The sequence below is a fragment of the Rattus norvegicus genome, chromosome 4, assembly GCF_036323735.1.
Source record: "Rattus norvegicus strain BN/NHsdMcwi chromosome 4, GRCr8, whole genome shotgun sequence".
Taxonomy (NCBI): domain Eukaryota; kingdom Metazoa; phylum Chordata; class Mammalia; order Rodentia; family Muridae; genus Rattus; species Rattus norvegicus.
In genome coordinates, this window is record NC_086022.1 from 164,177,189 (window position 1) to 164,249,277 (window position 72,089).

The following is a 72,089-nucleotide window of genomic DNA, read 5'->3' on the forward strand; positions in this document are numbered from 1 at the left end:
ACTAAATTGAGAAGCAAAAAATTGAATCCTTACAAGATCAGTATTTCAGGACTTTTTGTTCAAAAGGAAGTTAGCCTTAAATGATACTCAGTGGCTTGCATGTTTGCTAGTTGGATGGATGGATGAGCAGCTGACTGACAGCATGATGTGGTTGTCTCTGTTCTGATATACTATAGCAGGTGTCTGGAAAGTTGAAGTGTGTGTGTGTGTGTGTGTGTGTGTGTGTGTGTGTGTGTGTGTGTGTGTGTGTGTTCATGTACATCAGTGCAGGTGCCTGCAGAGGTCAGAGATCTTGGCTTCTTTGGAGCTTGAGTTACTGACTTTTATGAACTACTTGAAATCAGTGCTGGGAACCAGACCCAGGTCCTTTGCAGAGCAGTTTGTGCTCTAAATGTTTGAACCATCTCCTTAACACCAAACATTAATTTTCCCCATTTTAAGTCAGAGTTTCTCTTATGTTCACTCTCTGGAAGGTTCTCAAATTCTCAGTAACTAACTTAAGATGCATACTGTGACTCCATTTACATTTGAAACAAATTCCCAGATGATGCTGATGCCACTGGCCTAGGAACCATGTATGAAAAGTACTTCTCTAAGTTACATTAGATATGTAATGAAAGAAAGTGTTTAAACACTGGGAATTAGTGACTTGGTACTATTTTAAACCACGAAAAATCTTGTTTTCAATAAATCTGAAGTGTTGAAAAAAACCGAATATATCATCCTGAGTGAGGTTACCCAGTCACAAAAGAATATATATGGTATGTACTCACCAATAAGTAGTAACTATTAGCCCAAAAACTCAGAATACCCAAGATACAATTCACAGACTACCTGAAGCTCAAGAAGAAGGAAGACCCAAGTGTGGATGCTTCAGTCCTTCTTAGAAAGGGGAAAAATACTGACAGAAGGAAATACGGAGACAGTGTGGAGTCGTTAGTCAAGAAAAGATCATCCAGAGACTGCCCCACTTGGGGATCTGTCCCATATACACCCACCAAACCCAGACAATATTGCCGATGCCAAGAAGTGCATGCTGACAGGAGCCTGATATAGCTGTCCCCTGAGATGCTTTGCCAGAGCCTGAGAAATACAGATGTGGATGCTCGCAGCCAACCATAGGACTGAGAAGGGGGTCCTCAATGGAGAAGTTAGTGAAAGGACTGAAGAAGCTGAAGGGGTTTGCAACCTCGTAGGAAGAACAATATCAACCAACCATACCTCTCAGAGCTCCCAGGGACTAAAGAGTACCAAATTAAACCAATCAAAGAATACACATGGAGTGACCCACAGCTCCAGCTGCATAACTAGCAGGATGGACTTATCGGGCATCAAAGGGAGGAGAGACCCCTGGTTCTGTGATGGCTTGAAGTCCCAGTGTAGGAGAATGCCAGGGTGGGGAGGATGGAGGGAGTTGATGGGTGGGTGAGCATCCTCAAAGAGGCAGGGGGAAGGGGATGGGATAGGGAAATTACTGAGTAGAAACCCAGAAAGGGGATAACGTTTAAAATGCAAGTAAGTAAAATATCCAATAAAAACAAAACAAGACAAAAAAAACCAACCAAATGATAAAGTCATTAATGTCTCTGAATTTTGTTAAAAGAGTATGTTCTTTGTAACTGTTATTCTGTATAATCTGACATGGAATCCTACAATGACTGTCATAAGAGCATATCTTCTTTAAATATATGGTTTGAAAACTCCTGGGTTTGACAGACTGCTGTTCTCTGAGAATGTAGAAGTAAATTACACGCAAAAACTTTCTTATTATTTTACTAGAAATAAGACAGACTGCAAAGCAGAAAGAGCTAAATGCAGTAGGAGTAGAATACTGAGAAAAGAATTTTTTGAATGAAATATGCTTGCATTTATCTAGAATGAACAAACCAAGTGAGCCCAGCGGTGGTGGTACATATCTATCAACTTAGAACCAGGGAGGCAGAGACAATTGGATCTCTGAGTCCACACCTAACTTGGTCTATAAAGGAAAGCAGGACTCAAGACAGTCAAGAATACACAGAGAAATCCTGTGTCAAGAAAACCAAAGAAACAAAAACGATAATAAGGATATGGATTAAAATAAACACAGTCTACTACAAAAAAAACTTAATATTTTTTACTTCATTTTAATATATTTGTGTGTGTTTGTTTGTGAATGGGTACAGTGCAAGTTTGAAGTTTACAAACAATATACTGTGGACGATTTTATGCTCCCAACATGCTAATCCAGATGTTGAACTCAAGTTATCAGTCTTAGTAGTTGGTGCCTTTACCATTGGTATCATAGTCCTGTCCCTGAACTCCATGAACTAAAACGTTAATAGAGCAAGGCCTCTGTGGTGATACACAGCTGTAATCCTAGCCATCTGGGGCTTACAGAATGATCTTGTTATGAAATAAAAATTTATAAAAAGGGATAGTGTAATATCGGTAGGATAGTGTTTGCCTAGCATGTGTGAGAAGGTTTAATCCAAAGATAAAGTAAGACGAAAGTGTTAACTGACCTGTTATTTCGTCCTTTTTGGGACTCATCAGTACAGTGTAGCACATTATCCAAATATTGTTAATATTTTTTCTTAAAACTTATGTGTGTGTAAATGATTACAAGATTAGGGATCAAATGCTTTGAAGGAGGTTCAGTAACCAATTTTATCCTGATCTGAAAAGAACCTAGTAAAGAATAAAATTCAAATGTCATACACTCGTATGGAATTCTCAAAAAAGTTTAAATTTGGAAAATAAAATGACATTTGCTTGTATCATATTCTTAGTCTGTTTCAATTTTAAAAAACTCGTAAATAAAGTATAAAAATAATTGACAATGCTATTAAATGACAGAGTATACAGCATTGCCTTCCATCTGGTTTAGATTTCCCTCCATATTTGTTATTGAATTTTTTAAAAAGAATGATGACCATACTTACTATAATATTTGGAAGCCACAGGCCAATTATCATATTTCTTGTGACTAATAATTTTCATGGGTTCATATCCCCTGAATTTATAGCAAGGACCAATGAAAATGTTCATTCCTGATGATAAAATGGAGCTCACCAACACAGTTTTGTTTATACTTTAGTTTTAGATATCAGTACTAACTCATACCCAAATACCGATTTAATTTAGAATCATTTATCCAAAATTTATGTAGTATTCCTATGATCCTCTAAGCTAGTTTTCATCTTTGTTGTCAATGTGGTTATTGATGGATTTTGTTCATGGCTTTGGTAGGTCCTGAGTAGAGCAGCAACTGTAGATAACAGATCACAGAGCATCTGTTTCTCACACATGCTTTCCCTTGGTACATTCCCTAGCTTGGATTTACAAATAGTGGGTACTGTGAGGTGTAGCTGCTGGACTTGTTACAAATCCACTTCCTATGTGTATAGTCCCTGCCACTGCTGATCCCATTGTCACTCAGGAAGCCACATTGTCCTCCTCCTCGGATGAGAACCCTAAAGCAAAGAACAAACGATAATTACTGCACAAACCAACAGTGCGTTCAAATCACAGTGCTAGTTGTACTGAGATTGATTTACATCCTCAGGGTTTGACTTGAACCACACCTTCCTTACTCCTCAATGTTGAATCATGTAATGTGTACAAGGGAACTGACTGGCATTTGCTGCCATGTTCAAACAAACTGCTGCCATAGGTGACATCACTGAGGGTGATTTTCAGTTCTATTTTGAAGTATTTTACATAAGTTATACAAGTGGAGAAAACCCAATTCTTAGAAAATTTTCAAAAGGTCTTTCATAATGACTTTGAATGTGTCTGTGTTTTACCATTCCAGTGAAATGACTCCACTCAAAATGTCTAGCTATGCTCACAGAAGAGCTGTCTCATGATTTTTGATGAGAAGACTTTAGAGAGGTTCCCAGTATCCCTGGAGTCTCTGCTTCTGTGAACAGGTACAGGGGACCATCAAGTCATACTCATGCAGTTCTGCACTGGCTTCCTGTGCTTTAGAGCCCCCATTGCCCACCTAAAGTTTTGACACCAGCAAAGAAAAGTTTTTAGTTGGTGATGGAGCAGACAATATCTCCCTCAGACATCATCACCATCTTAAAGGTTTTGAGAGAAATTGAATTAAGTAAATGCCTTGGAAATGATGACCATTAAAAGGGAACATATCCGAAGGATTTAAGTTTGTGGTGTTTGCTGGAATTGGCTCTGACTTTAAGCACCCACTCTGGCTCTGAACCAGACCTGCACTTTGATGGTTCATACTTTCTTTCTTCCCACTACAGTTGGCTTCACACAACACAGTCATTCATCTCTTACAGATACAACTCACACATTTCAAAACAAATGAATACAGAGTAAGAGAAAGTGTTCTGAAAACATACAAGTTGCTATACTCAGTGTCATCTGCCCATATCCAAGGGTGCTTTGTTGACGCTCTATGCAGGCCGATCCAGTGGTCAGAAGGTCCCTTGTATCTCTTCAGAAAAATCTGTCATAACACAGGTAAAGCAAATACATGTGTCTCTCAGTTTCACATGACCCTTGAGTCTCCACCCTAGAGCCTCTTCAGAAGATGGCAGCATCTAGTAACTGAGGGTTATCTATATTGGAGCCACAATAACCCTCAATTCTCAGTGTAAGCATTTTATACGCATAATCTAAAATACAATGATGATCATCCATCCCATTGTGACTGGAAAAGTCCTTGATATACAATTTCCTTGCCATTTTTAATAGATGCCACATTCAGTATAAAACGTGTGAATGCTTGGAGCAAAGCTTACATGACCACAAGGTATCTCAGGAGATTGTATGTCTGGCCTGGCAGGTCTCACTATGAGAATTACATGAGAACAGATCTCTGCAATAGATTAGGGCTCAAGCAATAACATCAGGAAATGGTACAAAGTACTGTTCTCTGACTAAACCCCATCTGCCTGAGTGGGATCCTTCCTCTTGTTTCAGCCCCAAGCTCTCTATCTCAAGGCAGTACATATTCAACAAAGCCAACAAACCCATTACTGATCGCCTTCCTTACCAGCTCCTCCAGGCTGTCAAACAGAGCTAGATGGGAATCTAGTGCCATGCACGAGGACTGGCTGAATGTCCAGTTTCCCACATCTTCAGAAAAATAAAAGCATTTACTTCCAAATCCAATCCAGCCACTTGGGCATGTGGCAGAGCAAGGTTCACAGTTCTCCATGACTGGAATTTTGTTTCTCACTAGAATGCAGATAGTGATATAAAATGTAATAAAGTGACATTTCCATGTCTGGTCCCTTTGTCTAGCCATCCAAACCTCAGTTGTGAGGTGTGTGCTTGGACTGTAGCTTTCTTTACTGATCACTAGGAGACCTCTCCAAGCATGAGGGTCCTCAACCTTCTAATGGGGCTCTAAGAGAACGTTTTTTCTTTTCTTCTTTGTATTTTTTGTTTCAAAACAGAATCTAGTTATGTCCAACTGCCTGGCCTTTATTTTACTATGAGGACTAAGCTATCTGGAGCTTGCAGTAATCCTTCTGTCTGTGCTTCCTGAGTTCTGGGACCGAAGACACCATAACCTGTGAAGAACTCATTTCTACATAGCACTGTCCCTGATTCCTAGAATGGTATAACTTTCTTTCCTAAAATCCTCCTTTATATCCTCCCTTTCTCTAAGAAATGAAAAGAAACTCCTCACTTGTCTACATTTCACTATATAGAAATGCCAGCATGCAAAACATGGCAGGCTCAAATAAATTTTGATACCAAAATTTTGATAAAAAGCTTTCTATAATTCTATCACACACATACACACACTAAGTAAATTTAATCATATGCTGGTTCTTGTTATATCTACTCAGGTTGGCTATCCTTAAGACATATGACAACCATGCTGTGAGTGGTGGCATATGGATGCCTTTATCCCTAATAATTGGGAAGCACAGGAAGGCAGAGCTCAGCCTGTTTAGCTCAGCCAATTGCAGAAACAGGGTTATTTACTACTGGTAAAAGTATAAGCTGATATAGCCCATATGGAGGGTCCTCAGAAAACTTAAAAATAGACATGCTATGTGACCCACATAGGCCACTAGTGGGCACATATGAAGAGAACTTCAAACCCTACCAGAGAGATACTTGCACATCTGTGTTTATTGCTCTGATATTTATAACAGTATGAAAAAAGTCCAGATGCTCATGAACTAACAGATAGTGTAAATGCCTTACAGGTACAAATCAGAATGTTATTCAGCTGTAAATTAAATTTGTTCAAAAGTGATGGGAGCTAGAAAATATAATATTAAGGAAGATCACCCAAGTTCCAAGAAAACCAGCCCATTGTACTTCCTCACATACATTCCCAGCCTATAGCGGACAGTGGATGTAGCTCTGTGTGTAGGCATGGAATACCATGAAGGAAGAAGGACATAAGGGGACAAGAAAGGACACATGCAATAACAAACCATATGTTGTGAAAAGTTAAAAAACAGAAATGTGCTTCTAGTTTTAACTCTGCAATAAATTTTCTTTTTCTTTTCCTTTTTCTGTTCTTTTCTGCTTTCTTCCTTTCTTCCTTTCTTCCTTTCTTCCTTTCTTCCTTTCTTCCTTTCCTCCTTCCTTCCTTCCTTCCTTCCTTCCTTCCTTTCTTTCTTTCTTTCTTTCTTTCTTTCTTTCTTTCTTTCTTTCTTTCTTTCTTTCTTTCTTTCTTTCTTTCTGTGGCAGAGAGTGCACAAAAATGTGACTGACAATGAGAGACTAAACCATAAGCTAAGCTTCATGGCTTCACAATGGGTATTTCAACCGTGTGGATATTAGAAAGATACTGTGTTGATGGAGCTGTGTGATGTGTTCGTCTGTGAGTCTATTAAAGTAATTGTGTGTGTGTATGTGTGTTCGTGTGTGCATGTACATGTGAATGCGTGCATGTGTGTGTGTGTGTCTAAAAGCTCTGAAAACAAATGTTTCAGAGGACATCTTAGAAACTTAACAGACACTTTTCTTTCTTACCTTCTCTTCTCCCTTCCTTTAACTTATCAGAACGAATGTGATGCTCTTTCAAAGTTCTAGTGTCTTTGAAGGAACAAGTGATCTTTGAAGCAAAATATTAAATATTGGAAATGATCCCCCAAATATTTTTAGTGTGTGGGACTCTGCCTTAGTTTTTCCCATATCTCATACCCAGTGCCACAAGGCATTAGTGAAAGGAACAAATGCAGTTGAAATGAGGGTGATGCCACTTTTTTTATCTGAGTATTTTTAGGGCTACATAATAGTTTAGGTTACACTGCCTATGACTTACTGGCAAATGTTTATTTCTTTAAACTTGTGTAATTGTCATTGGTAAAGTTAAGGTTAATTATGTGAAATGATTTGGGCATTGGTGGTTCAAACTTTACCAGCACCTGGGAAGCAGAGGAGGGCTGATTTCTGAGTTCAAAGTCAGCTGGATGCACAGAGAAACCCTGTTTCCAAAAATGAAGCTATAAAGCAATATCATGGAATATTTACTCTAGCTATGGCAGCAAAGTTACACAAGATCTTACCGCACTATTCAGAACAGTCTACAATTAAACATGTAGGAATCACATATTCTGAAGTTTCCAACCACGGGTCTCGGGGCTTTCTTATCTTCGCAACTATGTGACTCCTCACTGCCTCAGTTCCCCTTAGATGCAGCATGCTCCTTGAGGTTCCTACTTTGATATTTCCTCTCCTTGCTCTCTGCCTTGGACAGTTCCCCCAGGTGTACCATGTCCCCTGCATCACTGTCTAGAGCCTGCTGGATGTCAGCTTCCCAGGGAGGCTGAGCCTGGCCTCCTGTGCACACCACAGCCTGTGCTGTTCCTTCACTGCATCTTCCTGCTGGAACCTAAGTCCCCAGAGAACAGGAACTTCCAGGTGTTTTCTCTGGAGCCCTTCCCACAATGCCTAGCTCACAGTGCTCAGTGAGTATAACTGACAATGTGGATGTGGACAGAGGGACGCAGGATTTGGAGAGTGAGTCACTCACCTGACAAAGCAACAGAAAGAGCAACTACAGCTACAGTGAGGACCACGATCACTACTCCATAGCAGCAGTGAAGCTTAACACGAGACTCAGGGGAGATGCTTCTGAGAAGTTTTCCTTGGAGTACTTTACCTGCAAAATATGTGTATGAGAACATCAATTTTAAAAGTGTTTTGTATAAAAATAAAATTTTACCCCAGAATCATGTACAGATTTGGTTTTTACTCCACCAGGGCAAATCCCTTCACAGAAGTTTCCAGTCCATAAATGATTTCGTTGGCTGACAGAATACTAGAAGAAAGGGAGACAGATATTTTTTCATAGAATCTTCCAGTTATTAAACTAACGATCAATGAAAGAGAAGGAAACTGAAAGAGTGAAGGACAGAGTGAAGAAGAAATAACATCAAAGTTCCATTAGAATAGATCTGGTTAGGACTGAGAAAACCATACTACAAATGAAGAGAAAGCAATCAGTGTTCAAGGAGTGGGGGCTCCGGACTGTAGTTACTAGTACTCGAGATACAGGAGTTTGAGGCCAATCTTGGCTAAATATGAGGAAGAGACTGAGAGGAAATGTAATATTCCCTGTTCTATTTGCCTATGAATCTAACTAATTAGATAATTCACAAACTCTCTCATGCTAAATAACTACTTTCATATAATTCAATGTATTATCAGAATAAGAAAATTAAAAAGAGCATTTAATTAAAATCTACAAAACCATGTGCAAAATTCAAGTTAAAAATCTAAAGTAACAACTCTGAACACATTAACAACTGAAGAATCAGCTTCAACTTGATTAAAGGTTTGTACTGGATTCTACTCTCCATCTGTGCCCAGAGCTAAGGCTGTCCCACAGCCATCTGTACCCAAATCCTTCCTGGAGAGAGCTGGTCTCCCAGGATTGTTCTCACTCCTAACCCACTGGTAATACCCAAATTTCTTTCCAATAACTGTCCAAAGGGGCACCCATCAGGAGCACACAGGGCACAGGAACTGCAGAACAGCCTGGGACAGGATCCTTCCTGTCTCCATCTGTGCCCTGAAGCTAGGGATGTCCAACAGCCCTCTGTACCCAAATCTCAAGTGGAGATATCTAGCCAGTCTCCCAGCAGTGCTTTACTCCTAAGATCACAGGGTCCCAGGCCCACAGGAAAGACAAGCTCCAGTCAGAGACAGCAAGGACAACTAACACAGCAGGTAACCAGATGGCAAGAGGCAAGTGCAAGAACCTAAGGAACAGAAACCAGGGCTACTTGGCATCATCAGAAGCCAGTTTGCCCACCACAGCAGGTCCTAACCACAGCATACAGGAAAAGCAGGGTTAGGGTTTAAAAATCATATCTCATGATGATGATAGAGGACTTTAAGAAGGACATAAATATCTCCTACAGCTGATAATCAACTTCAGCATCTAATGAAATGATCATGTGGTTTTGTTCTTTCAGTTTGTTTATATAATGGATCACGTTGGTGGTTTTCCGTATATTAAACCATCCCTGCATGCCTGGGATGAAGCCTACTTGATCATGATGGATGATTGTTTTGATGTGCTCTTGAATTCGGTTTGCCAGAATTTTATTGAGTATTTTTGCGTCGATATTCATAAGGGAAATTGGTCTGAAGTTCTCTTTCTTTGTTGGGTCTTTGTGTGGTTTAGGTAAAGAGTAATTGTGGCTTCATAGAAGGAATTTGGTAGTGCTCTATCTGTTTCAATTTTGTGGAATATTTTGGATAATATTGGTATGAGGTCTTCTAGAAGGTCTGATAGAATTCTGCACTAAACCCGTCTGGACCTGGGCTCTTTTTGGTTGGGAGACCTTTAATGACTGCTTCTATTTCCTTAGGAGTTATGGGGTTGTTTAACTGGTTTATCTGTTCCTGATTTAACTTCGGTACCTGGTATCTGTCTAGGAAATTGTCCATTTCCTGCAGATTTTCAAGTTTTGTTGAATATAGGCTTCTGTAGTAAGATATGATGATTTTTTGAATTTCCTCTGATTCTGTAGTTATGTCTCCCTTTTCATTTCTGATTTTGTTAATTTGGACACACTCTCTGTGTCCTCTCGTTAGTCTGGCTAAGGGTTTATCTATCTTGTTGATTTTCTCAAAGAACCAACTTTTGGTTCTGTTGATTCTTTCTATGGTCCTTTTTGTTTCTACTTGGTTGGTTTCAGCTCTGAGTTTGATTATTTCCTGCCTTCTACTCCTCCTGGGTGTATTTGCTTCTTTTTGTTCTAGAGCTTTTAGGTATGCTGTCAAGCTGCTGACATATGCTCTCTCCTGTATCTTTCTGCAGGCACTCAGAGCTATGAGTTTTCCTCTTAGCACAGCTTTCATTGTGTCCCATAAGTGTGGGTATGTTGTACCTTCATTTTCATTAAATTCTAAGAAGTCTTTAATTTCTTTCTTTATTTCTTCCTTGACCAGGTTATCATTGAGTAGAGCATCGTTCAACTTCCATGTATATGTGGGCGTTCTTCCCTTACTGTTATTGAAGACCAGCGTTAGGCCGTGGTGGTCTTATAGGACGCAGGGGATTATTTCTATCTTTCTATATCTATTGAGGCCTGTTTTATGACCAATTATATGGTCAATTTTGGAGAAAGTACCATGAGGTGCTGAGAAGAATGTATATCCTTTTGCTTTAGGATAGAATGTTCTATAAATATCTGTTAAGTCCATTTGGTTCATGACTTCTCTTAGTCTGTCTACAAGTCTGACAAATTCTTAACTCAGGGAAACTTCTCTCACAGAACTATGGTGTGTGTGTACATATCTATGCAGAAAATAAAAATGTTCCAATTAGAGAAAACTTTGCTTTAGTTGAAAAGCATCTATTTTCTTCTAGATCTTGATTTTTTGGTGAGTATGGAGAGTGTTTTGCAGGAAACTCAATATTTTTTGTTAAAACAAACAAGCAAACAAAAACTCAATTAATGGAAAGGGATAGAAAAAAGACCATAAAAGAACCAAACAAGACAGTTTCAAAATACAAAAGAGTGTATACTGAGTTTTGAAATACATAATACTGAGACAGAAATTCCACAGCATTGTTCATTTCCATAACTTACCAGAAACCACACATTTCACATGATTTGCTGAAAGAAGATTCCGGCTCCTCCTCAATTCTGTCTCCCTCTTCGTGTTGTAGTGGATCTGCAAATCACAAGCTCCAGGATCAAGGATAAATTCTTTAGCTGTGCTCCTTGAAAGCTTTCCTGTTAGAGTTTCCTTCACATTAAGACATAAGGAGGATGTTCTACAGCAATTTCCTCTAAACACACACACACACACACACACACACACACACACACACACACAGACACACATACACACACAGAGACATACGCACACAGACACACACACACACACACACACACACACAGAGAGAGAGAGAGAGAGAGAGAGAGAGAGAGAGAGAGCAAAAACAGGCTGAAGAAACAAAACAACATTCGACAAACAATACCCATACCATAAAACAAACAAACCAAGCAGCAAATCAAACAACAGAATCCAAAACCAAACAAATTCTTTGATTCTTATAGTGAATTCATTATTCATTTCTCTTGCCCAGAAATACTCAAATATTCAATACTTGATTGAGTATATAATATAAGAGATACTTCCAAGCATCTCCACTTTTACAGAGACTCACCTTGACAATGTAAAAGACAATGCTCAACTCTTCTGAGGGTCTCTCTTGAATCTCCCCTTTATACCTTTAGCTTGATTCAAATTGCATTAAAATATATACCTTTATCTTCCTCCTGCAGGCAGGCAGTAGCAGTGAGGTGTATCTTCAGCTTGTCCACGGAAGCTTCTTCAATCTTTACAGCACTCATTTTTGAACTGAGAGGAAGAACGGAATTCAGGAGGAGATTTGACATGAAACTGTGAAGAGGGAGAGGGAGCCTTATATATTGTATGTGCTTCCTGATAAACACTTTATGAGTTCAGTTAAGAAGGGTGATTCATTAGTCACTCCTTCTCAGTCCTGAACATATCACCTGTCAGCACATAGTTTTTTGTTTGTTGAGGAAATAGAATCACAAGGTAGAAGATTGTGACATGAAATTATGTGAACTTTAAACGCAATAAATAAAATAGACAAATGCCTGAGAATTGGAAAATGCTCCTTACTTATCACTGATTCTTTAAGAAAAATATTGCTTTGATGAAAGATGCTGTTATTAATTGGGGAAACTATTTATTTTGAAACAGGGTCTCACATGTACCTCTGGTAGCCTCAGTCTCACTTTGTGGACCTGGATAGACTCAAATTCTTGGAGAACAGCTTGCTTCTGCTTATATGTGTGAGCCTTAAGAATGCAAGTCATTCTACTCAGCCTATATATTTTACTTTTAGAACGTTTTTACTCAGAATCTCTAGATTTGGCCGTTCTCTTAATCGTCAGTAATTATGATGTTGTTTAGAAAAAAAAGGGTGCTGCTGAAATGCAAATACAGGGGAACACACAGCTACAGAGCCATCACCTGTCCAGGGACCTGTCCCAGGAGCAGCAGCTCCATTCTCAGTGGGCACTACAGAAAGAGTACAGAAACAGATATGTTTGAGAGATATTCTTGCATTATGGTTTACAGTAAGTAATTTGAAAAGCCATGTTAGTGAAGTGCTAGAGTGCACTGAAGATCCAAGTATAATAGATAAGACAGGAATGAGCATACAGTGCATGTTGGGAGGTGCAATATATGCAGTGTCGTAGAGATGTGTACAGGATTATAGTTCCCTGACAGAATGGACAATCATAATGAAGAACAAAGGCCAGGTAAATACACAACGTAATGATGTGACATGTGCACTTTGCTCTGTTTTATAGATCTGTTTTGATATTTGGAAAGAGAGCAGGAATAAATCCCTACAGAGGCCACTAAGCATTTTTTATACTGATCTCAGAAGACAAGTATATGAATTTTTCAAGAGAGATACCTTACACCTAATGGAGTAGGTGTTTGTAATTATGTGGTAAAACTTTGACATTGCTATTAATGTTAAGCATACCCAAACCAAGCTACAGTAAATATATTCAATTACATACACACAGAAAGGCATGTACAAAATGGTTTTGCTACCATTATTTCTAACGGCCAATTCAGAAGTCTAGATACTCATTAATATCATCTGTTAGAAACACACTATTCTGTGTTTATGTGGTGTGCATACTAGACATCATTGAACAAGAACCCTTTCGTGGTAGGCAACAGCATGGATGTCATCAAAATCCTAACAAGAAGGGAGCTGCTGGGAAATACATGGCAAACAGCTTCATTTCTATGATGCTCACAACCATGCATTTAAACACAACTGAAGTATGCAATGCATAAAAAGGCAGAGCCAAGAGAATGTTATGAAAACAGTGGGTTGTTAATTAAGCATGTCACCCCAAGAACACTAGAGCACTTCTCTAGAAATAATGTGCCTCAAGCTAACTCCTTTTAACCAAAAGTACAATTATTTCTTATGAGTGTGGCTTTATCAAATGTCTACTTACCCGATATGACAATTCCAAAAATGCACCAACTTCATCTCCTCTAGCTCTCAACTGACTTTCAATCTATAAGTTTTCAGTTCACACAGCCTGGGTGGTGTCTGTCTCCTCTGACAACCTTTGGACAGCTCCTGCTGAGCTCTGTACATAGACACCATTTAGATAAGGTTTTGATCCCTGCTATTCCTGGTTATCTCCTCTTATCTCAGCCTCATGGTTGATAGAAGCTGTAAAGTTTGAAATGTCAGGTCATAAGCACATAAGATGGTTATAGAAAGACAAACAAGTAGAGAGACCACAAACAAGTAGAGATCATGGATTAAAGAGAAAGGTGGAGATTTTCTGAGTCAGGAGTGCTTGCCTCTGAGGCCCTTATAGAGTAAAATCTCTTTGCAACAAAGTATTATACAGACTGGATTACCTGATGGTAACTAGAAGCTTTAGCACAAGCTCCCTATTACTACTGACTTCCTTCCCCAACCAGCATTTTTACTTTCCTGGGACCTGAAAACAATGTCCTAATTTCAACTGAGAAGCACTTGTAGAAGAGAATATGTCATCTTTTCACATCAACAAAAGGGTAGACTTTCAAAGTCAAAGGAACCACCTCCCACCCCAACAGGACCACATTCAGAACTCAGTCAGCAGATCTTTTTGAGGAGTTTGAAGGCTATCATCTAATTTATTAAGTATGCCTGATTGTAAACAAACTTTATTAGTTTTTAGCTACTTGCTTCAATCTTAACGTGAAAACATACACAGAAGGCTGAAGCATGTCTTTGTGAATGAACCAAAGGTGGAAGCATGTCTTTATGAATGAACTGTAATTGTACTTAGCATGACTACAGGCATAGTTCTGAGCACATGACAGAATCTGATCATTTATAAAGTAACTGAAAATTAACTTGCACATCTTACTTGTCTTTACCAATTACAGCAAGTTAGTCACTTTCATAACATTTGAAGTTGATATTTTCCCCCTGTTAAGTTTGAGCCTTAAATTTGAATTGATGATTAACTGAAGATCCTTTGTTATCAAAGCTAGCCATAAATACAATGTTAAACCATATTAGTTCACAAACAAAATGCACAGGGCCTGGCAACCTTGCTTTTCTGATACTTTCATGCTGTATCATTACACAGCACTGATGTTTCTTGTGTGACTCAGTGTATCTAAATAGCTAAAGCTGAACAAGTTTAGCAAAGACCAAAAAGCTATGTATAATCTTCAAGTCAGTTCCTGCTAGCCTGAGTAGACCTTAAGAATTTATAAACCTTATTTACCAAGCATACATAATTCGTTGCACATATTTTGGTCCTTATCTAAAAATTTCAAGAAGCCCAGTGTTAAGCACGGTTAACAAAGACATAATTGGTTATACATACATCTCTAAGTCAGTTTCTGTAAAGCTGAGTAGACCTTTATAAAAAGAGGAATTTATGAACATATGTTGTTCCCAGGACCCAGTGGAGAGGATATTAGCCAAAGTACTCAACAAAGGGGAGATAGAACCTGTAGAGACCATATCCAGTAGTTAGGCACGGCTCCCATTTGAGGGATGTGTTCACTCACCCATCTCAAAAATATTAATCCAGAATTCCTCCTGAAAAGGAAATGCAGGGACAAAGAGTGGAGTAGAGACTGAAGGAAAGGCCATCCAGAGACTGCCCCACCTTGGGATACATCTCATCTGGTGTTTTAGTGTAACAATAGCACAGAGGGGGAAAGGAATCTCAAATATTTGCCATTTTTCATATCCCTTAAACTATTTAAATCACAGGCATACCTCTGGAGGTTTAGGACTTCAAGTGAAGTCCCCAAATGCAGATAATTACAAATCAGGAACCTGGGTAGAGAGATTGGATCGGTAGTCAATGCACCAAATATTATGGGGTCTGCTTATATACAACACAACTCAAATTCCAGATCAGTGCAGATTACCAAAATGTATTGTAATTAGGCCACTACTGATTGATCTGGGCTGCAGAACACACTCAAAAGCTGAACTGTGACCACAAGCTCAAGCAGGAATATCACAGAATATTTAAGCTTGCAGGAACATCTGTGCCAAGTAATTGTTACATTTCCCCACAAACCAGGATTTACCAATAAGGACTTTCCTTATTTGGGTGATCTATGTCAACTGATACAGAGTGTAGATTTTGCAATCCAACTAATCAAATCCATTTGTTCTTTTGTAGTTAGGAATAGTTACAATGGTTTTTTTTTTTTTTTTTTTTTTTTTGGAGGAAAAGGATGAACAATGGGTGCTGTGGTTAGAAACAGTCATTTTGTTCCAGAATTAGAAGAATAACAGAAGCTGTTCAGAGACTCGGGAATAACCAGTTCTCCTAGGTCCTGGAACCTTGAAAACAAAATGGTAATAGTTGGGACAAGTTTCTTTAGCTTGTTTCCCAAACTACCAACATTTTGTAATATTTGAACTGACGTCTTTTTATTGGTATTACATATTTTTAGGCCATACCCTTATAAATCCTGAGATAAGAGAGTTAAAACATGGTCTTAAGTGATGTCTGAGAGTGTAGAGAAGATTTAGAAATAAAAACATTTTGAGGGTTGGGAGTAGAGTAAACATATCGATAAGAGATTTGAGGATCATTTACTTGTGTGGTGACAACATTGTTGCAATCTGTCAGAACTTAGAAATGGAGTGTGGCATCATTGGCCACTGAGGTGTACAGGGATCAAGCATTTGTAGTTAGACAGCAAGGCTTTAATGAAATCTCTGTATCTGAGGAGGGAAAGGAATTAGAAAAGGCAAGATGGGGAATATTTCAACTGGAAAGAGCCCATGGTTAGTGTCAGGATCCAGCTGAGTGGTAGAGTATATAGGACAGAAAAGCAGAGTAAAGAGGAGGAGGGAGAGGCTTAGAGAAAAGGGTCACAAACTGGGACTCTGCCAGAGGGGGAGTTACAATACAAGGAGAGAGGGTTGAGTGCTTTTGCAGAGAGATAACCTGAATCACAGAGGAAAAGCACACAGAAGGACAGACTGATGGATTCCTAGGATGGAGGAGCAGGTCCAGGATCCAGGGATACAGAGAAGACACAGAGTGGGCAGGAAGGGAAAAGTGGTCAGAGCAGTTAGAGACAAAGTGGGCTCCAGGCGGGATCTGAGACACAGAGACGGTAAGCTACAGGAGTGAGCTGAGGACAAGGGAGGAGGGAGGAACAAGGGTAGGAGAGAGAAGGTAAGCATTCTGGTGTCAAGAATTTTAACCCTGGGCATCCCAAGCACACTGAGGGACTTGTCAAAGAGAAACATTCCAAATCAAAGAGGAGAAGCATCCCTTTCTATGTGGTGGATGCCCAATGGGGTAAATGAAGGTGCCTGGTGTACTGGTGTGATCTTCGAAGTAGTAGTTTGCCCCAGAAGCTGACAGAGACAGAGAAGGCAGCTGCAAGGGAACACTTACTGTGTGCCATGAGAGAGACAGAGCCTTTCCACATGACAGGTGCCCGGGATGGTGGAGAAGCACCAGGAGTCAAAGAGACCGAGAGGTGCCCCGAATCACAGTGGGTAACTATATGAACTGAAGAAGTAGGCTCTAAAATGTGGAGTTGACTGAAGCCAGCAGAAACAAATGACCTCTACCTTAGTAGAGTCAAATCAGCATCTTAGCTCAATTAGGAGAGGTCAAGCCCTTTTGGAAAGTGTTTCAGCACCAGATCGACACACTAGCAACATGAGTACACCAAGGTAAGGTTAAAGTGGAAGATTTTATTGTAGATATTAGAAAAAGAACAGTCAGTGGCATCTGAAAGGATCCAGATGAGAGAGGGAAAGTAGTATACTGAACTTTGCCAGCAGACTGGAACTCATCATGGTAGAAGCAGAAGCAGAGCAGAGATTGAGAGACAGAGGGAGAGAGGGAGAGGGAGAGAGGGAGATAAGGGGAGAGGAGGAGAGGGAGAGAGGGGGAGTGGGAGAGAGGGTATCCCCTCCATTGGGGTCCTCTTGTTCAGTCCAATGGTTAGCTGCAACCATTCTCATCTGTATCATTAAGGTTCTGGCAGAGCCTCTTAGGAGACACCCATATCTGGCTCCTGTCAGCAAGCACTTCTTGGCATCAGCAATAGTGACTGGGTTTGGTAGCTGCATATGGGATGGATCCCCAGGTGAGAAAGTCTCTGAATGACCTTTTCTTCAGTCTCTGATCCACTCTTTATCCCTGTATTTTCTCCCTTGAGTATTTTGTTGTCCCTTCTAAGAAGGAATGAGGCATCCACATTTTGGTCTTCCTTCTTGGGCTTCATATGATCTGTGAATTTTTTCTTAGGTAATCCAAGCTTTGGGGCTAATATCCACTTACCAGTGAGTGTATACCATGTGTGTTCTTCTGTGATTGGGTTACCTCACTCACGATGATATTTTCTAGTTCCATGCATTTGCCTAAGAATTTCATGTTGTCAGTGTTTTTAATAGATAAGTATACTCCATTTTGTAAATGTACCACATTTTCTGTATCCATTCCTCTCTTAAAGGACATCTGGGTTCTTTCCAGTTTCTGCCTTGTATAAATAATGGTGCTATAAACATAGTGGAGCATCTGTCCTTGTTATATGTTGGAGCATTTTTTGGGTGTATTCCCAGGAGTGGAATTCTGAGGTGGGTTCTCAGGTAGTACTATGTTCAATTTTCTTAGGAACTGCCAGACTGATTTCCAGTGTGGTTGTACTAGCTTGCAATCACACCAATAATAGAGGAGTGTTCCTACTTCTCCATGTCCCCACCAGTATCTACTGTCATCTGAGTTTTCAATCTTACCCATTCTGACTGGTGTGAGGTGGAATCTCAGGGTTGTTTGATTTGCATTTCACTGATGACTAAGGATATTCAACATTTCTTTAGGTGCTTCTCAGCTATTTGATATTCCTCAGTTGAGAATTCTTTGTTCAGCTCTGTACTCAATTTTTAAATAGGATTATTTAATTCTCCATAGTCTAACTTCTTGAGTTCTTTGTATACATTGGATATTAACCCTCTATCAGATATAGGATTGGTAAAGACCTTTTCCTAATCTGTTGCTGTTTTGTCCTATTGATAGTGTCTTTTGCCTTACAGAAGCTTTGCAATTTTATGAGGTCCCATTTGTCAATCCTTGGTCTTAGAGGGTAAACCATTGGTGTGTTTTTCAGGAAAATTTCCCCTGTGTCCATATGTTCGAGGCTCTTTCCCACTTTCTCTCCTATTAGTTTCAGTGTATCTGGTTTTATGGGGAGGTATTTGATTCACTTTGACTTGAAATTTGTAAAAGGAGATAAGAATGGGTCAATTTGCATTTCTTTACATGCTGACCTCCAGTTCGGTCAGCGCTATTCATTAAAAATGTTGTCTTTTTTTCCATTAGTTTTAGCTCCTTTGCCAAAGCTTAAGTGACCATAGGTATGTGGGTTCATTTCTGGGTCTTCAATTTTATTTCATTGATCTACCGGCCTGTCTTTGTAACAAAACAATGCAGGGTTTTGTTTGTTTGTTTGTTTGTTTGTTTGTTTTTATCATGGTTGCTCTGTAATACAGCTCAAAGTCAGGGATGGCGATTACCCCAGAAGTTCTTTTATTGTTGAGAATAGTTTTCACTATTCTGGTTTGCTTTTCTAAATGAATCTGCAAATTGCTCTTTCTAATCCTATGACGAATTGAGTTGGACTTTTGATGGGGATTTCATTGAATCTGAAGAATGCTTTTGGCAAGATGGCCTCTTTTACTATATTAATCCTGCCAATTCATGAGCATAGGAGATCTTTCCATCTTCTGAGATCTTCAATTTCTTTCTTCGGAGAGTAGAAGTTCTTGTCAGACAGATCTTTCACTTCCTTTGTTAAAGTCACAGAAAGTTATTTTACATTATTTGGGACTATTGTGAAGGGTGTCATTTCCTTAATTTCTTTGAGCCTCTTTATCCTTTGAGTAGAGGAAAGCTATTGATTTGTTTGAGTTAATTTTATGTCCAGCCAATTTGCTCAAGTTGTTTATCATCTGATGGAGTTCTCTGGTGGAATTTTTGGGACACTTAAGTATACTATCATATGATCTACAAAGAGTGATATTTTGACCTCTTCCTTTCCAATTTGTTTCCCTTTGATCTCATTTTGCTGTCTAATTGCTCTCTGGCTAGGACTTCAAGTAGTATGTTGAATAGATAGGGAGTGAGTGGTCAGCCTTGTCTAGACCTTGACTTTAGTGGGATTGTTTCAAGTTTCTCTTTATTTAGTTTGATGTTGGCTACTGGTTTGCTATATTATCATGTTTAGGTATGGCCTTGAATTCCTGATCTTTCTAAGACTTTTATTATGAAGGGGTGTTGAATTTTGTCAAATGCTTTCTCAGCACCTAATGAAATGGTCATGTGTTTTTTTTTTCCTTGAGTTTGTTTATATAGTGGATTACATTGATGGATTTCCATATATTGAACCATTCCTACATCCCTGAGATGAAACCTACTTGATCATATTCAATGATCATTTGATGTGTTCTTGGACACAGTTTGTGAGAATTTTATTGAGTATTTTTGCATTAATAGTCATGAGGGAAATTGGTCTGAAGTTCTTTTTCTTTGTAGGATCTTTGTGTGGGTTAGGTATAGGCATAATTGTGGCTTCATAGAAGGAATTGTCTAGAGTTCTTTTTTTTTTTAATATTGTGAAAAGTTTATTTGCATTAATTAACTCCTTTTTTCCCACCATCATAAGAGATACACTTGTTCTTTGTGATCAGAGAAAAAACATTTTGGAATGGACAATCTGATTCTACTATTCATTAAAGAAAAATTGAAGTCAAAACAATCCAGTGCAACAATTTTCAGTAGTACAATCCAGTGCAACAATTTTCAGTAGTACAATCCAGTGCAACAATTTTCAGTAGTCCTATCTCCAGTGTAACCCAGCAAAATATTCACATATGTTAAGAAATTCTAAATCCCAAGCTGTAAATTTATCATTTTTTCCTTTATGTTCGAGCCAAGGAGCCTAAAGCAACAATGATCATTGCCTTTCAGAACCTTGGACCTCATGACTGACAACAGAATTAATTGAGTAGCTAAGTCACCGAATCAGCCACTGTCTGGCAGGGATAACTTCCATTCCATCATGCTAGCTTTGGGCTTCTCAGTTCTTAAAACTGAACAGATCACTTACTGGAGTGATTAGGGCTTTGATTTTTTTGAATGCAATCATTTTTATAAAAAATAAAATGTCAACATATGCCAGGTGGTATCACTATCTGAGATGCAACTGTAAAGAGATAAATATCTTACGGCTGACACTTTGGAATTTTAAATAAGTCATCTTTCAATAAAAGTCTTGGTCAAAGTTTAAACATTCTATAACAACCTGACAGGTGCATCCATGACACATCTCATCAGGACACAAACATTTAGCTAAGTCTTTAATACAACATGATACTGTTATGATTTGAACATTATTCTAATTTATTTTCATTCTTGGTTCTTTAAACCATCTTGTAATAAATATGACAAATTTTAGGTGCAAAAATGAGTAATGCATGATTTTAATACTCTGGAGACAAATCAATAGTTATTTTCCTGTGACTTAAAAGAAAAAAATGAACTTTCAATCATGTGTGTTTCTGGACTTTTAGCCTATAACAAATATATTGTAGCATATAAAATGTTTTTACCTTATTTTGAAAGCGTTACATACATAATTGTCCAAAATACGTTGTTTTGTTTTGTTTTTTTTTAAATTGACACCAATGCATCCATATTCCATTAAAAATAATCTGACTTACGTGCACTTACTAGGAAGCAAGTTTAAAATTTGGAATTTGTTTAAAGTGCTGATACTAAGGAAAGGGCTAGCTGTAAGCATGTTACTGTACCTATCAACAGAACAAGGACCTTTAAACTCAAGTTTAGGAAAAAAAATTGAGGTTCTATGAAAGGAAGATCAGTAACAAACAGTTTCCACTGAAAAAGGATTCAGGTGAAACAAAGAGCACCAGGATGAGCTGCATGAAGGTGCTGGGGGCACCGCATCCCCTGCAGGGAGCCCTCCCTCCGGATGCACTGCAGCTGTAAATGCAACTGTTAGCAAAGTGCTGGGGTTGGGGTGGGGTGGGGTGGGGGTGGGGGCACCGCATTCCCTGCAGGAGTGTTCCCTCGGAATGTATTGCAACAGGCTGTAAATGCAACTGTTCAATAGTTACCACTGCTCTGTTCACCTCAGAAAACTGCATTCCTTCTAGTTGATTAAACATTCAAATTACAGAACTATACATGATGATGAAAACATAGTTTAAAGGAACATTTATACATGCCACCTGATAGAGGTGACACATTTCAAAGGACTTCATAGACACGGAATTGACGTTAATGGTCCAGGTGTGTTTTAGATATAGCTATAGATATATTCATATGATATATATTTCAACAAGAAGTGTAAAAATCTTTAAAAACAAATCACAGCACTCACAGCTGCTTTACATAGGAAGGTCTTGGGGTCACTGGGTGTCAAACTAGCACAGACAGGAAGTGACTTTAAAAAGAGGAATGAATGGCACATCAGGAAGCTGTGGATGTTTCATTAGAGGTCAGTTTTTCATCACATCACTGATGTGTTCTCTCTGCTGAACGAAGGTCAGTCCCTGCCACCTGAAGCCTCTTGCTCTTCGGGATCAGTTAAAGGTCAGGAAAACGACTTGGGTCTTCCTTGTAGTCTTCAGGGATGGCAAAGATGGACCCATCAAATTCATCACATCGGAATTCCTGAAAAGTCACAGTGGCTGTGATCATGGGAAACACGGGTATATCTAATTTTACAGGAAAGCCAGGAGGAAGCTTCATTTGAACAAATTCTCTAAGCTTGTTAAAGTGCTTGAAGGGTGCTATTACTTCTAGAACATTCAATAATGACTCAATTCCCAGAGGAAATTCCTGGCTCATGGCTACAGTGGCTTTAAATGTCTTCTTGCTCTCTTTGCACTCCAGTTCTCTGCCCAGGTGTGGTGCCTTTCCATTTTCAGCAGATATGTATTCTTCCCACGTAATAGTGTTCTGAGGAGGAGGGGTAAGAGACTGTCTTCTAACCGGCTCAAAGTTCTGCTCCGTCAGGCTCCCACCTTTGCTCAGGCTCTCCATGATGGCCTTATTCCGCAGAATGTCCTCCTCGCTAAGGTGCTCTCTTCTTTTCCTTGATTCTAGAACAAGTCCATTCACCAGATAAAAGTCTGCCAAAAAGTTTCCTACTCTTTCTGTTTTATCTTCCCGAAAAAGCCATCCAGTTTGGGCACGTGTGAAAGAAATTGATTTGGTTGATAAAGTTGCAGAATAAATATTGCTGCTCATTAAAATATCAACTTCCTCTTCTGTTTCCATCTCTGACTCCTCATGGTGTATTCGCTGATAAACTTTTTGTTCATTGTCTAACACTACGAAAGACTCAGAGGGTGCAGCATCCCCATTGAAGATGAAGCTTAGATCCCCTCGTTGGCACTTCATGTCAGTAAAGTCTATGAGAGTTGTGTCAAGCCTGATATTGATACCTTGCTTGTATATTTTACAGGCATCAGAAGGCAGAATTCGGGAAAGCAAAAGCACCCAGCTTTGAAAATCCCAGTGAAGTTCTAGGTAAAAGTCACCTAACTCTTTTAGGGCTTTTAACAATCGAGGTCGTTTTTCTCCAACACTCTCCCTAGATTGCTGCTTGAGTTTCCTTAGAAGAGCTGTGATCATCTGTCTGTCTCCATAGCTGATGGCTTCCGCCAGAGGGCTCCATCCCTGAGCATTTTTCACCTTTACTGGAGCATTGTGAGCCAACAGTAAATGTGCACATTCGTAATTATCTTTCTGTCCGATATTGTGCGTGCGGATAAGCGAGGACAGTCTCCTCACGTCCCCCTTAAAGACGCACTCGTGCACCGGGTAGAGCGAGGGGCAGCTGCCTCCGTCAGCCACCACAACCGGGTTACTGCCCAGGCAGGCCGGAGCCAGGCAGGTGGCTGTCACTGCGTTGTGCTGCGGCGGGGCCGGAACGCCGGGGCCGGGCGCAGCGGGCGCCTTCAGCTGCAGCCGGTGGTGGTAGCTGAAGATCTTAGGGCAGGCCTTGCCGCCCTTGCCGCTGCCGCCCACTCCGCTTCTGTCCCCAGTGAAGGCGCCGCCGAGCGCGGCCGTCGCCTCCTCCTCGCAGGGCTCCAGCACGTCCTCGTCCTCTTTGTGGGCTTGTGGTCCCTCCGCAGGGAGCGGATCTTCTCCCCGGTCATCGCCGCCGCGGCGCGAGGGACAGGGTCCGGGAGGCTCACCGCGGGCCGAGCGGGCGCGGCGGAGACGCCGGGCGATTAGAGCGGCGGCTGCGAGCCTCGCACGCAGCATGAACTCCCGGGGCGACCGCGGGTCCGCGACACGCGCATCTCCCGGAGGCAGCGGCCCTCGTCTCAGACGAGGAAAGCCGCAGCTCAAGAGCCCGCGACCACACGCCGCTGCCGCCTCCTCACTCGGCTCCTCTCGCAAGAACTCGGAAGGAAACGCCTTGGAGTATTAGCTGGCCTCTCCTGCACTCGCGTCTGTGTCCGGCCAGCGCCCGCGCTCCCCTCGTACAGAGTTCCACGCTGGGGTGGGGCCCTGTGGTTGGAGACCCAAGGCTCAGAGCTCTGACCTGGTGCTCTGGGCCTTTGCAAAGGAGGTCAACAGCAGTTACAAACTCTAGCTTAAAGGCTGAAACCCTGTTTGTGAACCTTCCTCAGAGCGACGTCGGAAGACACCCCCTAGAGTTCTTTCTGCTCCTATTTTGTGGAATAGTTTGAAGAGCATAGGTATTATGTGTTCTTTTATGGCCTGATAGAATTCTGCACTTAACCTATCTGGTCCTGGGCTTATTTTGGTTGTGAGAGTTTTAATGACTGCTTTCATTACTTTCGGGGTTATGGGGACTGATTAGATGTTTCATCTGGCCCTAATTTAACTTTGGTACCTGTTATCTGTTCAGAAAATTGTGCATTTCATCCAGACTTTCCAGTTTTGTTGAGTATACGCTTTTGTAGTAGGATCTGATAGTATTTTGAATTTTCTCAGTTTCTGTTGTTATGTCTCTGTTTTCAATCTGAGTTTGTTAATTTGGATACTGTCTCTGTGCCCTCTGGTTATTCTGGCTAAGGGTTTATCTCTCTTGTTGATTTTATTAAAGCACCAGGTCCTGGTTTAGTTGATTCTTTGTATAGTTCTTTTTGGTTCTACTTGGTTAATATCAGCTATTTCCTGCCTTCTACTCCTCTTGGGTGTATTTGCTTCTTTTTGTTCTAGAGCTCTGAGGTGTGCTGACAAGCTGATTGTGTATTCTCTCTCCAGTTTCTTGTTGTAGGCACCCAGTGCTATGAGTCTTCCTTTTAGCACTGCTTTAATTGTGTCCCATAATTTGGTATGTTGTGCCTCCCCTATCAATATATTGAGGGAGGGAGAGCTAAACCTTCAGAGAGGCAGAAACGCCTGGGAAACCAGAAGAGACTGCACTCTGCACACACATCTCGGACGCCAGAGGAAAACACCAAACGCCATCTGGAACCCTGGTGCACGGAAGCTCCCGGAAAGGTTGGCGCAGATCTTCCTGGTTGCTGCCGCCGCAGAGAGCTCGTGGGCAGCACCCCGCGAGCAAACTTGAACCTCGGGACCACAGGTAAGACCAACATTTCTACTGCAAGTGACCTGCCTGGTGAACTCAAGACACAGGCCCTCAGGAACAGCTGAAGACCTGTAGAGAAGAAAAACTACACGCCCGAAAGCAGAACACTCTGTCCCCATAACTGACTGAAAGAAAACAGGAAAACAGGTCTACAGCACTCCTGACACACAGGCTTATAGGACAGTCTAGCCACTGTCAGAAATAGCAGAACAAAGTAACACTAGAGATAACCTGATGGCAAGAGGCAAGCGCAGGAACCCAAGCAACAGAAACCAAGACTACATGGCATCATCGGAGCCCAATTCTCCCACCAAAATAAACATGGAATATCCAAATACACCAGAAAAGCAAGATCTAGTTTAAAATCATATTTGATCATGATGTTGGAGGACTTCAAGAAAGACGTGAAGAACTCCCTTAGAGAAACACAGGAAAACCTTAATAAACAAGTAGAAGCCTACAGAGAGGAATCGCAAAAATCCCTGAAAGAATTCCAGGAAAACACAATCAAACAGTTGAAGGAATTAAAAATGGAAATAAAAGCAATCAAGAAAGAACACATGGAAACAACCCTGGATATAGAAAACCAAAAGAAGAGACAAGGAGCTGTAGATACCAGCTTCACCAACAGAATACAAGAGATGGAAGAGAGAATCTCGGGAGCAGAAGATTCCATAGAAATCATTGATTCAACTGTCAAAGATAATGTAAAGCAGAAAAAGCTACTGGTCCAAAACATACAGGAAATCCAGGACTCAATGAGATGATCAAACCTAAGGATAATAGGTATAGAAGAGAGTGAAGACTCCCAGCTCAAAGGACCAGTAAATATCTTCAACAAAATCATAGAAGAAAACTTCCCTAACCTAAAAAAAGAGATACCCATAGGCATACAAGAAGCCTACAGAACTCCAAATAGATTGGAACAGAAAAGAAACACCTCCCGTCACATAATAGTCAAAACACCAAACGCACAAAATAAAGAAAGAATATTAAAAGCAGTAAGGGAAAAAGGTCAAGTAACATATAAAGGCAAACCTATCAGAATCACACCAGACTTTTCGCCAGAAACTATGAAGGCCAGAAGATCCTGGACAGATGTCATACAGACCCTAAGAGAACACAAATGCCAGCCCAGGTTACTGTATCCTGCAAAACTCTCAATTAACATAGATGGAGAAACCAAGATATTCCATGACAAAACCAAATTTACACAATATCTTTCTACAAATCCAGTACTACAAAGGATAATAAATGGTAAAGCCCAACATAAGGAGGCAAGCTATACCCTAGAAGAAGCAAGAAACTAATCGTCTTGGCAACAAAACAAAGAGAAGAAAAGCACACAAACATAACCTCACATCCAAATTGAATATAATAGGAAGCAATAATCACTATTCCTTAATATCTCTCAACATCAATGGCCTCAACTCCCCAATAAAAAGACATAGATTAACAAACTGGATACGCAACGAGGACCCTGCATTCTGCTGCCTACAGGAAACACACCTCAGAGACAAAGACAGACACTACCTCAGAGTGAAAGGCTGGAAAACAACTTTCCAAGCAAATGGTCAGAAGAAGCAAGCTGGAGTAGCCATTCTAATATCAAATAAAATCAATTTTCAATTAAAAGTCATCAAAAAAGATAAGGAAGGACACTTCATATTCATCAAAGGAAAAATCCACCAGGATGAACTCTCAATCCTAAATATCTATGCCCCAAATACAAGGGCACCTACATACCTAAAAGAAACCTTACTAAAGCTCAAAACACACATTGCACCTCACACAATAATAGTGGGAGATTTCAACACCCCACTCTCATCAATGGACAGATCATGGAAACAGAAATTAAACAGAGACGTAGACAGACTAAGAGAAGTCATGAGCCAAATGGACTTAACGGATATTTATAGAACATTCTATCCTAAAGCAAAAGGATATACCTTCTTCTCAGCTCCTCATGGTACTTTCTCCAAAATTGCCCATATAGTTGGTCAAAAAACTGGCCTCAACAGGTACAGAAAGATAGAAATAATCCCATACGTGCTATCAGACCACCACGGCCTAAAACTGGTCTTCAATAACAATAAGGGAAGAATGCCCACATATACGTGGAAATTGAGCAATGCTCTACTCAATGATAACCTGGTCAAGGAAGAAATAAAGAAAGAAATTAAAAACTTTTTAGAATTTAATGAAAATAAAGGTACAACATACCCAAACTTATGGGATACAATGAAAGCTGTGCTAAGAGGAAAACTCATAGCGCTGAGTGCCTACAGAAAGAAACAGGAAAGAGCATATGTCAGCAGCTTGACAGCACACTTAAAAGCTCTAGAACAAAAAGAAACAAAAACACCCAGGAGGAGTAGAAGGCAGGAAATAATCAAACTCAGAGCTGAAATCAACCAAGTAGAAACAAAAAGGACAATAGAAAGAATCAACAGAACCAAAAGTTGGTTCTTTGAGAAAATCAACAAGATAGATAAACCCTTAGCCAGACTAACGAGAGGACACAGAGAGTGTGTCCACATTAACAAAATCAGGAATGAAAAGGGAGACATAACTACAGATTCAGAGGAAATTCAAAAAATCATCAGATCTTACTATAAAAGCCTATATTCAACAAAACTTGAAAATCTACAGGAAATGGACAATTTCCTAGACAGATACCAGGTACCGAAGTTAAATCAGGAACAGATAAACCAGTTTAACAACCCCATAACTCCTAAGGAAATAGAAGCAGTCATTAAAGGTCTCCCAACCAAAAAGAGCCCAGGTCCAGACGGGTTTAGTGCAGAATTCTATCAGACCTTATTAGAAGACCTCATACCAATATTATCCAAACTATTCCACAAAATTGAAACAGATGGAGCACTCCCGAATTCCTTCTATGAAGCCACAATTACTCTTATACCTAAACCACACAAAGACCCAACAAAGAAAGAGAACGTCATACCAATTTCCCTTATGAATATCGGCGCAAAAATACTCAATAAAATTCTGGCAAACCGAATCCAAGAGCACATCAAAACAATCATCCACCATGACCAAGTAGGCTTCATCCCAGGCATGCAGGGATGGTTTAATATACGGAAAACCATCAACGTGATCCATTATATAAACAAACGGAAAGAACAAAACCACATGATCATTTCATTAGATGCTGAGAAAGCATTTGACCAAATTCAACACCCCTTCATGATGAAAGTCCTGGAAAGAATAGGAATTCAAGGCCCATACCTAAACATAGTAAAAGCCATATACAGCAAACCAGTTGCTAACATTAAACTAATTGGAGAGAAACTTGAAGCAATCCCACTAAAATCAGGAACTAGACAAGGCTGCCCACTCTCTCCCTACTTATTCAATATAGTTCTTGAAGTTCTAGCCAGAGCAATCAGACAACAAAAGGAGGTCAAGGGGATACAGATCGGAAAAGAAGAAGTCAAAATATCACTATTTGCAGATGATATGATAGTTTATTTAAGTGATCCCAAAAGTTCCACCAGAGAATTACTAAAGCTGATAAACAACTTCAGCAAAGTGGCTGGGTATAAAATTAACTCAAATAAATCAGTAGCCTTCCTCTACACAAAAGAGAAACAAGCCGAGAAAGAAATTAGGGAAACGACACCCTTCATAATAGACCCAAATAATATAAAGTACCTCAGTGTGACTTTAACCAAGCAAGTAAAAGATTTGTACAATAAGAACTTCAAGCCTCTGAAGAAAGAAATTGAAGAAGACCTCAGAAGATGGAAAGATCTCCCATGCTCATGGATTGGCAGGATTAATATAGTAAAAATGGCCATTTTACCAAAAGTGATCTACAGATTCAATGCAATCCCCATCAAAATACCAATCCAATTCTTCAAAGAGTTAGACAGAACAATTTGCAAATTCATCTGGAATAACAAAAAACCCAGAATAGCTAAAACTATCCTCAACAATAAAAGGACTTCAGGGGGAATCACTATCCCTGAACTCCAGCAGTATTACAGAGCAATAGTGATAAAAACTGCATGGTATTGGTACAGAGACAGACAGATAGACCAATGGAATAGAATTGAAGACACAGAAATGAACCCACACACCTATGGTCACTTGATTTTTGACAAAGGAGCCAAAACCATCCAATGGAAAAAGGATAGCATTTTCAGCAAATGGTGCTGGTTCAACTGGAGGTCAACATGTAGAAGAATGCAGATTGATCCATGCTTATCACCCTGTACAAAGCTTAAGTCCAAGTGGATCAAGGACCTCCACATCAAACCAGACACACTCAAACTAATAGAAAAAAAAAACTAGGGAAGCATCTGGAACACATGGGCACTGGAAAAAATTTCCTGAACAAAACACCAATGGCCTATTCTCTAAGATCAAGAATCGACAAATGGGATCTCATAAAACTGCAAAGCTTCTGTAAGGCAAAGGACACTGTGGTTAGGACAAAACGGCAACCAACAGATTGCGAAAAGATCTTTACCAATCCTACAACAGATAGAGGCCTTATATCCAAAATATACAAAGAACTCAAGAAGTTAGACCGCAGGGAGACAAATAACCCTATTAAAAATGGGGTTCAGAGCTAAACAAAGAATTCACAGCTGAGGAATGCCGAATGGCTGAGAAACACCTAAAGAAATGTTCAACATCTTTAGTCATAAGGGAAATGCAAATCAAAACAACCCTGAGATTTCACCTCACACCAGTGAGAATGGCTAAGATCAAAGACTCAGGTGACAGCAGATGCTGGCGAGGATGTGGAGAAAGAGGAACACTCCTCCATTGTTGATGGAATTGCAGACTGGTAAAACCATTCTGGAAATCAGTCTGGAGGTTCCTCAGAAAATTGGACATTGAACTGCCTGAGGATCCAGCTATACCTCTCTTGGGCATATACCCAAAAGATGCCCCAACATATAAAAAAGACACGTGCTCCACTATGTTCATCGCAGCCTTATTTATAATAGCCAGAAGCTGGAAAGAACCCAGATGCCCTTCAACAGAGGAATGGATACAGAAAATGTGGTACATCTACACAATGGAATATTACTCAGCTATCAAAAACAACGAGTTTATGAAATTCGTAGGCAAATGGTTGGAACTGGAAAATATCAACCTGATTAAGGTAACCTAATGACAGAATGAAAAACATGGTATGCACTCACTGATAAGTGGCTATTAGCCCAAATGCTCGAATTATCTTAAATGCACAGAACACATGAAACCCAAGATGGATGATCAAAATGTGAATGCTTCACTCCTTCTTTAAAAGGGGAACAAGAATACCCTTGGGAAGAAATAGGGAGGCAAAGTTTAGAACAGAGGCAGAAGGAACACCCATTAAAAGCCTGCCCCACATGTGGCCCATACATATACAGCCACCCAATTAGACAAGATGGATGAAGCAAAGAAGTGCAGACCGACAGGAGCCGGATGTAGATCTCTCCTGAGAGACACAGCCAGAATACAGCAAATACATAGGCGAATGCCAGCAGCAAACCACCGAACTGAGAATAGGACCCCCGTTGAAGGATTCAGAGAAAGTACTGAAAGAGCTTGAAAGGGCTTGAAACCCCATATGTACAACAATGCCAACCAACCAGAGCTTCCAGGGACTAAGCCAATACCTAAAGACTATACATGGACTGACCCTGGACTCTGACCTCATAGGTAGCAATGAATATCCTAGTAAGAGCACCAGTGGAAGGTGAAGCCCTGGGTCCTGCTAAGACTGAACCCCCAGTGAACTAGACTGTTGGGGGGAGGGCGGCAATGGGGGGAGGGTTGAGAGGGGAACACCCATAAAGAAGGGGCGGGGGAGGGATTAGGGGGATGTTTGCCCGGAAACCGGGAAAGGGAATAACACTCGAAATGTATATAAGAAATACTCAAGTTAATAAAAAAAATAAATAATAAAAAAAATGAAGCAAAGACCTACCAGCTTTGAGATGACACAGGAAAGAATTGAATCCTGTTTAACATGAGCTGAGGCTCTTGTCCTCTCTGCACCTTTTTCTCTAGATGCTCTGTGTTCATTCTGTTTCTTGAATACAGTTACTGAAAACCTACTGTGTGTAAGGGTTGACATGCATTCATGTATATCTCAATACCTCCCCTAAACATTAGCTGGTTCAACCCTAAATATTTTAGGAAACTGAAGCTCAGCAAATGAAGATGCTTTCCACATAATCACACAACATGTTTGCAGTAGATGGAGTAGGTTTCACTTCCAATTCTTAAACCTCCTCTTTGTACATCATGATAAATATTCTTGCTGGAATAATTCTTCTCCAGTGACAGTGCAATGCAAAATTATAGGGGTTGCTATTAGCTGTATCTTTAATGTTCATATATGTCGACAGTTTGTCACTGAGTGTTTACTATACATAAATACCATCTAGTCTAGAGAATTCTTTAAAGTCCAAACAGAAATGAGGGCTGATGTAATAATTGTAAGAAAATCTTGGACACTAGGAGCAGTTATGTTTTGCTCTCCAGATTATGGATCACTGGTTTGGAGGTACAGAACAGCTGTGCCCTCATCTCACACACAGAAGAGTTTTCAGATTCCTGTTCTTCAGACAACCATTGGATCTGCCAAAAGACCCTGAAACATGTCTGAAAACCTGTGTTGTGACTCTTGATTGTGAATCTCATCTTGATTACTTCACTGTCCACATCAGATCTCTGCACTGAACATTGTCTGCTGTTGGCCCACCCAGGGCATAGTCAATGGCAGAAAGCATGGACTCTAAAACCACTGTGACTTTTACTGGTGCTCATCTCCAGTTTATTATGTAAAGGTACACAGACACAGATGCACCATTCTAGGAGAGAATTCTACAAAAAGAAGCACAGGCCAGCAGGGGGCACTGGAGGCTTTGAGTGGCCCTTGCATATCTCTGTGTCTTAGGTCATCTATAGACTGCTGTGTAAAACTCTATGTAAAGTCTGGATTTTAACCCCACTCCCCCTGCAAGTCATTTCACATTTGGGCTGTAGAACCTTGATTAAAAGTCTTGTTCTTACCCATAAAGAAGGGGAGGGGGAGGGATTAGGGGGATGTTTACCCGGAAACCGGGAAAGGGAATAACACTCAAAATGTAAATAAGAAATACTCAAGTTAATAAAAAAAAAAAAGAAAGAAAAAGAAAAAAAAAGTCTTGTTCTTGACTGACAGCAGAGGGTCAGAGTTGAGGATCTTGAGAGGGGAAGAGTTTGTATTGATGGAGACTTGCAAATTAGTTGATTAATAATAGACTAATACTGTGACAATGAGTGTGACTTTGTGTAAACTGAAGTCTGGCCATATGATACCTCTTACCCTGTGATGATGTACCAGTAGACTCTGGGCAGATGGTGGTCCATTGATACTGGGCTTATCAGTCTCCTGAGCTGTGTGAAAGTGAGATGTCTTCTTCCCCAGTGTCCTGTTAAAACAATAACAAAAACATCATCAACAACAAAAACAACAACAACAACGACAAGAACAAGATTTAGACAAGGACTTCTCTCTTTCCACTGTCCACAGGCATCCCATTTATTTTTTCATCACTTCTTTCTTCCACACATCTCTATAATTTATTGATTATGTACAATTCATAGGAAGTATGCAGTTACATATTTGGTAATTGTAGTAGAAAATAAATGGCATCTTTTTAATTTTTAAGTTAGAGAAATTTTCAAAAATAAGCATTCTGATAAATATTTTGGATGTCCTCTTCTTTAAAAAATCAAAACAAACAAACAAATAAACCAAAAACCAAAAAATGAAAAACTTTGGACAAAGTTTCCATTGTAATCAGAAAAAAAAGATTGTATTTACTGTGTAAGAGACGTAATGAAATTTCTTAGAATAAATACCTACAGACTGTCATCACTAAATATGAAATGTAATAAAATTTAAGCATGTGCTTTGATCTAAGTAGAATCTCAATTAAAATTATTTCTAAATTAAAATTATTATTTAGAATGTATGGTTGTTCCCCTTTCATGTGTGTCTGTGTACTATGTAGGTGCAGTGCCCTTGGAAGCAAGAAGCAGGATTGGATCCCTTAGGATTGGAGTTATAGATGGTTGCAAGCTTCAATGTGGGTAATACTCTTGGACATCCACTGTGAAACAGTTTTGTCTACACATCGATGGTTCCTAATACTCAAGAATTCCTACAACTGATCTGGAATACCTTTCCCCAGGATTTCAGAGATAGTCCTCATCTTTTGGACTAAACATTCACTAAAGACTGAGTCTGTCTCCTTCTTTTTCCTCTTGTCTCTCCCATTTTGCCTCCTACCTGCTTCAGAATATCAATAACCTTTGATGTAGCACTTCTCTCTGATAGCAAATCTGACAAACCTTGCTCAATTTCCTCAGCTTCTAAAGTTTCTGGCTCTCGCCACCTTTCAACTCTTCTCTCCCAATTCACCTACCTGATATTCTCTCTCACATCAATCCCAAAACACTTCACTTTAAACTACCTTGCTCATCTCTGCTCCTTATCTCTGCCCTCATGACCACTTTCGTCCACCTGTGGGTCCCCAGTACATCCTCTATACCAAGCCTCTTCTGGGTCTCTTCTTTCCTCACATCCACAAACAATTCCTTAATTTAAAATGGTCTCTTTTTTACTTCAGCTATCTCCCATACATATGCCTAACTTTGCATCTGTACACTTCCAAAACACACAAATACTTCATAAGCCTGACCCTTGCCTCTGTCACCTACCTCTCCAAAAACCTTGACAGCATCGTCCATGGCTGACCTCCCTTTCTCCATGTCACAGCCCCTCTGTTCACCTCTAAACATAAAAACAAACAAAAAACAACAAAAAAACAACAACAAACCCCACTACCAACAACAAAACTACAAACTCTTGGATTCCCTCTTAAAATCTATTGATCTCTGTCAAAAGCTATAGATTCCTTCCCACAGTTTTTTCCCACCAAGATCTCCCTTATCTCCTAGTGCTCAACCACTGTCTTGGATTCCATCCCTCCAAATTCCCAAAATTCACCATTCAAATTTCTTACCTGTCTGCCCCTCATTCATCCCTTTACCCCAATGTTCCCCTGATCCTTTAAACTTCTATGGAAAAACTCTGAGAGGCCTCCTACCCCATCCCTCTCATATAGAAGAGAGTTCTTTATCAATCATATCCACATTTTGTGTAGATGACAGTTCCTTCCTGTCAAATGGCCACATCAGACTGACCTCTCCATTGTCAGTATTCATCCTTACCCTCAGGCTGTTGCTCCTCCTTTAAGATTACATGTTGCCCACAAATCTCATCTTCTCATTCTCCAACTTTTCCTCATGCTAAATGCTTACCAGACATCCACTGCCAACTGACTCCTCCAAATTCATTAACTGTCCAGACAGTAAACACTCAGAACAAACCCTATACTCCCAACAAGATATAGCTAAGCCCAAGCCATCTCCTATCCAACCATGGCCAAAACTTCACTTGGATCATGGTCATCCAAAAAACCTTCCTAAGCTTCACTGATTCCCCTTCAATACCTCCCATTGCTTACTCAGTGTTCATCATGCTAGAAAGAGTATATCGATCTTTAACAATTCTCAACTGGACATAGGTTTGGACTGCTGGCTGTGCCTGGATGCTAAACCATAATGACATGTTGGGAATTAACCTTATCAAATAATAAGCTCCACTTCCAATCCTAACAACTATAAATAGGACTAATTTAAGCTCCCTCTGAGGGACCTCAAGGGAAAGTGCCTATTTAATATGCCCATGATATCCCCAAGATGATTTGTCCTGTGCAGATTTTCATAGTGTCAGACACCACATAGGAAAGTCTATCACAAGCAAGTTTTCTGGAGATAGTCCACCATTTTGCATGGCTCTGATGGATGTGTTCTGAGATGCAGGAATCTCAGAGTCTTCATCCCAGGGTTGTTTCTTGCTGTTGATATGCCTTTCTTGTCATCATTACATAGCCTAGTTATTTCTGGGCCTCAGCACATTCTACTGGGCAGATCTCCGGCAGAATCAATGTGAAGATATACTTTCATGTATTAATGCTGTGTAAATGAATTTCATATTTGATGATCTTGATTTTATAGACAATTCCAAAATTGTTACAAATTATCTCAAACCTCCTACAGAATAAAAGGTGTGAATAGAGCTCTGTAAACTTTTATGTATGAGGGACTAATTGCTCTAGGAAAAGGAAGCAGGCTTGGAACAAATTTACAATCAAGGAAAACATACCTTCTAGGTTAGGAGTGAGGCCACTATCTTGTATTAAAGGTCATAAAGTGGGAATGGGCATATTATTGTAGATTCAAGGACAGAAAATAAAGAATGGACTAGGTTATCTATACAAGACTTAAAAACAATGAAATACAAGGCAGGTGATTTATCTTTTGACAAAACCATGCTAATTTATGATATAAAATATTGCTTTAAACTTATAATGAACGTATGGAAGTAGAAAAAGATAATGAATGTTTAGTGTGGTACTAGTCTTAATAGAAAGATATGCAAATAATTATGCTATAATTTCTTAATGCTTATCGATCTATTACATGGACTATTTATTGCCTTAAACATTCAATGAACTTATGGAAGAATAAAATGCTTTTAAAAAACACTGCATAATCAATTATCCTGAGAAAGTATAAAATCCAAGAACAATAATAAAGTTGTGGTGTTGCCTTATCTACTACATCCACTGTGCATATGGTTATCTATTTGAGCCTCTCTCTCTCTCTCTCTCTCTCTCTCTCTCTCTCTCTCTCTTCTTTCTTTCTTTCCTGTCTGGATCACAAAGAGTTAATGAACTCTGAACCTCTTACCTGGCCAGTGAGCCATCCCTGAGCCAAAGAGGAAAAAAAAACCCAAGTAAGTTTCTTGTCCCTTGCTGCTCTCAGAAGGAGTTAATTGTCAGAAGTCAATAGCTGTTGGCTCCTGAATAACAAGAGAGAATTAGATTTCCAGAAGTCATCAGCTTTTTGCCCTGATTGCAGTTGCCACTCTCTTGCCTTCCGTGAGTACCTGAATGTTGAGCAGGACCTGGGCATTGTATCCAGATACCTCAGTATACCAGGAATGGCAGTCAAGTGTACTTTAGACCCAGAGACTACCTAGCTTTCTTTCGCTAATAGTTTTACTTCTGAATTTGCATTGGAGGAGAACCAACACCTTTTTCTGTCTCATACACGTTAAATGACAAGTGTTCGTCTACAATGGAGAGGGGTCTAACTAATTATAGGACCTGGAACCCTCATGTGGTGTGAGCTGTCTCCATTCTCATTTCCCTGTTGGTTGGAGTAGGCACGGCAGGCTACAATGCAGTTTAAATTTCAACCCTATTCGTGGGGTTTAAAGACCACTGAGGGATTCAGTGTTCTAGTAGACATAGATTGGAGTCATTTGGAAAATTCTGCTTCCCATATGGAAGCCCAGTTTGACTCTTTAGCTGAGGCTGTTATTCAGAATTGAAAAGAATTGGACGTCGTTTTTAGGAGACAAGGAGACCTCTGCATGACATTGGGAGAAACTTGTTGCTTCCATGCCATTCAGTCAGGAATAATTAGATAAAATTTAACCATGGTCAAAACAACTATCAGGGAAAAAGAAAAGAGGCATCAAGATTCTAAACTGGTACCAACCTTTGTTCTCCTTGTCTACTTATAACCATGACTAGGTAATTAATCCTGTTTTTCCTAGCCGTCAGTATAAGACCCTGCTTGCTCAACTGCCTACTTAGCTGTATAAGACAGAGAATAAATTCTGTTGAAGCATTAGTTCTAAGGAGATGGTATAACTTCTTGCACTAAGGTGAATCCATGTGTTGACCATGTCCATAGAAACAGTGGGGAATGTGACAGGCCTTCCAGAGCTTAGTAGGTCACTAAGTTTAGTACAAGTGACACACTGATGGAATTACACTTCGTCTTGGAAACCAGCATGCTGACAGTACTGCCTCCCAAAATGAGAACAAAAATCTAATCCATCAAAATCCATAGTTTAGAAAAATTCTCTACTTACAGTATTATTGGTTTTTAGTTTTGTAGTTTGCAGTTTGCTTCTGGGTAAGTGTTCTTGCTGAATGAGGTGTGTTAACCAAGTATGTTGTTTTGTTCTCAAAAGCTCACCCTGGGAAAGAAAAGACTTCACTGCTGTCCCGATCAGGCAGTTTAGTTGCCAGGTGGCTAATATAGACTTTTTATTGGCTTGAATCTGTGTCTGAGTGTTCTTTTCTGGTAAGTAGCCCACAGCACCTGAGCAAGTAGATAGCAAAAAATAATCAAGCTCAGAGCCGAAATCAATAAAATAGAACAAATGAACAAAACATTCAAAGAATCAATAAAAAAATATTCAGTTCTTTGAGAAAATCAACAAGATTCACAAACCCTTACCAAATTAAAGGACACCTGAGAACATATAAATTAACAAAATTAGAGATAAAATACACATATAATAGCAGACAATGAAGAAAGGCAGGACTAATAAGGACATACTTTAAAATCTGTAGTATATGTAATTGGAAAACTTATAAGACATGGATAAATTTGTTGACATATATCACTTATAAAAGTTAAATCAAGATTAGGCAGGCATTTAAACAGACCTATAATTCCTAGTGAAAAAGAAGCAGTAATCAAATGTCTATCAACCAAAAAAAAGAACCTGGGTCAGATTGATTTAGAACAGAATTCCACCAGACTTTTATAGAACTAATGCCAAGACTCCCCAAATTATGCCCTAAAATATAAAGAGAAGAAACATTGTATAATTTTTTTACAAACAAGTCCACAATTATCCTGATACCTGAGATATCTAACACCCAACAAAGAAAAAGTTATCATTGAACAATTTTCCTTATGAATATAGATTTAAAAATTCTCAAACTGAATTGTAAGAACAATCAAAAAGATCATCTCCCATGATCAAGTATGCATCATATCAGAGTCATGGGTATGGTTCAAGATATATAAATCTATTCAATATTACTTACCAGATAAACAGAGTAAAAGACAAAGCTATGTGATCATCTCATTAGATGAAAAAAAGGCATTTTGAGAAAAATCCAACATACATCCATGATGAAAGCGAACATAAGAAAGGCAGTTTGTAGTCAACACCCTGCCAACACAAAGCTAAACAGAGAGAAAATCAAGCATTTCCACAAAAATAAGGAACAAGATAAGATTTTCTACCCTCTCCATCCCTATTCCATACAATACTTGAATGGTTAGCTAGAGCAATAATGCAACAGAAGGAGATCAAGAGGATGCAAATAAGAAAGGAAGGAGTCAAAATACCTTCATCTGCAGATTACATGACAATGTTTATATAAGTGAGTCTCGAAATTCTGTTGAGAAGCTCCTATAAATGATAAACGCTTTCAGGAGTAGGAGGATGTAAAATTAACTCACAAAATCAGCAGCCTTCTTATAGACAACTGACCAATTGGCTAAGAAAAAATCGAGAAACAGCACCTTTTATAATAGCCTCAACCAATTTAAAATATCCTGGGGTAACTAAATGAGCAAGTGAAACACTTGTATGATTAAAAACTCGAAGGCTTTGATAAAGAAGTTGAAAAAAGTTCTTAAAGTAAAAAGACAAATGGCTGAGAAATGGTCAATATTCTTAATTATCAGGGAAATGCAAATCAAAACTGTATTGAGATTTCCTTTACCACTAGCCAGAAGAATAAACAAAATAAAAAGCACAAAAACTATACCCCCACAAAAAATACCAACAGTTTGTGTTGGTGTGGATCCAAAGACAGCACTCATTATTGCTGAATGCAAACTTGTCCAGCCACTATGGGAATCAGTGTCATGGCTCACAGCCACTATGGGAATCTGGGTGATGGCTCCTCAGGACTCTAGTAATCAATTTACGTTAAGATGCAGCTAACTCACACTTGAGCATATATTCAAAGACTCTACATTCCATATTCATTGCTGCTCTATTCATAATTGCCAGACATTGGAAACAACTTAGATGTCCATCAACACAAATGGATCAGGAAAATATGGTACAGTTACACAATGGAATATTATTCAGCTATTGAAAAAGAAAAACAATGCAATTGCCAGACAAATGGGTAGAGCTAAAAATATTATCCTGAATGAGGTAACCCTGACTCAAAAAGAAAAATATGGTATGCGTTTGATCATATGTGGGTATTAGCTGTTAAGTCCTCAGTAACCAGGCCACAATCCCTATAGCCACAGATATCAGGTTAGATTAAGGAACTACAGGGGAGAAAAGAATCTCCCTAGGAAAGAAAAATAGACTAGATACTTATAGCTGGAGGGGGTTGCAGGGGTTGTAAGGGAAGTTCAAATGGGGAGAGAGGATAAAAGAGAGAAGGGATGGTGAGGAGGGGCCACTAAACTTATGGGGTATTTGAGGGGCTGTATGGTAGTCTGTGACAGTAGATGCTTCTTAAAATATATATCTGAAATAAGTCTAAATGGAATAACCAAATAATGGGGCAATAAGCCTCAGTAGACATCCCTTGCCACTAAATGAACTACCAGTTATGTGAATGGTTTCCTCTAATCAAGTTGTTGGCTAAAAAGACCCCCATGGAAACCCCAAAACAATCCAGACAACTTCCAAGGCTATAGGTTGTTCTTCTCACACTGAGGGTAAGGCCCAATTGCTAAAACCATCACTTACACAATTCACGGAGCAGAGTATTCAAGCTTTTGCTTACCTAGAGCCTTCACGCCTACTGACTAGTTAGTGCTCATGGTAATGGAAGGTACCATGTATGTTACCAGAAGAGAAAGGTGAACATCAGCCCAGATACAAATCCTTTGATTTACACTGATAGTCCCACAAACTTGTGGGAGGAACCAACCATTGCCTACTTGGATTTAAGTCCTAGTCTCTGATGACTGAGGATCCATCCCATATACAGATACCAAACACAGACACTACTGTGGATGCCAAGAAGCTCTTGCTGACAGGAACCTGGTATAGCTGTCCCCTGAGAGGCTCTGCCAGAACCTGACAAATACAGATGTGAATGCTCACAGACAACCTTCAGACTGAGCACAGGAACTCCAGTGGAGGAGGTAGGGAAAGAACTGAAGGAGCTGAAGGGGACAACAATATCACACAAGCAGACCTCCCCTAGAGCTTCCAGGGACTAAACCACCAACCAAAGAGTACACAGAGAAGGACCCATGGCTCCAGATACATATGTAGCAGAGGATGGTCTTATCTGGCATCAGTGAGAGGAGGCTCTTGGTCCTGTGAAGCCTTGATTCCCCAGTGTAGGGGAATGCCAGGGCCCTGAGGTGAGAGTGGGTGGGTGGGTGAGGGGAGCATCCTCATAGAAACAGCGAAAAGAGGGATGGGATAGGGGGTTTGTGGAGGGAAAACAAGGGAGGGGAATAATATTTGAAATGTAAATAAATAAAATATCCAAAAGCAAGCCAAAACCAAACCAAACCAAACCAAACCAAACCAAACCAAAACAACAGCAACAGCAACAGCAACAAAAAACCTGGGGTTGTTTTGTGTCTCCATTTGTCATTTTTATAATTTATTTATTTATTTATTTATTTATTTATTTATTTATTTATTTATGTTTTGAGACAGGATATTTCTATGTCGTTCTAGTTTCTCTGGAACTTGATATGTAGAGCAGGCTAGCATCAAACTCACAGAGACTTCATCTAGACAATGCATGCCACAGGAAACACTGTGACCATGAAGTGACCATGGGTGCCAGTGTCACCTGGAGGTTACAGTCTAATGAAGACTATGACTGCTTTTTTTTCCATTTTCATCTCTAGGATGCAAGTTTGGAAGACCAGGATAATAAGGATGTGTTGAGCCTGGTGAGACATGTTCATAGATAAGCTTACCAGCAATGTAAATGTTCACTGTCCTATTTTACATGTGAAGAAGCCTTGTGAAAGCTGCTACAAAAATTTCCAAGTCGTTGAACTATAAATAGGATAATCTATATTTTCGTGATATGTAACTTAGAACCCAGTTTGTACATACATATTATACTGGCCATGGTTACATTAATGAAACTTCTCTTGTGAATTAATATTGTAGTGCTACAGTGTCCTCAGAGAAATAGTCCCTACTGAAGAGAATGTAGGAAGACAGGAAGTTAAACAACTCAAAATGGCTTCATGAACTCCCTGCCATTGAGCAGATTCACTAGGCCCCGCCCTCTCCAAGCGTGTCTATGGAGTAAGGACTGTTGAGAGTCACTCTTAGTCGAGCTCAAATGCCTGGAGGAAGTAGAAACTAACAGGATTGCCTAGAAGATGACAGATCAACTGGGCTCCCAAGAAAGGACACAGTGGTGGTTTGAATGAGAATGGCTCCCATAGGCTATGTATTTGAAAGCTTGGTTCACAATAGGGGACTCTATTAGGGAAAATTAAGAGATCTGGCCTTGTTTGGAAGAGTTGTGATCTTGTTGGAGTAGATGTGGCCTTATTGCAGGAGTTATTTCACTGGGGTTGGCTTTCTAAAATCCTACAGCATCCCTAGTTCACTTTCTTTCTGCCTTGTGGTTTTTGTCTCAATATGTCACCCACTGTTCCAACAGGATACCTCCTTGTGTCCTATCGTACTCCTCACTGTAGTGGTCATCGAATCATTATCTGAAATTTTAAGCCAGCTCCCATTAAACGAAGCTTTTATAAGTTGCCTTTGTCATTGTGCCTCTTCACAGCAACACAAAAGTTAACTAAGATAGGAATTCTCCAGCACACTGCAGGCTCTACATTGTGTCCCAGACTTCCAGCTTTTGTGAGCTCCCATGCTGGGTTTGGCTTAAGTGATGCACATGTCAGTGATGCAATTCTGATCTTGTAAGTAACCTCCCACCCTTCTTCTTATAAGTAACACCAATAAATATTTATCAGTTTACATTTTAGACTTTGGTGATATATGTTACTTAGTCTGACATAGCACCATCTCTGGATTTGTGTGTTGAATATGCCTAGGAAAGTGTTTCACACAGCAACCATACAGAGTTAAATGATATAAAGTCATTAGTTTATTTGAATTTTTGGGTAACAGATTATCTATATAATCCAACATGAAATCCTACTGCCATGAGAACACACCTTCCTTACATGTATGGTTTAAACAGTCCCATGTTTGACTCACGGTGCTGTTCTCTGAGAATGCAGAAGTGGACACACTTAAAATCTTTCTTCTTAGTTTACTAGAAGTAAGATGGACTGTAAAGTAGAAAGAGCTCAACGAAGTATGAATAGAACACAGAAAAGTGTTTTTCTGAATGAGATATGTTTATATTAATCTAAGAATGAGTAGAGTAAGCCCAGTGGTGGTGGTACATACCTATCAACTCAGAACCATGGAGGCAGAGGCAGGCAGATCTCTGAGTTCAGGAGCAAACTAGTCTACAAAGAAAAGCAGGGCTCAAGACACAGAAATCCTATGTCAAAAAAAAAAAAAACCCAAAAACCAACCAAACAAACAAACAAAAAACCCAAAAAAGCCAAACAACCCCCCCCAATAAAACAAAAACCAATAATAAAAATACAGATTCAAGATAAACAGTCTACTACAAAAAAGAACTTTAAATATTTTTAATGGATGCAGTACAAGCTTGAAATTCACAGAGAATGTGCTGTGGATGGTTTTATGCTTCCAACATGTGGATCCAGATGTTGAACTCCTTTTTTTTATACATTTATTTATTTTATTTATTTATTCATTTAATTAATTAATTAATTTTCTTCCATTTTTATTAAATTGGGTATTTCTTATTTACATTTCAAATGTTACTCCCTTTCCCAGTTTCATGCCTATCAGCCCCCTAACCCCTCCCCCTCTCCTTCTATATGGGTGTTACCCTCCCCATTAACCCTGCCTTTACCTCCCTCCCAACAATCCTCTTGTAATTATCTTAGTAGCTGGTGCCTTTACCATCAGTGTCATGTCCCCGTCCCTGAACTAATACTTTAGTAGAGCAAGGCTATGGCCTCTGTTGTGGTTCACAGCTGTAATCCCAGTCCTCTGGGGCTACAGAGTGACCCTGTTAAAAAATAAAATTTACAAAATGGATGGTGGTAAATCTCAGTAGTACAGTGTTTGCCTAGCATGCGTGAGAAGGTTTAAACCAGAGTTATAAAGTTAAGAAGAAAGAGTTAACAGAAGAATTGCCTGTGACCTGTTATTTCGTCCTTTTTGGGACTCATCAGTACAGTATAGCACATCCAAAAATTTCAAATATTTTGTCCTAAAAATTAAACAGTGTGTAAATGATTGCAAGATTAGGCATCACATGCTTTGAAGGGGATTCAGTAATCAACTGTCTTCTGGTCTGAAAACAACCTAGTAAAGAATAAAATTCAAATGTCATGCATATGTATGAAATTCTCAAAAAAGTTAAATTTGGAAAATAAAATGACATTTGCTTGTATCATATTCTTAGTCTGTTTCAATTTTTAAAACTCTGATAAGGAAAGTGTAAAAATATTTGACAATGTTATTAAATCTCAGTGTACAGCATGGTTTTTAAGCCTGTTTAGATCTGCCTTCAGATTGGTCATTGAATTTATGAAGAGAATAATGGCCGCATTTACTATAATATTTGGAGACCACAGAACAATTATCATCTTTCCTGTGATAACAGAATCAATTCCATGGTTTCAGTCACCCACATTTTTAGTGCCCCTGAATTCATAGCAAGGACCAATGAAAACAGTTCATATGTGATCATAAAATGGAGGTCAATAACACAGGTTTGTTTATCCTATCCTTTTAGATTTCAGTAGTAACTCATACCCAAACACCTATTTGATTTACAATTATCTATCCAAAATTTATGTAGTGTATCTATGACCCTCTAAGCTAGTTTTCATCTTTGCTGTCAATGTGATTATTGATGGATTTTGATAATGGCTTTGGTAGATCCTGAGTAGAGCAGCAACTGTAGATAACAGGTCACAGAGCATCTGTTTCTCACGCATGCTTTGGCACATTCCCTAGCCTGGATCTACAACTAGTGGGCACTGTACAGTGTAGCTGTTGGGCTTGTTACAAATCCACTTCCTACGTGTGTAGCCCCGGCCACTGCGGATCCCACTTTCACTCAGGTAGGCACATTCTCCTCCTCCTCGTGTGAGAACCCTAAAGCAAAGAACGAACAATAATTACTGCACAGGATGACACTGCATTCAAACACCTGCACAAATTTTACACCCAGCATCTTTTACCACTATAGGGCTCAATTTGAACACCACACCATTGTCACTCACTCATTCCTGTTGAACCCTATAATGTGTGTTCAAGGGAATTGACTGGTGTTTGCTGTCATGTTCAAATTGTTGCCACAAGTGACCTCACTGAGGGTGATTTTTAGTTCTCAAAGTATTTTACATAAGTTATAAAAGTGGGGGAAAACCCACTTCTTACTAGATTTCCTGAAGGACTTTAATGATGGGCATGAATGTGCCTGTGTTTTAACATCGAAGTGAAATGGCTCCATTCAAAATGGCTAGCTATGCTCACACAAGAGCTTTCTCTGGGCTTTTCGATGAGGAGGATTAAAGAGGTTATCAATACCCCAGGAGTCTCTGTTCCTGTGAACAGGTCCAACAGTGTAAACAGAAGACCCATGCAGTCTTACGCATGCAGTTCTGCATTGGCTTCCTGGGCTTTGCAGCCCCTACTGCTCACCTGTAGTTCTGACACCAGCAAAGAAAAATTTTCAGTTGGTCATGGGGCAGAAAACTTCTCTCCCAGAAGGTATAGACTTTTGACTTACTCTAAGTAAATGTGTTGAAAGATGGCCAATAAATGCGATGATATCCAAAAAAACTTAAGTTTGTGGGGGTGTGGTGTTTGCATCTCTTACACATACAACACACACTTTTCAGAGCAGATGATAACGGTATAAGGGAAAAATTTCTGAAAACGCACATGTTGTTATACTTAGTATTGTCCGTCCATATCCAAGGATGCTCTGTTGATGCTCGGTGCAGGCCAATCCAGTGGTTAGAAGGCCCTTTGTATCTCTTCAGAAAATTCTGTTAATAACATAGGTAAAGCAAATATATGACCCTTGAGTCTCCACCCTAGAGCCTCTTCTCTGGATGGCAGCATCTTGTAACTGAGGGTCATCAACTTTGGAGTCATAATAACCCTCAGTTCTCAGTGTAAGCATTTCATACCCATAACCCAAAATACATTGATGACCTCCCATCCCACTTCGACTTGAAAAGTCCTTGCCATTTTTAATAGATGCCACATTCAGTATGCAACATGTGAATATTTGGAGCAAAGCTTACATGACCACAAGGTATCTCAGGAGATTGTATGTCTGGCCTGGCAGGTCTTAATATGAGCATTACATGAGAACAGATCTCTGCAATAGATTAGGGCTCAAGCCAGAAGCAATAACATCAGAAAATGGTGCAAAGTACTGTTCTCCGCATCAACCCCATCTGCCTGAGTGAGATCCTTCCTCATGCTTTAGCCCCAAGCTCTCTATCTCAAGGCAATACATATTCAACAAAGCCAACAAACCCATTACTGATTGCCTTCCTTACCAGCTCCTCCAGGCTGTCAAACAGAGCTAGATGGGAATCTAATGCCATGCACGAGGACTGGCTGAATGTCCAGTTTCCCACGTCTTCAGAAAAATAAAAGCATTTACTTCCAAATCCAATCCAGCCACTTGGGCATGTGGCATAGCAAGGTTCACAGCTCTCCATGACCGGTTTTTCCTTTCTCACTAAAATGCAGACAGTGATATAAAATGTAATAAAAAGACATTTCCTTGTGTGGTCCCTTTGTCTAGCCATCCAAACAACCGCTGTGAGGTGTGTGCTTGGACTGTGGCTTTCTTAACTGATCACTAGGAGACCCCTCCTAGCATGAGGATCCCCAATCCAGAGGCTTCCAATGGTGCTCTAAGGCAATTTTTTACTTCTTTGTATTTTGAGACATAATCTATCTTTGTCCTGCTGCTTGACCTTGATCTCAGAATTTGGGCTGAACTTGTCTGGAGACTGTAAGAATCTTCCTGGCTGTGCTTCCTGAGCGCTAGGACCAAAGACACCATACCCAGTGAGGAACTCGTTTCTAGGCCATCAGCTCCTTAGGATTGTCCCTGATTTCTAGAGTCTTCTAGCTTCCTTTCCCACAATCATTCTCCACATGTCTACAAAAAAGAAAACTCCTCACTTTTCTAGATTTTGCTATAAAGAAATACCAGTGTGAAAAACTTGGCAGGCTCAAATAATTTCAGATTGGCTATCATTAAGAAATTTGACAACCATGTTGGGCAATGGTGGTATATACCTTTAATCCCAGTAATCAAGAACAGAGGTAAAGGCAGGCAGAACTCAGCCTGTTTAGAAGCATGTTCAGAAACCGGGACACTTATTTACTACTGGTAGAAGTGCAAGATGATATAGCCCATAATGAGGGTCCTCAGAAAACTTAAAAATAGACCTGCTATGTGACCCAGCTAGGCCGCTCCTGGGCATATATGAAGAGAACTCGACACCCTACCACAGAGATGCTTGTACATCTGTGTTTATGGCTCCGGTATTTATAACACAATGGAAAGGGACCTGACCCAGATGCTCATCAACTAACAGAAAACATAAAAGTCTTACAGGTACAAACCAGAGTGTTACTCAGCTGTAAATGGAATTTATAGGAAAGAGCAAGTGGGACCTAGAAAGTAAATTAAGGAAGGTCACCCAAGTTCCAAGGAAACAAGCCCATTGTACTCCCTGACATGCAGTCTCAGCCTATAGTGGACAGTGTATGTAGCTGTATGTGTGGGCATGGAATACCATGTAGAGGGGAAAAGAAGGAGGAGTGACATAAAGTGACAAGGAAGGACAGGATGTAGGTAACAGGCTTTAAGTTGTGAAAAGTTTAAAAACAGAATTGTGTTTCTAGTTTCAACTCTGACATAGGATTTTTTTTTAAATTTTGTTTTGCTATGTTTTTGTTTTGTGGCAAAGAAGTGTAAAAAATGTGACTGACAGTGGAAGTCTAAACCATACACAAAACTTCCTGGCTTCAGAATGAACACTAGCAAAATACGAAGGTTTGGGACTTGGCAAGTGTTTGAGTGGCTATGTTGATGGAGCTGTGTGATGGTTCACCTGTGAGTCTACTAAAATAATGTTTGTGTGCATGTGTGTGTGTGTGTGTGTGTGTGTGTGTGTGTGCGCGCACGTGTGCGTGTCTGCGTGTGTGTTTGTGTGTGTGTGTGTGTGTGTGTGTGTGCAATTGTGCAAGCCTGTATGTGTGTTGCTGCTGTTGGTGGTGGTGGTGGCAGTGTGAATATGTGTAAGAATCTCTGACTGCAGCAAGGTTTCAGAGGACATCATAGAAATACAACAGATATTCCCTACCTTCTCCTTTTCCTTCCTGTAATATATCAGAATGAACATGCTGCTCTTCAAATGTCTACTGAATTTCAAGAAACAAGTGATCTTTGAAGCAAAATACTAAATGCTGAACATGATCCCCCAACTATTTTTAGTGGGACTATGTTATAATTGTTCCCATTTCTCATACCTAACACTACAAGGCTTTAATGAAAGGGGCAAATGTAAAAGACAGTGAGGATGACATCACTTCTTTTATCTGACTCTTTTTAGGGTTACATAATTGTTTAGGTTACAGTGTAAGATTTGTTTCAAATGTTTGTCCTGTTTAGATGTGTGTAGTAGTCACTGGTGCAGTTAAAATTGATTTCATAAAAAAAATTCAGGCAATGGTGGTACACATCTTTAATCCTAGCATGTGGGAAACAGAGGTAGGCTAATTTCCAAGTTTAAAGCCAGCCTGGTATAAATAGTGAGTTTCAGGATAGCCAGGGATACTGAGAGAAACCCTGTCTCCAAAGACCAAGTTATCAAACAATTTTGTAGAACATTTATTCTAGCAATAACAGCAAACTTTTATAAGATTTTATCACATTATTCAAAAACAGTATACAACTAAAGCTTTAGGAATCATATATAGTGGAACTTTCTAACTATGGGTCATGAGAGGGTTCTGTACCTTTCCCAACCATATGACTCCTCACTGTCCTCACTTCCCTTTAGCTGCAGCTCTGGATTCCTACTCCTTGAGATTCCTACTTCGAGATTTTGTCTCTTACTCTCTGCCTTGGACAGTTCCCCCAGGTGAACCGGGTCCCTGCATCACTGTCTAGAGCCTGCTGGATGTCAGCTTCCCAGGGTGGCTGAGCCTGGCCTCCTGTGCACACCACAGCCTGTGCTCTTCCTTCACTGCATCTTCCTGCTGGAACCTAAGTCCCCAGAGAACAGGAACTTCCAGGTGTTTTCTCTGGAGCGCTTCCCACAATGCCTGGCTCACAGCGCTCAGTGAGTATAACTGACAATGTGGATGTGGACAGAGGGACGCAGGATTTGGAGAGTGAGTCACTCACCTGACAAAGCAACAGAAAGAGCAACTACAGCTACAATGAGGACCACGATCACTACTCGATAGCAGCAGAGAAGCTTAGCAGGGGAAACGACGCTGAGACATTTTGCTTGAAGTTTTTTACCTGAAAATATAAATCTGTGAATGTCAATCTTAAAAATCTTTTATAGAATAATATAAATATCCCCCCAAAAAATCATGTGTAGATTTGGCTTTTACTTCCCTAATGTAACCCCTCCACAGAAGTTTTCCATCCACAAATGATGTCCTTGGCTCACAGAACACTAGAGGAAAGGGAAACAGACTTTTTGTCATAGAATCTCCCAGTTATTGATCCAAGGGCCCACAAAGAGCAAGGAATAGGAAGAATGAAGATGGGGATAAAGAAGGAAAAAGTTATCTGTAGACTTAGTTCCATTAGAATAGATCTGGTTAAGACTGAAGAAACTGTAACAATAATGAGAAAAAAATCATTACATATCATTAGGCAGTTCTGTAGAGCGAGTGCGTGAATGATCTAGTTAGCTACATTCATAGATAGACAGAACAGGGTCTAATATAATTCTCTCACTCTCTTACTCAACATTTAGCCAACATTGGCCTTGAACTTCTGACTTTCTTGTACTAGTAACCACAATTCTGCCACATTGATTTCTGTCACCATGACACACCATGACATGTTAACAGGCAGGATGCTCAGCTCCTCTGAGGATCTCCACAGAAACTCCTCTTTATCCCTTCCAAATTGCATTAAAATACATACCCATTTCTCCCTCCTGCGGGCAGTCTGCAGCAGTGAGGTCTATCTTCAGCATGCCTAGGCAAGCCTCTTCAATCTTTGCAGCACCCATGTCTGAGCTGAGAGGAAGAGCTGAGACTCAACTGAATTCAGGAAGAGGTTAGAAGCAAAACTGTGGAGACTTATATACCTATATGTACTTCCTGATAAGCATTTTATAATCTCAGTCCAGAAGGGTGATTCATTAATCACTCCTTCACAGTCCTGAACACATCACCTGTCAGCACATAGTTTCTGTTTGTTGGGAAAACAGAATCACAAGGTAGGAAATTGTGACATGAAATTAAGTGAACTTTAAACACAATAAATGAAACAGATAAATGCCTGAGAATTGGAAAATGCTTCTTACTTATCACTGATCCTTTAAGAAAAATATTGCTTCAATGAAAGATGCTGTTATTAATTGGAGGGACTGTTTATTTTGCAACAGGGCCCCCCTTTAGCTCTGACTGGCCTCAGTCTCACTTGGTAGATCAGGATGGACTCCAGTTCTTGGAGAACAGCTTGCCTCTGCTTATACATGTTAGCCTTAAGAATGCAAGTCACCATACTCAGCCCTTGTATTTTAATTTTGGAATGTTTTTACTTTTAGAATCTCTAGATTGGCCATTCTCGCATTCGTCAGTAATTATGATGTTGGTTAGAAGAATGAGGGTGCTGCTGAAATGCAGATACAGGGGAACACACAGGTACAGAGTCGTCACCTGTCCAGGAACCTCTCCCAGGAACAGCGGCTCCATTCTCAGTGGGCACTACAGAAAGAGTGCAGAAACAGATATGTTTGAGAGATACTCTTGCATTATGGTTTACAGTAAGTAATTTGAAAAGCCATGTCAGTGAAGTGCTAGAGTGCATCAAAGATCCAAGTATAATAGATAAGACAGGAATGAGCATACACTGCATGTTGGGAGGTGCAATATATGCAGTGTCGTAGAGATGTGTACAGGGTTATAGTTCCCTGACGTAATGGGCAATGACAACAGAGAGCAAAGGCCAGGTAAATACACAACATAATGATGTGACATATGCACTTTGCTCTGTTTTATAGATCTGTTTTGATTTTTAGAAAGAGAGCAGGAATAAATCCCTACAGAGACCACTAAGCATTTGTTATACTCGTCTTAGAAGACCAGAATATGAATTTTCAGGAGAGGCACCTAACACCTAATGGTGTAGGTGTTTGTAATTGTATGGTAAGACTTTGACATTGCTATTAATGTTAAGCATACACAAACCATGCTGTAGTAAACATATTCAATTACATGTACACAGAAAGGCATGTACAAAATGGTTTCGTTACCATTATCTCTAACAATCAATCCAGAAGTTTAGATGCTCATTAATATCATCTGTTAGAAACGCACTAATGTGTTTATGTGTTGAACAAGAACCCTTTCGTGGTAGGCAACAGCATGGATGTCATCAAATCCTAACAAGAAGTGAGCTGCTGGGAAATACATGGCAAAAAGCTTCATTTCTATGATGCTCACAACCATGCATTTAAACACAACTGAAGTATACAATGCATAAAAAGGCAGAGCCAAGAGAACGTTATGAAAACAGTGGGTTGCTTAATTAAGCATGTCACCCCAAGAACACCAGAGCACGACTCTAGAAATAGTGTGTCTCAAGCTAACTCAAAATGGATTTTTTTCTTCCAACTGAAAGTACCAGTATTTCTTGTGGCTGTGGCTTTACCAAATGTCCACTTACCCAATATGGCAAAGCCAAAAATGCACCAACTTCATCTCCTCTAGCTCTCAACTGACTTTCAATCAATAAATTTTCAGTTCACACAGCCTGAGTGGTATCTGTCTCCTCTGACAACCTTTGGACAGCTCCTGCTGAGCTCTGTACATAGACAACATTTAGAAAAGGTTTTGATCCCCACTTTTCCTGGTTATCTCCTCTTATCTCAGTCTCATGGTTGATAGAAGCCGTAAGTTTGAAATGTCAGGTTATAAGCACATAAGATGGTTATAGAAAGGCAAACAAGTAAAGAGACCATGGATTAAAGAAAAAGGTGAAAATTTTCTGAGTCAGGAGTGCTTGCATCTGAGGCCCTTATAGAGTAAAATCTCATTGCAACAAAGTATTATAAAGACTGGCTTATCTGATGGTAACTAGAAGCTTTAGCCCAGGCTCCCTGTTACTACTGACTTCCTTCCCCAACCAGCATTTCCACTTTCCTGGGCCCTGAGAACAATGTCCTAAATTTCAGCTGAGAAGCACTTGTAGAAGAGAATATGTCATCTTCTCACATCAACAAAAGGCTGGACTTTCAAAGTCAAAGGAACCACCTCCCACCCCAACAGGACCACCTTCAGAACTCATTTGGCCGATCTTTTTCAAGAGTTTGAAGGCTATCATCTAATTTACTAAGTATGCCTGATTGTAAGCAAACTTTATTAGTTTTTAGTTACTTGCTTCATTCTTAACCTGAAAACATACACAGAAGGCTGAAGCATGTCTTTGTGAATGAACTGTAATTGTACTTAGCATGACTACAGGCATAGTTCTGAGCACATGACAGAATCTGATCATTTATAAAGTAACTGAAAATTAACTTACACATCTTAATTGTCTTTACCAGTTACAGCAAGTTTTCATAACATTAGAAGTTTATAGTTTTTCCCTCCTGTTAAGTTTGAGCCTTAAATTTGAATTGATGATTAACTGAAGATCCTTTGTTATCAAAGCAAGCCAGGAATGCAATTTTAAACCACAATGCACAGGGCCTGCCAACCTTGCTTTTCTGATAGTTTCATAGTGTATAATTACACAGCACTGACCTTTCTTATGTGACTCAGTGTATCTAAATAGCTAAAGCTGAACAAGTTTAGCAAAGACAAAAAAGCTATGTATAATCTTCAAGTCAGTTCCTGCAAGCCTGAGTAGACCTTAAGAATTTATAAACCTTATTTCTCAAGTATACATAATTCATCACACATATTTTGTTCCTTATCTAAAAACTTCAAGAAGCCCAGTGTTAAACACGGTTAAAAAAAGCCTTAATTGGTTATACATACATCTCTATGTCAGTTCCTGTTAACCTGAATAGACCTTTATAAACAGAGGAATTTATGAACCTTAATTAAACTTACCATATTCAATAAACATGTGTTGTTCCCAGGACCCAGGGAGGATGACATTAGCCAAAGTACCCAACAAAGGGGAACTAGAACCTGTAGGGACCATATCCAGTAGTTAGGCATGGCCCCTGATTGAGGGATGAGGATAATCACCAATCTCAAAAACATTAGTCCAGAATTCCTTCTGTGAAAAGGAAACACGGGGACAAAGAGTGGAGCAGAGAGGTAAGGAAAGGCCATCCACCAGAGACTGCTCCACCTAGGGATCCATCCCATCTGCAGACACCCACACAGACATTATTGCTGATGCCAAGAAGTACTTGTTGAGAGGAGCCGGGTATAGCTGCCCCTGAGAAGTTCTGCCCGAGCCTGATCAATATAGAGGTGGATGCTCACAGCCAACTATTGTGCTGAGCCTGGGGGACCGCAATGGAGGAGTTAGGGGAAAGCCTGAAGGAGCTGAAGGGGTTTGCAACCCCATTAGAAAAACAACCAAAGCTCCCAGAGACTAAACCACCAACCAAAGAGTACACATGGAGGAATCCATGGCTCCAGCTGCATATGTAGCAGAGGATTGCCTTATCTGGCATCAGTGAGAGGGGTGGCTCTGGGTCCTGTGGAGGCTTAATGCCCCAGCATAGGGGAGTTCTAGAGCAGTATGGTGGGAGTCGGAGGGTGGGTGAGGGAGCACCCTCATAGAAGCAGGGGGAGGGGAGCTGATGGTATAGGGGTTTTGCAGAGGGGAAACCACGAAGGGGATAACATTTGGAATGTAAATAAGTAAAATAACCAATAAAACACATATGTGTTAATAAGTTCTATTTTTATGAACAAGGATTGAAGCCAACTTATATATACAGTATGCTATAGTAAATCTATATTTTTTAAGACAACATTTGAATCCAAGTTATATACAAGAATGCTGTTACAGATTAAGATGACCTACATACTGATTTTTACAGGGTCCATTATGACTCATATGTCAGGTCAATGCAGATGATAAAAACTGGTTGTATTCTAGCTGCTACTGATCGATCAGGGCTTCAGAACACACTCAGAAGCTGACATGTGACCCCTGAGCCAGAATATCACAGAATATTTAACTTATGAACCATACACACTGGTGCCAAGTTATTGTCATATTTTTCCACCAATGAGAATTTAGGGATAAGGGCTCTCCTTACATGCTACAGAATGTAGGTTTGACAGTCCAACCAATCAAATCCATTTGTTCTCTTGTAGTTAGAAACAGTCATTATGTTTTGGGGAGCAAAAGATGAATAACAGGGACTGCGGTTAAGAACAGTCAGAGAAGGCTGGAGAGGTGGCTGAGAGGTTAAGAGTTATGACTGCTTTTCCAGAGGACAAGGATTCAATTTCCAGCACCTACATGACAGCTCACAACTGTCTGTAACTCCAGTTCTGGTGGATCTGATGCCCTCATGCAGATATTCATTCAGACAAAACACCAATGAACATAAAATAAAAATAAAGAAAGAAAGAAAGAAAAGAACAGTCAGAGAGCAAGGTTGAACAGAAATGTTTTAGTCCAATGAAAAGCATCTTCAAATTATATCTAGAAGATAATTATTGAAAATTCAAAATTCTGAGTTTGTGACTGTACTCAGTGTACAGTGTAAGTCAGCGCCCCACAGATTATCAGAATTCCATTGATTGATGTTAAAATCATGAACTTTTTTTCTTTTTTCCTTTCTTTCTTTCTTTTCTTTTTTTTTTTTTTTTGAGCTAGGACCGAACCCAGGGCCTTGCGCTTGCTAGGCAAGCGCTCTACCACTGAGCTAAATCCCCAACCCAAAATCCTGAACTTTTGATGTCTTAGTGTAACAATAGCACAGAGGGGGCAATTTTGCGATTTTCATATCCCTTAAATCACTTTCTTATATCTCTGTTACTTACACACCTTAAATCATTTTATGACCGCCAGAACTTACCTAACCATTCACATCTTCAGACTGTTACACATCTTAGAACACTTTCTTAGACCCTTAGAACTTGCATAGATTTTAAACCTTTTCCCTCCCATCTAACCATTTATCAGAGATACTCACAATTATTACTGAATTATTAAGGAACTAAAAATTTATGGTTGAAGCCTGTTACTAAGGCAAACCTGTGTGCCTTTTCTTAACAAGAGTCCCCAAGCTCTATCCACTGCTTGGCTATGGGTGTCTGCCTCTGTCTGAGTCAGCTGCTGGTTTAGGAGACAGCCAAGCTAGACTCCTATCCACAAGCATAACTATCATTAACAGCGTCAGGGGTTGGTTCTTAACCATGGGATGGGTTTCAAGTTGGGCTGGTTATTAGTTGGACATTCCTTCAGTCTATGTCCATCCTCATCCCTGCATTTTTTGTAGACAGAATAACTCTTTCTTTTTACTTATTCACTTTGTACCACTGCTTACTGCCCACCTCCTGGTCACCCACTCCCACAATCCACAATCCTTCCCCCATCCCCTTCTCTTCTGAGGTGGTGGAGGTTCCCCTCCCAGACACATCACGTTTCTATGAAGCTAGTGGATCCTCTCCCACTGAGGCCAGACAAGGCACCATATAAATTATCAGATTCCTCAAGATGTTTCAGAACTATATTTGTAGTCATGCTAAACACTAACGTAATGAACCACAAGAATACGCCCTATTTATGCCTCCTCTTTTGCATTTGCAAGGCATAGTCCAAAGCAGACAAACAAAACAATACAAGGCTTGTTTAATTTAGATATTCTTTATATATACAAGCCCTCAAACATGTCAGAGATCTACTAAATATGGTGTTTAAGGTGTTTAAACTTAATATGACAGACAAGCCGTTGCAGTGACCCCCAAGGTTTTCCAAGAAAATAATGGATGCAGCAACAAAGGCCTCCACCTGGATTGTGGTAATGATAATCAATGGGAAGGACCACCCCAATGCCTTGCCCACTCTTGTCTGGATGCAGGAGGTGGCCTTTGCAGGTTCCACATCCCCTATGCTGATGAGTCACATCTAAAGATACCCCCACTGATTCTTGGGTGCCTCTCTTATCCTAGGTCGCTGATGAGAGACATAAATTTAAGCCAGTGTTTCTCAGTGTTTCTTATGTTTTGGTGACCCTAGTCGTGAAATAAACATCTGATTTGCCGGCAACCCTAAGCTATCCTTTAAAAAGGTCCTCTGACCCCCAAAGGATATAGAAACTATTCTAGGTTCTTTATCAGATTGCCTAATTAAAGTCATTGTCTTTTTGCATCAGAAGATAGAAATTCTTTGGTATCTGGTGTTTGGCTGTGGCTCGAAGATTTAGGCTTTCATTTACCTATTTATCAAGAGCATATATTAATAAAGATGTTACAATAAAATATCTGGTTGGTTGATATTGTTGTTCTTCTTAGGGGGTTGCAGAAATTTACACCCAACCAATGGACAGAAGCTACTGATCCCTGTGGTTTAATCAGAGAATGGCTGTGAGAAGCTAAGGAGAACAACCCTATAGTAGGACCAGCAGTCTCAACTAATCTGGACCCCCAAGATCTCTCAGACACCAAGCCACCAACCAGCCAGCATACACTAGCTGATATGAGACCTGCAACACATAATACAGCAGAGGACAGTCTGGTCTGGCCTCAGTGAGAAGAGATTCACCTAACCCTCAAGAGACTGGAGGCCCCAGGGAATGGGGAGGTCTGGTTGGGTAGGGTTAGGGGGTTGGGGACATCCTCTTGCAGACAGGGTGAGGAGGTATGGGATTGGAACAGTGAGAGGGAGACCAGAAAGGGGATAAAGTCTGGACTGTGAAAATGAATAATTATTTTAAAAAATCTGATATAAAATGTCACATAACCTTATAAATTTAAACATTTTAAAAGATGTTTTAAAAATACCCAGCTTTTAATTTTTTATAAAACTCCAAAACTTTTTAAAAAGTTAAAAATCTCCCAACTGTGTGTTTTCACAATACCAAAATAAACTATCTCCATTTAAGGCTGAAGGCACAGAGCACAGTCATAATGTTTACACCGTGTTTAGACATCAAAACCAAGTTTTAACAATGTAAGCAATGTTGTGTCTCTAAAATCAATACCAAGTGACTCCTTTGATGTGACAAAGTTTGAGGCAAGCAAGATGTTCTTCTATATGAATGCATGGAGGTGCCGCTTTAATACTTCATTAAACAAGCATTGTCTTAAATCCTATCTTTGACACACCCCCATTTTTTAAAGATAGGACAGGAATTACATTCAAAGCTTATCACCATTAAAAGTATCTTTGGAGACATGAATCTTTGGTCAGCTCATGCCATGTGTTGTTGTCCAGAACAGCTTCAAACCTGAGTTATTTCTTTTAAGCTAACATTTTGTTATAGGTGTTACAGAATTTTAACACACCCAATAACTTAGAAACCAATAATCTATAACTAAAACATATGGATCAGAGTAAATTATACATTTAAGACCAGTCAGAACTAAACATGTAGTTGAAGTGCTGGCCTTCTAGCCAAGAGTTCAGTGCTCCAAGGTCAGAGACAGAATATCAGTTTTTCTTGTCTAAATTCAGCTGCTTTTTTTCTATAAATCCTTGAAATGAGTTCAAACTAAGTCAAGGGGTGAATAGCTGGCAGATAACATTTGGCTTATTTCTCTGAATATGAACAGAGCAACAACCATGCAACTAAACAAAATGACAGACACAAACTAACAGACATGGACAAACTGGCATATAAAGGACAACCCATAGAGTTGGGGAGCAGATGAGGGACCCAGAACCAGAACCAGGTGTTTTTTCAATGGGAACCAGAAAGGAAGCAGGATATCTCCTGACTTTCTCTTACCCTAGGAGACCAGTTTTTTCTTCCTTGGGTCCCAGACGGATGCCAAGTAGAAGATAGAAGACAGGCATACCTCTGGAGGTTTCGGACTTCAAAAGTGAGGTCCCCAATGCAAATAATTACAATTCAGGAACCTGGGCAGAGAGATTGGATCAGTGGCCAATGCACCAAATATTATGGGGTCTGCTTATATACAACACAACTCAAACACCAGATCAGTGAAGATGACAAAAATGCATTGTAATCAGGCCACTACTGATTGATCTGGGCTGCAGAACACACTCAAAAGCTGAACTGTGACCCCAAATTCAAGCAGGAATATCACAGAATATTTAAGTTTGCACAAACATCTATGCCAAGTAATTGTTCCATTTTCCCACAATTCCTAAATCAGGATTTAGGAATAAGGACTTTCCTTATTTGGGTGATCTATATCAACTGATACAGAGTGTAGATTTTGCAATCCAAGTAATCAAATCCATTTGTCCTTTTGTAATTAAGAACAGTTATAATGGTTTTCTCGGGGGAAAGGATGAATAATGGTGCTGTGGTTAGAAACAGTCATTTTGTTCTGGAAAAGAAGATGAATAACAGAAGTTGTTCAGATGCTGGTAAGTCCCAGCTCCCCTAGGCCCTGGAACCTTGAAAACAAAATGGCAGCAGTTAGGACAAGTTTCTTTAGCTTCTTCCCAAAACTACCAACTTTTTGCAATATTTAAACTGACCTTTTATCGCTTCTCGGCCTTTTGGCTAAGATCAAGTGTAAACTGACCTTTTCTTATAGTTATTACGTATTATTAAGCCATACCCATTATAAATCCTGAGATAAGAGAGTTTAGACATGGTCTTAAGAGATGTCTGAGAGGGTACAGAAGATTTACAAATAAAAATATTTTGAGAGTTGGGAGCAGATAAAACTTATCGATAAGAGATTTGGGGATCATTTCCTTGTGTGGTGGCAACATTGTTGCAATCTGTGAGGATTTAGAAATGGAGTGTAACATCATTGGCCACTGAGCTGTACTGAGATCAAGCACTTGCAGTCAGACTGAAATGCTTTAATGAAATCTCTGAATCCGAGGAGGGAAAGCAATTAGAAAAAGCAGATAGGGAGTATTTGGAAAGAGCCCATGGTCAGTGTCAGGAGACAGCTGACATATAGGACAGAAAAGCAGAGTACAGAGGAGGTGGGAGAGGCTTAGAGAAAAGTGTCACAAACTGGGACTCTGCCAGAGGGGGAGTTACAATACAAGGAGAGAGGGTTGAGTGCTTTTGCAGAGAGATAACCTGAATCACAGAGGAAAAGCACACAGAAGGACAGACTGATGGATTCCTAGGATGGAGGAGCAGGGTCCAGGATCCAGGGATACAGAGAAGACACAGAGTGGGCAGGAAGGGAAAAGTGGTCAGAGCAGTTAGAGACAAAGTGGGCTCCAGGCGGGATCTGAGACACAGAGACGGTAAGCTACAGGAGTGAGCTGAGGACACGGGAGGAGGGAGGAACAAGGGTAGGAGAGAGAAGGTAAGCATTCTGGTGTCAAGAATTTTAACCCTGGGCATCCCAAGCACACCGAGGGACTTGTCTAAGAGAAACATCCAAAATCAAAGAGGAGAAGCATCCCTTTCTATGTGATGGATACCCAACAGGGTGAATGATGCTGCCTGGTGTATTGGTGTGATCTTCACAGTAGTAGTTTGCTCCAGAAGCTGACAGAGACAGAGAAGGCAGCTGCAAGGGAACACTTACTGTGTGCCATGAGAGAGACAGAGCCTTTCCACATGACAGGTGCCCGGGACGGCAGAGTCCAATCAGCATCTTAGCTCAGTTAGGAGAGGCTGAGCCCTTTTGGAAAGTGTTTCAGCACCAGATCGACAGACTAACAGTATGATTATGCCAAGGAGGTTAAAGTGAAAATTTTTATTGTAGATATAAGAGAAAAAACAGCCAGTGGTATCTGAAAGGATCCAGATGAGAGAGGGAAAGTAGTATACTGAACTTCGCCAGCAGACTGGGCCTTATCATGGTAGAAGCAGCAGCAGAGCAGAGATAGAGAGACAGAGGGAGAGAGGGAGAGAAAGGAGAGGGGAAGTGGAAGGAGAGGGGGAGAGGGAGAGACGGGAGAGATCAGTGAATCAGTGAATGCCAGGGTTACAGAGAGAATGTATAGCTGGTGGAAAGGGCAAGCCTGTGAGGGGCAGGAATTTAGGGAAGAGAAGGAAGAAAGAGGAGCTGGGTGCCAGCATAGACTCTGAAATGGGTAACAGGTGCTTGTGACACTGAGGGAGCCTAGGCCAGCTGTGTGCTTTTGTATGGGAATCGGCACCACAGACAGCCATCTGTTCCTTCTGCCTGATGGAATTTGGAAAAATGGAGTCATCTTTGTTCCTGACAGGAAGCACTTGACATACTGAGGCAGGAGGATTGCTGTGAGTTTGAGGCCAGTTTGGGCTACCAAGTAAGATCTGTCTATGAAAACAAAGTTAATTAATTGATTAAAACTGAACTGTGAGGGTGGACAGCAGTAAGAACTTGTGGACTGCAGCTGGATTGATGAGACCTCCAAGAAATGGGTTAGAGCTGAGCTTCGGGGATTCTGTGATCAGGACTGGGTGTGTCTAAGCACTTGTATTCACTTCATACCATCATTGGTCATGTCACTGACAGTCTAGAGCAGGCTTTATTCCCTGTCACAAGTGCTTCCTGTGTAAGACTCAAAACCAGAGCCCATTCCAGCCCTGCACCAGAGGCCCGTTCATCTGCAAATACCACTACATTCTGCATAGAGCATTGTTGACTCCATTCCGGACCAACTAACAAATGCATCGAAAGTATTAGAAATTCTCGTCTAAGTTCCCAGGATAAGTAATTCGAAAACCTTGGACTTAAATCCATCTAAAACAAGCACAGCAATGCAGACCCCAGACCCTGATGGCCCCTTCTCCTGCCCAGGCTGGCTTAACCCACTTTTGTTAAAGGCATACATGGCTTTAACCTGATACAGAAAACACTAAATGAGTCTATGGACTGAAATGGAACCATTAGTAAATATGATATCATCTGTTAAATCCAGGAATACTTAAGAAATAAAAAAAGTATTTGAGGGTCAACCAAATAGATAAATTTATCAGTAATATGGTGGAGTAAAAGGAGGTTTTGCTTCATCTCTCTGTGGCCACATAAGTGACAGAAGGAACTTTTGGGAGACTTCATTCTGGCCCACAAATCAGAGAAGACAGTTCATCCTAATATAAGGACTTTAGCAAGAGCTTTGCACTGGCCTATGGTGACAGGACCGTATATCAACCATTTATTCTTGAAAATATGAAAAGGAAAAAAATGTGTTTCCAGAGCTGTTTGTGAACCTCTGATCCTCCTGCCTCTGCCTCATTCAGCAAATCCTATCCTTGTCACAGCAACCATTTTCACCTAGCACAGAGGGGGAAGACCTCCCTGGTGGCTTAGCAAAAACACTTCTGTGACTGACGCTGAGACCAACCTGTGATTGGTCCAAAACATAAGCTTCAAAACTTGTGATTGGCACAAGAGTCAAGGTTGTGATTGATCCAAATTGCTGTGACAGGCCAGAAACCGATGGCCATGACTGGTCCCAAGGCCTTTTCTCAAGCTAGTAAGGAGGTTCATCTGCCTCACCAAGTCTGCCAGAGACCCTCCTGTGCTGCCTCCTTGGTGTCGAAATATCAGTCCAAAAAAAAAAGGAAAAAAGGAAAAAGGTTTCCCTGGAGTGGCCTTTTCATGCCTTCTCTAATCATTTCAGCCTGAGCTGCTGACACTAGGGAGGTAGCAACAGAGAGCAGAGCCACAGCACAAGACACAGAAGAGCAGAGGCAGGGACCGCTGAGTGTAGGCAGGTCAGGCTGTGAACTGGACAAAGCAGCTGCTGCTGGACCGCTGAAGAAGCCACAGTTGATCTGTTTGTGGAAGGAGAAGGTGAAAGAGGACAAAGCAGACAGAACTGAGGCTGAAGAAGTATAAAGGGCTGTGAGAAGAGACAGAAATCTCAGGTCCTTGTTGCCAGAGGCGTCCTGGAGAGCTACCAAGTCTTCACGGACAAGGGTCTCAGACCAGGGGCTGAGAGGTGTAGCATAGGTTTCTGCCAAGGGCAGAGGGTCAGGAGCTCAAGGATCTGAAATCTTGAGAGCTGAGGATCCTGGTCCTAGAGGGCTGCTCAATGACTGAACACTAGAGGGCACCAATTGTTGCTGATTCCCAGACAATCCCTGTGACTCACTGCAAACAATGAGGACAGCGGGAAGCAAAAGCTGTCAGGACCACAAATGGCAGAGCATCTTGTCTATCCAGGTGGAGGGAAAGAACCTTCAGCCACCAGATCCCTTACTTTTCCGCCGACATTTCCACACACCACGCGAAATTAAAAGAATGGCTTGTGCGGACTTTGCATAGACATGGCTCTGACCACAAACTGCACCAGAATCAGGGGGAACAAATACGAAATCTGGTGAAGAATTTGTATCCAAATAGATATTTTATGATAAATTAGATAAAGATATATGGCGATCCCATCATACTCAGTTACATTATGGACAGCTTTGACATTGGTAAGAGGATCTCTGCAATAGATTAAATTAAACGAATGAAGAATGAAAACAGAAAGAGTAAACAATCCTCAATTAGCAGAAACATAGGAGAATGAAAACTAAACGAGGTAACTGGGTATCAAGTTTCCTGTTAGCCAAGCTAAAGCAGCAATAGGGTAACTATGAAATAATCAGGAAATCTGACATGCATACACCTGATGTTTCTGAGGAACAAATGGCACAGAGCTTCAACATTCACATGGGAAAACTTCCCAGAAAATAACCTGAGAAGTCAAGGGAAAAACGCACAGTGATGCAGGCCCCATTTCCTGTATAAACAGAGGTAACTCTTAGAGGTAACTGTGATATGAAGTTTCAGAGGTTATTTGCATGTGCTCTTCCTGTGACCTCACCATAAATACTCGATGATAAAATAATTTATCTGGTGGTGTACTCACAACCGAGGACTCTTGGTCACTGCTTTGGGACTTCCTGTGCATGAGGTACATTATCTACTTTCGCTCCATTCCTAACAACACAGCCATCCATCCACACAATATCACGTGAGCACCCACGCCTTTGTTTTTAATTCTGGGAGTCCAGCTTTATTGTTTTACATGACGTGTATTCTGTACTTCAGGTTTTACATGCAACCCTCCCAACAAATAATGCAGCTTGTAACATGTATAGTGAGTGTTTACTGAACGGTTGACCACCTAATAAGGGTGTTGTGGTTTGCCCTGAAGTTAACTATATTTTGATGCTAATTCCACTGCCCCAAGGACAGCTGCCTAGTCAAGGACTCAGAACTCAGGTGACTTCACCAGAACCATCTCTCCATTGAATTTGTAAAGTAGAGGTGAGGGGCTGGTACAGGATAGAAGGAGGCCTGTCATTGGAGGAGAAGGAAGAATGGGGGGGAGAGAAGTTTGAAGGAAGAGGAGGAGACTAGGAGAGAAAGGAGAGAAAGGGAGAGAGAGAGAGAGAGAGGGGAGAAGCCATGTCAGGTGATGTTAAGAGTCTGCTCGGTGTATTTACAGGTTGTTATCAATATTCTTAAGGGATGGATGGTACCGGGCTTTGTATGCTTAAGTGGGCAATTATATCTTATCAACTGTGTCAAAGATTATTGTGTTGTGTGTTCTTTTATGTGAGGGTTTGAGATAGGAAAGTGTGTGGCAGCAAGAGACACTGGGCCGCTGAGGAGTGGGGATGTGTTTCCACCAAGATATCTAGCAGATATCTTGGGGCACCGTGGTGCAGACCTAGCGGGATAAAAGACCAACATTACCATTTTATTTTTATATTTTTACAACAACATAAGGGGCCCACATTGTCTATCAAAGGGAATTTGAAGAAGAGTGAACTCCAGGGCTGTGCCCCAATCTTTTCCCTGTCTGTGATCTTTGTTTTTTATTACAGAATTATAGAACCACTGGTTTCAAAAGTAAACATCGTCAATGTTCACAGACTCTAGGCAGATGCTAATAGGCCAGTTAGTACCCAAATGGTTAAAGTGTCTACTGACCATAGTTACAAAAACCTGCTTCTGAGGAGACCTTTGTGGTTGGTATTTCACAAGCACAAAGACAACTGGCCTGCTTTTGTTTGCAGTGGAAAATTCTGAACCTTGACTATCCAAGGCTTTTAGCCAGTGACTTATTTCATCATGATTTTGAAAGTTTTATGAGTACTGGTGCCATTTAATATAGGAGACGTCAGGAAGAGTGCTTCCTGTTCAGAAGAGTTCACCTTTAGGCTGATGCTAATCAATGGCTTCACCTGAGCTTTAGAAGTCATGGGTCTTTGTTATTTGTCCTGTGAATATCAGTAACCATCCATTCAGCAATGATATTCAAACATAGCAGTCAGAATCACTTACCAATAGAGCTGGCCCAGAGGGTGACAGCCACATGCAATGACCTGTGTTTGGTCACTTAAAACCCATAGGGTGGATGGAAAGAACCAACTCACATGAGTTCATGTGTCAGCATATGCACACACACACACACACACACACACACACACACACACACACACACAAACATTAAAAAGACAAATGATTTAGAGTGTTAACAATTTAAATAATCACATGTAGACAAATGCTACCCTTGGATTTGTTTAAATTCACTAGGATATGTCATTAATTGTGCCCTCCCATGCATATATTGAATTTCAAAACCTTGATGTCCCAGAATAGAACTGTACTGGAGACAGTTTGTTTCATTAGCTAAAATGGAGCTGTTAAGTTATATCCTGATCTACTGTGACTGATAACAGAAAGATTAGGGCACAGATACAGGGGAGGGAGCACACAGAGAAGAAAATCAATTTGACATCATGAGGGAGGCCTTAGATGGAATTAATGTTGAGAGCATTCTGTAGACTTTGGCATCCAGAACTCTGAGAGTATAAATTCCTGTTGTTTCAGCTGCCCAGGCTTTGGGACTCTTTATGCAAATCCTAGAAAATCCGATGTGTAAATGCTCCACACCTGCTCTGCAGTGCAAACAGGAAGCACAGCACACACACAGCAAATAATCACGTGTTCACTTCGATACATACCCATGGCATCGTGAACAGAAGTGGGGAGGGCAGACTTTCGAGTTTTAGAGAAAAATGTTTTTAGTCTTACATCACTGTGTATGATGTTAGTCACTGGCTTTTAGATATAAAAAAAATGTTTTAACACATTGATTGATTGATTGATTGATTGATTGACAAATGGACTGACCTACTATGTTTGTGTGTGTAAGGATGCCATACCTGAGTCCCTTAGTATGCTTGTGGAGGTCAGAGCACAGAGGACAACTATGGAAGTCATCCTTCTCCGTCACATGGCTCCTGACAATTGAACTCTGGATCAACAGGCATGGTGGGAGGAGCCACTTCCCAAAGAGCCATCTCTCTAGTCTGCCACTGTCCTCACAGAAGGCTTGCCCCTGACTTGATAAGCACCTCAGCAGCAGTGGTGTGTAATCTTGCCTAGTGCTGCTTCCCTTCTGCGTTCACTGAGATGAGCAAATGCCTTTTGTCTTCCTGTTTACTTCCATTTATATTGTTAGATAATTTTGTCCATTCATCATTTCCGGTCTCCCCTTTCTCTGGAGTTTCTCTGGGGTTCTGTTAGCTCACAGAGCATGCTTAGGGCATTTATTTTTAATTCTGTCAAGCACCAACATCTCTAATAAACGACTTGGTCTGTGAAGCATGGTTTCCATGGGGCCATCTTTCCCTGTTTCTTTGGATCTGTGTACAATATTTTCTCCCTTTGTCTTTTTGTTGGTTTATTTTTAGCTTGGTTTCACTGTTTCTTTTTTTCCCCATCTTTATTAAATTGGGTATTTCTTATTTACATTTCAAATGTTATTCCCTTTCCCAGTTTCCAGGCCAACATCCCCCTAACCCCTACCACTCCCCTTCAATATAGGTGTTCCCCTCCCCATCCTCCCCCAATTACTGCCCTCCCCCCAAAAATCCCATTCACTGGGGGTCCAGCCTTGGCAGGACCAAGGGCTTCCACTTCCACTGGTGCCCTTACAAGGCTATTCATTGCTACCTATGCAGTTGGAGCCCAGGGTCAGTCCATGTATAGTCTTTGGGTGGTGGCTTAGTCCCTGGAAGCTCTGTTGTTGGCACTGTTGTTCCTATAGGGTCTCAAGCCCCTTGAAGCTCTTTCAGTCCTTTCTCTGATTCCTTCAACGGGGGTTCCGTTCTCAGTTCAGTGGTTTGCTGCTGGCATTCATCTATGTATTTGCCATATTCTGGATGTGTCTCTCAGGAGAGATCTACATCCGGTTCCTGTCGGGCTCCACTTCTTTGCTTCACCTATCTTATCTAGTTTGGTGGCTGTATATGTATGGGCCACATGTGGGGCAGGCTCTGAATGGGTGTTCCTTCTGCCTCTGTTCTAAACTTTGCCTCCCTATTCCCTCCCAAGGGTATTCTTGTTCCCCTTTTAAAGAAGGAGTGAAGCATTTGCATTTTGGTCATCCTTGAGTTTCAAGTGTTCTGTGCATCTAGGGTACTTCAAACATTTGGGCTAATAGCCACTTATCAATGAGTGCATACCATGTGTGTTTTTCTGTGATTGGATTACCTCACTCAGGATGATATTTTCCAGTTCCATCCATTTGCCTATGAATTTCATAAAGTCATTGTCTTTGATACCTGAGTAATATTCCATTGTGTAGATGTACCACATTTTCTGTATCCATTCCTCTGTTGAAGGGCATCTGGGTTCTTTCCAACTTCTGGCTATTATAAATAAGGCTGCGATGAACATAGTGGAGCATGTGTCTTTGTTATATGTTGGGGCATCTTTTGGGTATATGCCCAACAGAGGTATATCTGGGTCCTCAGGTAGTACAATGTCCAATTTTCTGAGAAACCTCCAGACTGATTTCCAGAATGTTTGTACCAGTTTGCAATCCCACCAACAATGGAGGAGTGTTCCTCTTTCTCACCATCCTCGCCAGCATCTGCTGTCACTGGAGTTTTTTATCTTAGCCATTCTCACTGGTGTGAGGTGAAATCTCAGGGTTGTTTTGATTTGCATTTCCCTTATGATTAAAGATATTGAACATTTCTTTAGGTGTTTCACAGCCATTCAATATTCCTCAACTGTGAATTCTTTGTTTAGCTCTGAACCCTATTTTTAATAGGCTTATTTGTCTCCTTACAGTCTAACTTCTTGAGTTGTTTGTATATTTTGGATATAAGAGCTATATCACTTGTAGGATTGGTAAAGATTTTTTCCCAATCTGTTGGTTGCCGTTTTGTCCTAACAAGAGTGTCCTTTGCCTTACAGAAGCTTTGCAGTTTTATGAGATACCATTTATCGATTCTTCGTCTTAGAGCATAAGCCCTTGTTGTTTTGTTCAGGAAATTTTCTCCAGTGCCCATGTGTTTAAGATTCTTCCCTACTTTTTCTTCTATTAGTTTGACTGTATCTGGTTTGATATGGAAGTCCTTGATCTTCTTGGAATTAAGCTTTGTACACGGTGATAAGAATGGATTGATCTGCATTCTTCTACTTGCTGACCTCCAGTTGAACCGGCACTATTTGCTGAAAATGTTATCTTTTTTCCATTGGATGGTTTTGACTCCTTTGTCAAAAATCAAGTGACCATAGGTGTGTGGGTTCATATCTGGGTCTTCAATTCTATTCCACTGATCTATCTGCCTTTCTCTGTACCAATACCATGCAGTTTTTATTACTATTGCTCTGTAATACTGCTTGAGTTCAGGGATAGTGATTCCCCCTGAAGTCCTTTTATTGTTGAGGATAGTTTTAGCTATCCTGGGTTTTTTGTTATTCCACATGAATTTGCAAATTGTTCTATCTAACTGTATAAAGAATTGGAATGGAATTTTGATGGGGATTGCATTGAATCTGTAGATTGCTTTTGGTAAAATGGCCATTTTTGCTATATTAATCCTGCCAATCCATGAGCATCAAGATCTTTCCATCATCTGAGATCTTCTTCAATTTCTTTCTTCAGAGGCTTGAAGTTTTTAACATACAGATCTTTCACTTGCTTGACTAAAGTCACACTGAGGTATTTTATATTATTTGGGACTAATATAAAGGGTGTCGTTTCCCTAATTTCTTTCTCAGCTTCTTTCTCTTTTGTGTAGTGGAAGGCTACTGATTTATTTGAGTTAATTTTATACCCAGCCACTTTGCTGAAGGTGTTTATCAGTTTTAGTTGTTCTCTAGTGAAACTTTTGGGATCACTTAAATATACTATCATATAATCTGCAAATAGTGACATTTTGACTTCTTCCTTTCCAAAGCGTATCCCATTGATCTCCTTTTGTAGTCTGATTGCTCTGGCTAGGACTTCGAGAACTATATTGAGTAAGTAGGGAGAGAGTGGACAGCCTTGTCTAGTCCCTGATTTTAGTGGGATTGCTTCAAGTTTCTCTCCATTTAGTTTAATGTTAGCTACTTGTTTGTTATATATGGTATTCACTATGTTTATTTATGGGCCTTGAATTCCTGTTCTTTCTAGGACTTTTATCATGAAGGGATGTTGAATTTTGTGAAACGCTTTCTCAGCATCTAATGAAATGATCATGTGGTTTTTATCTTTCAGTTTGTTTATATAGTGGATTATGCTGATATTTTTCTGTATATTAAACCATCCCTGCATACCTGGGATGAAGCCTACTTGTCATGATGGATGATTGTTTTGATGTGTTCTTGGATTAGGTTTGCCAGAATTTTATTGAGTATTTTTGCATCGATATTCATAAGGGAAATTGGTCTGAAGTTCTCTTTCTTTGTTGGGTCTTTGTGTGGTTAAGGTATAAGAGTAATTGTGGCTTCATAGAAGGAATTCGGTAGTGCTCTCTCTGTTTCAATTTTGTGGAATAGTTTGGATAGTATTGGTATGAGGTCTTCTATGAAGGTCTGATCAAATTCTGCACTGAACCCATCTGGGCCTGGGCTCTTTTTGTTTGGAAGACTTTTCATGACTGTTTCTATTTCTTTAGGAGTTATGGGGTTGTTTAAATGGTTTATCTGTTCCTGATTTAACTTTGGTAACTTGTATCTGTCTAGGAAATTGTCCATTTCCTGAAGATTTTCTAGTTTTGTTGAATATAGACTTTTGTAGTAGGATCTGATAATTTTTTGAATTTCCTCTGATTCTGTAGTTATGTCTCCCTTTTCATTTCTAATTTTGTTAATTTGGATACACTCTCTGTTTCCTGCTGTCAAGCTGCTGATGTATGCTCTCTCCTGTTTCTTTCTGCAGTCATTCAGAGCTATGAGTTTTCCTCTTAGCACAACTCTCACTGTGTCCCATAAGTTTGGGTATGTTGTACCTTCATTTTCATTAAATTCTAAGAAGTCTTTAATTTTTTTCTTTATTTCTTCCTTGACCAGGTTATCATTGAGTAGAGCACTGTTCAACTTTCATGTATATGTGGGTGTTCTTTCCTTATTGTTATTGAAGCCCAGCTTTAGCCTGTGGTGGTCTGATAGGACGCATGGGATTATTTCTATCTTTCTGTATCTGTTGAGGCTTGTGCCCAATTATATGGTCAATTTTGCAGAAAGTACCATGAGGTGGTAAGAAGAAGGTATATCCTTTTGTTTTAGGACAGAATGTTCTATAAATATCTGTTAAGTCCATTTGGTTCATAACTTCTGTTAGTCTGTCTATGTCCATGTTTAATTTCTTTTTCCATGATCTGTCCATTGATGAGAGTGGGGTGTTGAAATCTCCTACTATTATTGTGTGAGGGGCAATGTGTGCTTTGAGCTTTAGTAAGGTTTCTTTTATGGGTATAGTTGCCCTTGTATTTGGAGCATTGATATTTAGGATTGAGAGTTCATTTTGGTGGATATTTCCTTTGATGAATATGAAGTGTCCTTCCTTATCTTTTTTGATGACTTTTGGTTGGAAGTCGATTTTATTGGATATTAGAATGGCTACTCCAGCTGGCTTCTTCAGACCATTTGCTTGGAAAGTTGTTTACCAGCCTTTTACTCTGAGGTAGTGTCTGTTTTTGTCTCTGAGGTATGTTTCCTGTCAGCAGCGAAACACTGGGTCCTCATTATGTATCCAGTTTGTTAATCTGTGTCTTTTTATTGGGTAATTGAGTCCATTGATGTTGAGAGATATTAAGGAATAGTGATTGTTGCTTCCTGTTATCTTCGTATTCAGAGGTGAGATTATGTTTGCGTGCTTGTCTTCTCTTTGTTTTGTTGCAAAACAATTAGTTTCTTGCCTTTTCTAGGGCGTAGCTTGCCTCCTTGTGTTGGGCTTTATCATTTATTATCCTTTGTAGGTCTGGGTTTGTAGAAAGATATTGTGCAAATTTGGTTTTGTCATGGAATATCTTGGTTTCTTCAACTATGTTAATCGAGAGTTTTGCTGGATACACTAACCTGGGCTGGCATTTGTGTTTTCTTAGGATCTGTATGACATATGTCTAGGATCTTCTGGCTTTCATAGTCTCTTTTGAGAAGTCTGGTGTAATTCTGATAGGACTGCCTTTGTATTTTACTCAACTTTTTCCCTTACTGCTTTTAATATTCTTTCTTTATTTTGTGAATTTGGTGTTTTGACTATTATGTGACGGGAGCAGTTTCTTTTCTGGTCTAATCTATTTGGAATTCTCTATGCTTCTTGTATGTTTATGGGCATCTCTTTTTAGGTTAGGGAAGTTTTCTTCTATGATTTTGTTGAAGATATTTACTGGTCCTTTGAGTTGGGAGTCTTCATACACTTCTATACCTATTATCCTTAGGTTTGATCTTCTCATTGAGTCCTGGATTTCCTGTATGTTTTTGGCCAGTAGCTTTTTCTGTTTTACATTATCTTTGACAGTTGTGTCAATGATTTCTTTGGAATCTTCTGCTCCTAAGAGTCTCTCTTCTATCTCTTGTATTCTGTTGGTGATGCTTGTATCTATGGCTCCTTGTCTCTTCCTTTGGTTTTCTATATCTAGGATTGTCTACCTTTATGGTTTCTTTATTATTCCTATTTTCATTTTCAATTCCTTCACCTGTTTGATTGTATTTTCCTGTAAATCTTTCAGAGATTTTTGTCTTTCCTCTCTAAGGGCTTCTACTTGTTTACTTGTGTTTTCCTGTATTCCTCTAAGCGAGTTCTTTATGTCTTTCTTAAAATCCTCCATCATCAGCAAACCACTGAATTGAGAATAGGACCCCCATTGAAGGAATCAGAGAAAGAACTGGAAGAGCTTGAAGGGGCTCGAGACCCCATATGTACAACAATGCCAAGCAACCAGAGCTTCCAGGGACTAAGCCACTACCTAAAGACTATACATGGACTGACCCTGGACTCTGACCTCATAGGTAGCAATGACTATCCTAGTAAGAGCACCAGTTGAAGGGGAAGCCCTGGGTCCTGCTAAGACTGAACCCCCAGTGAACTAGGTTTTTGGGGGGAGGGCGGCAAGGGGGGAGGATGGGGAGGGGAACACCCATAAAGAAGGGGAGGGGGGAGGGGGATGTTTGCCCGGAAACCGGGAAAGGGAATAACACTCGAAATGTATATAAGAAATACTCAAGTTAATAAAAAAAAAAATCCTCCATCATCATGATCAAATGTGATTTAAAATCTAGATCTTGCTTTTCTGGTGTGTTTGGATATTCAGTGTTTGCTTTGGTGGGAGAATTGAGCTCCGATGATGCCATGTAGGCTTGTTTTCTGTTGCTTGGGTTCCTGTGCTTGCCTCTCGCCATCACGTTGTCTCTGGTATTACCTTGTTCTGTTATTTCTGACAGTGGCTAGACTGTCCTATAGGCCTGTGTGTCAGGAGTGCTCTAGATCTGTTTTCCTGTTTTCTCTTAGCCAGTTATGGAAACAGAGTGTTCTACTTTCAGGCGTGTTGTCATTCTTGTCCACTGGCTTTCAGCTCTCTGTGAGGGCCGAAACCAGAAGGGCCTGCCCCTCCTTCTTCTGGGTCCCTGAACACAGGAGGCCCAGATGGTGTTAGGTGTTTTCCTCTAGAGTCAGAAATGTGGGCAGAGTGCAGTCTCCTCTGGTTTCCTAGGCATGTCTGCCCCTCTAAAGGTCTAGCTTTCCCTCCCATAGCATTTGGGTGCAGGGAGCTGTTTGATAAAGTCAGTTCAGATCCAGGCACAGTCTGGACTGCAGGGCTCCTGCAGCTTGACTGCCCCTATCTTCCTGTGCCCAGATGCCCTATACAGTTTTCTCTTGGGCCAGGGATGTGGGCAAAGGTGGGCAGAAGTGGTGGTCTCTGCTGGCCCTGCAGTCTCAAGATTACGCACAGGTCTGGGAGATCAGCTTTCTTTCCCACAGTGTTTGGGAGCAGGGAGCTGTGGGCCAGGATTATCGAGGTTCAGGTTCATAGGTCCTTGTTGTTGTTTCTTAACACAAGGTCCCTTTACATGTCTCTGGCTGTTCTAGAACTCACTCTGTAGACCAATCTGGCCTTAAAGTCACAGAAATCTACCTGCCTCTGCCAGGATCAAAGGCATGTGTGCCTTTGCAGTTCTCACAGTGGCTTAAGCATTTGAAAATCACCTGCTCTTCACCCCTGGGACCTTTTCACCAGTCAGTCCAGGTGGAAATAAAGACACTCCTCAAATCTTTCCTTATGTCTCACTCTCCCTAGAACCTGCCTGGGAAGTGCACTTGGAACACGCTGTTTCCTTTATGTTCTGTGGGCTCCACAACTGATTTGGCAGGGTCAGGGTCAGGGTCACTAATCTCTGTTCTTCCTCCCATTGTTGCCACACTGAGGAAGTCTCCATT

General features: G+C 40.3%; 3 protein-coding genes across 5 annotated transcripts; all 3 read right to left on the minus strand.

Moving 5' to 3' along the window:
- Positions 1–2,106: 2,106 nt before the first annotated feature.
- Positions 2,107–13,590, minus strand: Clec2h (C-type lectin domain family 2, member H). 3 transcript variants are annotated; one of them, XM_063286985.1, is made up of 7 exons: positions 13,473–13,590; positions 11,717–11,811; positions 11,034–11,132; positions 7,961–8,089; positions 5,009–5,193; positions 4,353–4,459; positions 2,107–3,455 (listed from the first exon to the last, which is right to left on the minus strand). In XM_063286985.1, exons 1-7 carry the CDS (start codon positions 13,505–13,507, stop codon positions 3,311–3,313), a joined length of 795 nt encoding a protein of 264 aa, XP_063143055.1. In that variant the 5' UTR covers positions 13,508–13,590; the 3' UTR covers positions 2,107–3,310. The 3 variants fall into 3 exon arrangements, with proteins under 3 accessions (XP_063143055.1, XP_063143054.1, XP_063143053.1); XM_063286984.1 differs by lacking the exon at positions 13,473–13,590 and having other exon boundaries at positions 11,717–12,016; XM_063286983.1 differs by lacking the exon at positions 13,473–13,590 and having other exon boundaries at positions 11,034–11,180; positions 11,717–12,016.
- Positions 13,591–20,117: 6,527 nt separating this feature from the next.
- On the minus strand, positions 20,118–24,647 carry LOC102553980 (ankyrin repeat domain-containing protein 13C-like). Its single transcript, XM_039108846.2, has one exon. The coding sequence runs from the start codon at positions 23,817–23,819 to the stop codon at positions 22,131–22,133; it is 1,689 nt and encodes a 562-aa protein (XP_038964774.1). The 5' UTR covers positions 23,820–24,647; the 3' UTR covers positions 20,118–22,130.
- An 18,049-nt stretch (positions 24,648–42,696) lies between these two features.
- Clec2e (C-type lectin domain family 2, member E) lies at positions 42,697–49,452 on the minus strand. The gene is made up of 5 exons (NM_001177689.2): positions 49,320–49,452; positions 48,561–48,680; positions 45,688–45,872; positions 45,059–45,165; positions 42,697–44,266 (listed from the first exon to the last, which is right to left on the minus strand). Exons 1-5 carry the CDS (start codon positions 49,405–49,407, stop codon positions 44,122–44,124), a joined length of 645 nt encoding a protein of 214 aa, NP_001171160.2. The 5' UTR covers positions 49,408–49,452; the 3' UTR covers positions 42,697–44,121.
- Between the last annotated feature and the right edge of the window lie 22,637 nt (positions 49,453–72,089).

Bases quoted from the DNA above. Each gene is read 5' to 3' on its own strand.
- Clec2h (XM_063286983.1), bottom strand. From the start codon at position 11,849: ATGTCAAATCTCCTCCTGAATTCCGTTCTTCCTCTCAGTTCAAAAATG. The intron at 8,090-11,033 runs GTAAGTTATGGA...CATATTTTGCAG, and splicing joins TGTGAAATGTGTGGTTTCTG to GTAAAGTACTCCAAGGAAAA. The intron at 5,194-7,960 runs GTGAGTGACTCA...TCTGCATTCTAG, and splicing joins TCTTTCTGTTGCTTTGTCAG to TGAGAAACAAAATTCCAGTC.
- LOC102553980 (XM_039108846.2), bottom strand. From the start codon at position 23,819: ATGCTGCGTGCGAGGCTCGCAGCCGCCGCTCTAATCGCCCGGCGTCTC.
- Clec2e (NM_001177689.2), bottom strand. From the start codon at position 49,407: ATGGGTGCTGCAAAGATTGAAGAGGCTTGCCTAGGCATGCTGAAGATA. The intron at 45,873-48,560 runs GTGAGTGACTCA...TCTGCATTTTAG, and splicing joins TCTTTCTGTTGCTTTGTCAG to TGAGAAAGGAAAAACCGGTC. The intron at 45,166-45,687 runs GTAAGGAAGGCA...TGTTATTAACAG, and splicing joins TTGACAGCCTGGAGGAGCTG to AATTTTCTGAAGAGATACAA.